At 42.9% G+C, this 72,089-nt stretch overlaps 2 protein-coding genes across 2 annotated transcripts; one reads left to right on the top strand and one right to left on the bottom strand.

Moving 5' to 3' along the window:
- Positions 1–14,324: 14,324 nt before the first annotated feature.
- Positions 14,325–39,809, bottom strand: LOC147889282 (uncharacterized). The gene is made up of 2 exons (XM_087391799.1): positions 39,360–39,809; positions 14,325–14,433 (listed from the first exon to the last, which is right to left on the bottom strand). Exons 1-2 carry the CDS (start codon positions 39,701–39,703, stop codon positions 14,418–14,420), a joined length of 360 nt encoding a protein of 119 aa, XP_087247925.1. The 5' UTR covers positions 39,704–39,809; the 3' UTR covers positions 14,325–14,417.
- A 26,352-nt stretch (positions 39,810–66,161) lies between these two features.
- Positions 66,162–66,641, top strand: LOC147889283 (uncharacterized). The gene has a single exon (XM_087392030.1). The coding sequence runs from the start codon at positions 66,162–66,164 to the stop codon at positions 66,639–66,641; it is 480 nt and encodes a 159-aa protein (XP_087248156.1).
- Positions 66,642–72,089: the final 5,448 nt, after the last annotated feature.

A 72,089-nucleotide genomic window follows, 5' to 3' on the forward strand; every position in this document is an offset into this window, starting at 1 on the left:
TTAGGACAAAAGGCTTTCAACTATGGAGAGATAAGTAAAAGGCTTTCAGAGCATTCAAAATCTTCTATCTTTAGAAAACCTTGCTTTTTTAAAAGCTAAGAGATTCCAAAGCTTTATTGATGCTGATTTAGGACATGTAGTCACAACTCTTCAATTTTGCTTTCTAGTAACTTAAGAGACCTTTTCATTTCGATCGTACACTTTGCCTTAAAAGCTATTGATAAGGGAATGTCAAAGTTTGCTTTGTTGCTTTGAAACTAGAAGAAGTCCCTTCAGTTAATTGCTCAAAGCAAAGCAACCATCTTTCTAAAGAAGTTTCTTAGATGGACAAATGTTCCAATAACTTTGTTTTTTTATGCAAAAAGTTTTACTTAGAATGTCTTTTGAGAGAAGTAAACTCGTTTGCAAAACTTATGCCCCTACCTTAGTTTCTCAAAAGGATCTGATCTCAGTTTTTGCAAGTCTTCAGGGTTTGTTTTTTGCAAAGAAAAGAAACTTCTATTAATGCTTGGAAATAACCCCATACCAATCAGCTGCCAGAATAGGATTGATGATGGTAAATACAAGGAGAAAAGTCTGGCTGTTCCAGTCCCACTTATCGGACATCCCGGCTCATTGCATAGGGACTATCCGGAGCAGGGGCGAACAGCCAAGGTGGAGGCTTGTACATCCAGCGGAAATCTCCCGTCAAAAAAGTGTAGAATATGTATGTAGGCCAAGCCTTGCAGAAACGATTCCGCCTCTCAGCAATACCGCTCTCATCAGGCGTGAAGATGATGTCCTGCCAAATGGCTACTAGTGTAGCTGCCGGTGGAACTTGTTGCCCTCCCATGACCTGATTGCAATGGGTGACCTAGATGTTCTAGGCATTGAATATGCTGGCCGCTGTCTCTCACACACTGTCCTCCAGTAACGACAACGGGCGGGTGCAGGACTGTGGTACAACATCAAGGAACTCCATTCGTAGGACCTGCTCACCATGAATCCTGTAAGTCGGTGATATCGGATCAATAGCAAAAGCGTGGCGTTCCTCTGTGAGCCATGCCACCATCCCCTGCGTGAAGTCTCTCTGCATCCTCTGTGTCCTGGCCACAATTTGGAACGCTGCCGTCCAAAATGCTATGTGCCATGGAACAGCTCCAAAGGCAGTGTGGGATCGTCTCTAACTCCCTCATAGCGGGCACACCTGCCATCAACCCTCATTTGCTCTAGCTAGGGGCCGATCGGTAAGCCCCTGTGGGCTACCATCCAGAAGAAGTAGGAGATCTTTGGTGGCCAAAGGCTAGACCATAGTCGTAGCCAAAAGTGGCTTACCACCTTCCTAGGAACCTCATGCTCCAACCATTGCCGCTCCCTCGATGGGGTCCATGCTGCTGCCTCTAGCTGGATGTGTCTACCAATGCAAGTCGTGCAAGAAAAGAATGGTACCTCCGACATCGTGTCTCAGTGTCCCAACTTCACTGGCCAGTACCACTCTCCTGGGTCCACTGGATGTGGTCTGCCCCTGCCTTCCCACAACCAGAGACGCCAAACTGCTCGGTGATCGGATCAATATGCCAAACTCTGCCCAAGCGGCCAACCACCCTGATCCTCTACCACTCTATATCCTCCAAGGCTGCCAGCTGATCCGTCTCTCGCTCTGACTAAGTTTGTAGAATGTCCCCTTGTAGAATCTGCGGCGAATGAAGCCCAAGTGTTCTCTGAACAAGGGGACCCACAGAGGTACCCCTGTTCGTGAGCACCGACAGTCCAAGCAGTGAGGGGTCCAGGGGTTGTGCAACCCCACCCACCATGACTCCGGAATCCCTGAGTCGATCTCAGCTATGCGTATGCCCTAGCCTCGCATGTACGAGAGTGACTGTGTCATGGCCTTTGTATCCCTGGAGAGCCGGCTCCAAGACCCATAGGATCTCGCTAGGCTGTTGTCCCACTGTGCCCGTCTAATGTGCGTTCTCTGACCGAGCATTCGACTGTCTGCGTCCCTGACCTCCAGGTGCCAGAGAATAGGCTGCCTCTCGAACTCCTCCCTGCAGGAAGGGCTGGCCCGGGTGAGTCCTCCTGAAACCCTACGTCACACCCTGGTGAAACTCCTCGTGAAGGGGGATCCTCTCCTTGTGCGTGGTGCCTCCGAGAAAATCCACCTGTAAGCCTGCTGCCAGTTCGAACCATTAGCTTGCCTAGGAGGGCCGACTATGCATCTTCGGGTCTATATACCCAATCCCCTCGAAGACAGTGGAAGGATAACTATCTGCCACGCCACTCTAGCCTTGGTGTTTCGGGTGATGTCCAAACCGGCCAAGAGAAAGTTGAGCACTAGTCTTTTGAGCTGCCCCATGCAACCCTTGTGGAAGCACCAGCATGATGCAATGTACCGGGGTGTAGCGAGTAAAACTTGGTTGACAACAAGAGCTCTACTTGCGAGGGAGAGTGTGGCCGAACTCCGATATAGGAGCTTGCGCCAAACGCTCTCTAGTACCGGGACAATCTTACTAAAGTTTTAAGCTGAGATTTGACGATTCGACATCCTTTTGTTTCACAGTTATGATTCCCCAAATAATTAAAGTAGCTATCTGGGGTGGATGTGCGTCTCTGTGTGTCGATGGATGTCGTGAAATGGCTTTGCGAAAGGTTGATTGTTACGCTCAGTTCTCTTGGTTCTAATTTCAGTGCATCCATTTGCTCCAGCCAATTATGGGACAAAGATAGATGCAAAGTGCTAAAAGTTGAGAAAACAGCTTTATGTTTTGACTTTTTATGGCTAGATAATAAAAATAATGACATCAATTCTAAAAGGAAAAGATACAAAAGGTAGGAGTGTTGAACATGTTTGCCCTTGGATAGATTTTCTTAGATAATCTTCGTCACAATGGGTGATTCTTTGTTTCAACAAACTATAAGAATCACTTCTTGTGTTGTCTTTTTAGCAAACTTTTATCTTTTCACTTATGTGAGTTTATGCAAGGTCTTATATCTATCAATACTTGCCCTATCATTCTAATAAGCTTGGCCAGGTTAGGCATTTTATAGAGGATTTATTTGTACCAGATATTCCTGACTTTCAAGACTTTATGTACAAAGATGATTGTGCTTTTGGAGAAGTTATCTATCCTCGTGACTTGTGAACTGAAATGCACTTCAAAAGGGGATTTGCCCAAGAGACTCCGAGGGAGCCACCCTCTACTACCACATCTCACGAAAGGAACCAAGGGAGGGCTGCACCCTATATTGTAGATGGTCGCTTAGTGGCTTGGGCCTCCCAAAGGAAAATTTTTAAGGAACGAGAGACGGGGAGCAAGGGAGTGTGGTAGCCGGAGAGGGAGAAAGAGAGGCGTAGAGGAGGTGAGGCGAAGGTAAGGTGGAGGGGGGAAAGCTTCACGGTAGCGAGACGAGCATGAGACGCAATTCTTCTTTGACTCGTCTTCAAGGTTTGTTTGCAATCCAAGTATCCCTTTTCTTTGTGCTGCCTGGAAGTTTCGCAAAACTCCAAAAAAGCCAATATTTATTGCAGCTGCGTGTGAGACTACTTTGACAGATGTCTCTAAATGGCTAAGCTACTGCGTCAAAGCCATCTTGCCTATGTCCATGAACTTTGGAGGGACTTATTAAAAGAGGCAGATGCCCCCTCACATTCAAGCTGGATTTTAAATGACTCTGTAGGAGCGATTCTTGTTGTAAAATTTTTTAATTCCTCTCGAAGCATTCAGGAAATTAGTCTCCTATTCTCCTTCAAACTTGTGATTTTACTACGCTTTATACAAAGATCGAGCTGGAAGCTCTGAAGTTTAGAATAAAAAAGCTAATGGCTGAAGTTTTAAGCCGAGATTTGACAATTCAACATCCTTTTGTGTCATAGTTCTGATTCCCCAAATAATTAAAGTAGCTATCTGTGGTGCATGTGCGTCTCTGTGTGTTGATGGATGTCGTGATATGGCTCTGCAAAAGGAACAGTGTTACGCTCAGTTCTCTTGGTTCTGATTTTAGTGCATCCACTTGCTCCAGCCAATTATGGGACAAAGATAGATGCAAAGTGCTAAAAGTTGAGAAAACAGCTTTATGTTTTTTTTTTGGGGGGGCAAAAAAGAGACTTCTATTAAGTAAGAAAGAAACTCGCTAGAGCAAGCTCTATGCGGAAATACAACATGCTAAGCATGTAATAAAAACACCTCAGAGGAATGAGGTAGAAAGAAACCAGGGCTGAGGTTGAAAATGCCGACTCAACCCTGTAGAAGTCTCAACAAAGAAGGGAGAATCTCTCCAATCTCTGAGAAAAGTAACTCTCCTGGAGGAGGCTACTCGAGATGATCCCTGCATGGTCACCCAAATGGCCATCAGAGTGTGTATCGTATCTGTCCAAGTACTGGCCAAGATCTGAGAAGGGTGAACGTGAGAACCCTCCAAAGCCTCAATGCATCTGGCTCTCCAAATGTGCCATGCTGCAATGCTAGCTAAGACCTCCCATGGAGAGTCAACCAAGGAATGAGCAGCCCTAAAGAGAGTGGCCAGAACATCCTCAAGAGAGCACGACTCCACAAGGTGTCGTCGGATGTGAAGAGCCCAAGGGGAGTCAAGTCTCTCATAAAATACCTGGGGCCCTGAAAGAGTGAGCCAAGCCACTGATCCCCAAGTCATATAGAAGGGTAGGCAAATAAAAGTGCTGAAAAGTCTTGCCATCCCCTTCCATATGATTCTCACATGTCTGCAATCCCGAAGGTAGTGCTGTACTGTCTCCAAAGCAGAAAGGCAATGAGGGCAAGAAGGGTCAGACCTCCAAAGGTTCACTGGTATCCCCCCATGAATAGAAAGCCCAAAGAAGAGAGTGATTTTTCTATTCCGATGGGATTTCCAGAGCCTCTGCTAAAAATTTTTCTGCAAGTCAGCAGAAATCTAAAAGTTCTCCCAATGAGGAGCTCTGGTAGGCCTCCAACCCCTACAGCTGAGCTGGAATTTCCTGGCATTGTGGAATTTCCTGGCATTTTGCTAAGATTGCTGCACCATTCACTGACCTACTCAACAAGGATCCCTATGTCCATACATCAGAAAAGAGTTTCCAGCAATTGAAGATTGTCCTTTTCTCAGCTGATGCAAGTGGGAGAGGCATTGATGCATTCCTTAAGTAGCTTTATGGAGTTATTGCCTTTGAGAGTAGAAAGTTGGATGCTAAAGAGGTCACTTACAACATATATGATCAGGAGATGTGGGCCATACTCCATGCCTTTCAGACGTGGCACTATTTATAGAGAAAACGATAGGTTTGTAGTGGAGCGATCAAAAATAGACGATACTCAGACACAACTGAAGAATGGAACTCAGAAAACATAGTGCCTGTCGGTAATATGAAAAACTGAATACAAGAACCTCAAGCCGTCGTGTCTCAAGGACCGTGGCTGAGGTGAATCAGAAAGATGATTCCATGTAGAGAAACTGTAGAAAAGATAGCAGCAGAGGGAGCGAAACGCAGTCCTCCGTGTAGCTCGATGATGACGAAGATGATGAAGGGCTGGAGCTGCCCTAGGAAATGGCTGAAAACAGCATGCTCTGAGGAAGGAACCTTCAGGCTATCTGGAATAGCAACATGATGAAGAAAAGGAGCAGATCTAGAGCAGCAGCTGGAGGTCCAGGGCTAGATCTGGAGGAGAGGAATAGAGAGACAGAGGAGTTGGGGTAGAACTGGAGCAGAGGAGTAGATTTGGAGGAGGGGCTACAGCAAAGGAAGGAGGAGGTGAGGAGCAGCTGTAGGTCTAGTCACAGAGAGTGAGGGGGTAGGTAGTCTTTTATCTCTCTTTTATAGGCCTGACCCAGGAGGTCGACTAGCTGGTCAGTGGGCTGGCCAGCTGATCGTTGGCTGGCCAGTTGGTCGGCCAGTTCTGGGTCGGCCAGACAAGCTGGTCGGCCTGATTCTGGCCGACAGCATGGCCCTGCTGGCTACTGGTATGTTTGCTCCTAAATTGGGGATTGTAGTTGCTTAACACTATTATGTCTAGGGCAGTCATTTCAAGGTAAAGATAGATCATAAGACTCTCAACTATTTCGTATCACAAATTAATCTTTCTCCCAAACAAAGGAGATGGCTTTCTATAGTTCAAAATTATGATTTTGATATTGAGTATAAGGTAGGAAAGGAAAGTATTGTGGCTAACTCTTTATTTAGGCACTTTGATTTCCATCACATAGGGGTATAAGAAGTGGATACATGGTATTCAAGAAGAGTATCTCTCAGATAATGAAGCTGCTGTCATATTCCAGGACCTACAAAATCCTTCATGTGAAGACCATCCTCATTACAAGTTGTCTAATGGTTTATTGTGGTATAAAGGGAGGATTTTTCTTGCGGATAATTCTCTCTTAGCTGGTCGCATTGGATTATTTAAGACTTTGAAAAGGTCAGACATAGTTTTATATGGAAGGGGTTATGGAGATAAATTTGTCCAAGCATGCAAACCCCGTCAGCAAAATAGGGAATTAAATGTCAAACTAGCTGGATTGCTTCAACCTCTTCACATTTCCGAGGGGAAGTGGACCCACATTTCTATGGACTTTATAACTGGATTACCAGTGACAGCAAAGGGGTGATAGCATCTTTGTGTTTATGGATAAGGCTTACAAAGGCAGCACATTTTATACCCACAAAGATACAATACTCAGCTTCTGTGATGGCAGCTCAGTTCATAAAGCATGTATTCAAATTACATGGCATGCCTCACAAATTAGTAAGTGACGGGGATATTAAATTTAATGGGTTAGTTTTGGCAAGAATTGTTCAAAGCCATGGGCACTCTCCTCACCCCAAACATGGCTGACCATCCAGAAACTGATTGCCAAACTGAAAAAGGTGGCTTGAGGAATATCTTAGAAATTATTCTTTTGACACTCGGGATAAATGGCTTCACTTGGCTGAATTCTGTTATAACAGTAGCACATACTTCCATAGGGATGAGCCCATTTGAGGTACTCTATTGGTACAAAATTCATATCCCTTTCAGTATTCTTGATGGAACCATTTCCCATCAGCAAGCCATTGAGGATGTAGCTCATATGACAGCCCTATTTCAACGGTGCAAAGACCGCATGATGAAAGCACAAGCACGCATGAAGACCTATGCTGATGCTCATAGGAGGGAGTTTGAATTTAAAGTTGGGGATTTTGTTTTTCACAGACTTCATAAGTCAGATATGGAAGGCGAATACCAATGTTAAATTGGCTCACAGATATTGTGGTCTGTACAAGGTGTTTCAAAAAATTGGTGAAGGTGGCTTATAGTCGGGAATTGCCCCCTTCCGTAAAGAGTCTAACTCATCAGGTTTTGGAGGAGCTTCCTCCAATGGATGAGCACATATATGAAGGAATTATTGGATTCAAGGACAGGATACTCAAAAACATAGCTTATATTGAATATTACATTAAATGGAGGGGTTTACTTGATGATGAATCATCCTGGCAGCCATCATCGATAGTAGAGCAGTATCCACATCTGCTCAGCTGATTTCTTGACAGATGTTAGCTTCAGCCTCATGGATGGATGTTCTGGAATCTCAATCCTGCACTTACTGCAATGCTCTCTATACTCCCATCATTGTTGCTGCAGACCCACATGTATCAGAGATGATTGTGTCATTTGGACTTGCTGTCACAACATGTTTTGACCAAATACGAGTTACTTTTCATTGTAATTCCTTGTTATAGCCATTGGAAATTTGAGGGCAAATTTCTTTTGACTGTAACAAAGGGTAAATGTACTTAGTTAGCTTTTAGAATGGTGGGCTTTTTAATGGCTTGTAAATAAATGGTTCTTTTAGTAAGGGAAGCCAAAAGTTGCCATGTGGCATCATAGGTTGGCCATCCTATAAGTAGACTTGTAATATAAAAGGGAGCTCTTCAGTACTATGTACCTTTTCATTCTTAATGCAATCTTGTGATCACTCATTTACAGCTGAGCTTGACTAGTTCTAGGTTGAACTAGGATGCTCTTTCCTCCTCACTAGCTATGGATCTACACACTGTTGAACTAGACCTAAACTAGCATGCTGTAGGCTAGTTTAGCTACATGTTTGTAGGTTCACCTTGGCATGATTATCGTGGGTTATGGGTTGTGTGTGTGTGTGGCATTTCTGGACGTTTGTTAATTTCTTCACTGCTATTTACTTTGGGCTCTTTAATTGCCTGTGCAATTTGGGAGTTTTAGAGACCCTGTTGAACTTCTATCTATAGGCTCATCTCACATGATTATTGCACATGGAAATGACTTTTAGTGTGCATGTATGGGTGTATATGTTTGTTTTCTTAGATTGAGTTGTTTTCAAATTGTTTCCTCACATTTTGAGTCTTTCCCCCCTTCTCAGAACAATGGTTTCAGGAAAAAAAAGTCGGTTGTGGGTTGTGTGTGGGACATTGCTGGATGTTTGTTAATGTCTGCACTGCTATTTACTTCGGCCCTGTGGTGTATGTGTTTGTTTGTTTAGATTGAGAGGTTTTCAAGCATGGTGGCCTCACTTTTTGAGTCTTTTCCCCCTCCTCAAAACAATGGTTTCAGACAAAAACTTTTGGGTTGTGTGTGGGATAGTGTTAGATGTTTGTTAAGGTGGTTGGTTTTTTAAAAATGTCTGGACTGCTGTCTACTTTGGTCTCCTTAATTGCCTCCAGCAGCTCATGAGTTTTAGATACGCTGTTGAACTTTCATTTATGGGTTCAGCTTGGCGTGATTGTCCACAGTGTGTGTGTGCGTGTGCATGCCCGGTATATGTGTGTTTATTTGTTTAGCTTGAGTTGTTTTCAAATTGTTTCATTGCTCCTTTTCCCCTTCTCATATTTGTGGGTTGTGGGTTGTGCGCATGGCACGACCCTCATGCACTCTTATAGGTTGGGACATTTTGTGCTGGCAAGAGACTGTGGCTTTGGTGGGTTTTGTATGTGTGGTGTGTGCTAGTTTTGGTCAATTGTGTGTTAAACGGAAGAGTGGGTTTTAGATAAACAAAATGTTGGTCTCAGGAAAAGGACTGGGGGTTGTGTGTCTGGTTGTGTTCGTGAATATTTGCAGTGCTAACGGTGTATGCTAGTTTTGGTTTATTGGGTCTGCGTGGTGTGTGGTAATTTTGGTGGCCTGTCTAGGGTTTAGAACAGAGGTTTAAGTTCAGCAGAAAAGAACTGTGGGTTGTGTCTGCTTCGCATTGCTGGCTGTTTGTGAATGTCTGCAGACTAAAGAAAAGACTGCTTACTTTGGCTTGCACATGGCATGATCCCTTATGCAATCTTATAGGCCCCATGGGACATTTTATGATGCCAAGAGTGTGTGGGAGCATGGCTTAATTTGCATGATGGTGTACACGTTTGCGTGCGTGCATGTGCGTGTGTGTGTGTTTTATTAGATTTGAGTTGTTTTCAGTTGAAACAGTGCTTTGTGTTTATGTGGCATTGCTTTGTGTGCATGTATGTGCTTGTGGTGTATGTGTTTGTTTTTTTAGATTTGAGTTGTTTTTAGATTGTTTGATTACGGTGGCTCTACGTTTTGATCCTTTCCCGTTGGATGTTTGTTAAAGTCTGCATTGCTATTTACTTCGGCTGTGGCGTATGTGTTTGTTTGTTTAGATTGACAGGTTTTCAATTATGGTGGCCTTTTCAACCTTCTTAAAAGAATGGTTTCAAAAAAAAATTGTGGGTTGTGTGTGGGACAGTGTTAGATATTTGTTAAAGTTATTGGATTTTTATTATGTTTGGACTGCTGTCTATTTTGGCCTCCTTAATTGCCTGCAGCAGTTCATGAGTTTTAGATACGCTGTTGAACTTTTATTTTTGGGTTCAGCTTGGCATGATTGTCGCAGATGGTAATGACTTCATAGTGTGTGTGTGCGTGCACATGCCTGGTATATGTGTATTCATTTGTTTAGCTTGAGTTGTTTTCAAACTGTTTCATTGCTCTTTCAAGTTGGCCTCACATTTTGAGTCCTTTTCCCCTTCTCAGAACAATGATTTCATAGAAGTGGATGTTTGCTAGTGTCTGTACCGTTGTTTAAATTTGGCCTCTTTGATTTTCTACTGCAGTTCTGAGACCCTGCTGGACAAGGTGTCAAACCTTCTGCATGCACAGCCCAACACCAGTGCCAGCAGGTATCACCCTTCTCTCTCTTCTTTTCCCTCTTTTTTACTGCATTGTGTCTGTGCGACTCTCTATGGTGTATGCTAGTTTCGATTTATCGAGCCTGTGTGCTAATTTGTGCGGCTTTGTGTGGTGTATGCTAGTTTTGGTTTATTTGGAGTGTGTGCTAATTTTCGTGGATTGCGTCTTGGGTGGCTCCAGGTCAAGCAAATATAATTTTGTGTGTTGCGTGCGTGTGTATGGCATCGCTAGCCCTTTGCAGACTATGTCTACTTACTTTGGCTTGCGCATGGCACGACCCTCATGCAATCTTATAGGTTGAGACATTCTATGCTAGCAAGGGTGTGTAGGAGCATGGCTTATTTGCATGGGAAACGGTAGTTTGTGTGTGTTTGTGTGGTATTGCCGGCTCTGTGGCGGATGTCTGCATCACAAACTATGGCTTTGGTGCGTTTTTTTTGTGTGGTGTGCTAGTTTTGGTGGATTGTGTCTTGGGTTTTGGTAAATGCAACAGTGGGTTTTAGATAAACAGAATGTTGGTTTCAGAAAAAGAACTAGGGGTTCTGTGTCTGGTAGTTTGGTCGTTCATGAATATCTGCAATGCTGACGGTGTATGCTATTTTGTTTTATTGTGTCTGTGTGGGATGTTGCAATTTTGGTGACCAGTCTAGGGTTTAGAAAGTGGCTTAGGTTCAGGGGAAAAAAATTGTGGGTTGTATCTGCGTTGGCATTGCTGGCTGTTTGTAAATGTCTACAGACTAAAGAAAAGATTGCTTAGGTTCAGGGGGAAGAAATTGTGGGTTGTGTCTGCTTTAGCATTGTTGGCTGGTTCTAAACGTCTGCAGACTAAAGAAAAGAATGCTTACTTTGGCTTGCGCATGGGATGATCCCTTATGCAATCTTATAGGTCCCATGGGACATTTTATGCTGGCAAGAGTGTGTGGGAGCATGGTTTAATTTGCATGGTGGTGTACATGTGTGCATGCTTGCGTGTGCGTGTGAAAACTGTGCTTTGTGTTTGTGTGGAATTTCTGGCTCTTTGACGGAAGTCCGCACCACAGACGATGGATTTTGTGGATTGTGTCTGTGTAGTGTATGCTAGGGTTGATGGATTGTGTCTCGGGTTTTGGTAAATGGAACAATGGGTTTTAGATAAACGGAATGGTGGTTTCAAGAAAGAGTTTTGTGTGTGGGCAAGGCATTACTGCCTGTTTGTGACTATTTGCACTACCGACTATGGCTGTTTACGTTAGCCTGCACATGGCACAAGCCCTTATGCAGCAACCTTCTGTGCTGCAAGAGTGCATCTTGCATGATGGTGCTCATGCAATGTAGTAGTCTGCGACCTTCTGTGCTTGCAAGGCTTGTTTGCACGATGGTGTTGGTGTGTTTGTGGCTTGAATGTCTGCACGCAGACTATGGTTTGCCCTCCACATGGCACAAGCTCTCATGCAACTCATAGTTTGCGACTTGTTGTGACGACATGAGCATGTCCAAGCTTGGCTTCATTGCATGATGTTGGGCATGTGTGTGGGGCATTGGTAGCTGTAGCCTGCAGGCTATGGTTGGCCTGCGCATGGCGCAAGCCTTCATGCAATCTCATAGGCTGCGACCTGTTCTAGCAAGTGCGCATCGGAGCATGGCTAGTCTGCATGATGGTGCACGGGCGCTTTTTGGGAAGGGGGGGCATCGCTGGCTGTTATATGGCACAAGCCCTCATGCAATCTTATACTAGGTTGCGACCTTCTGTAGTGTCTGCAGTAATGGCAAGAATAGCCAGGGCTTACTTGCACGATGTTTCTGTATTTCTTCTAAGCCACCTAACAGCATCTCCATTTTCACAAGTTGCATTCCATTTGTAGGATCACCTTGGTGTGATTACTGCAGAAATTAATGGCTCTTTAGGCTCATCTCGACATGATTATTTCAGATCGAGATAGTTTTTAGTGTGCATGTATGTGCCTGGGTTGTATGTGTTTGTTTAGATTTGAGTTGTTTTCAGATTGTTTCATTACGGCGGATGTCTGCGCCATACTATGGCTTTGGTGGGTTTTGTCTATGTGCTAGTTTTGGTGGATTATGTCTTGGGTTTTGTTAAACAGAACAGTAAAACAGAATGTTGGTTTCAGGAAAAGGACCGAGGGTTTTGTGTTGTGTTGTTTGGCTATTTGTGAATAGTTGAAATGCTGACGATGTATGCTACTTCTGGTTTATTGGATCTGTGTCGTGTGTGTTAATTTTGATGGCTTGTGTCTAGGGCTTAGAACAGTGGCTTAGGGTCAGGGGAAAAAATTTGTGGGTTATGTGTGCGTTGCCATTGGCTGTTTGTGAATGTCTGGAGACTAAAGAAAAGGTTGCTTACTTTGGCTTGCGAATGGCATGAGCTCTTATGCAATCTTATAGGCCCCATGGGACATTTTATGCTGGCAAGAGTGTGTGGGATTAATTTGCATGATGGTGTACATTCATTCGTATCTGTGTGTGTGAAAATAGTGCTTTGTGTGGCATTGCTGGCTCTTTGACGATTTGCACCATAAACGATGGTTTTTGTGGGTTGTATGATACCTTTGATGGATTGTGTCTCGGGTTTTGGTAAATGGAAGATCGGGTTTCACATAAAATGGAATGGTGGTTTCATGAAAGAGACGGGGAGTTTTGTGTGTGGATGAGGCATCATTACTGGCTGTTTGTGACTATCTGTACTACCAACTATGGCTGTTTATTTTTCACATGGCACCAGCTCATGCAGCAACCTTCTGTGCTGCAAGAGTGCGTCTTGCATGATGGTGCTCATGCAATTTAATAGGCTGCGACCTGCTGTGCTGGCATTGCTTATTTTCACAATGGTGGCTAGCATTGTAGGCTGTTTTTGAATGTCTATATGCAGACTATAGTTTGTCCTTATGTGTGTCTCTGTGTGTTATCTATGTGTGAAGCATTGCTAGCTGCAGGATATGGTTGGCCTATACATGACACAAGCCCTCATGCTATAGGCTGTGACCTCTGTGCTAGCAAGTGCACATTGGAGCATGGCTCGTTTGCATGATGGTGTGATGGAGTGTTTTTTTTTTTGGACATTTGTAGCTGTTTGCGAATGCCTACAACGCTGGCTATGACTGTTTACTCTGGCTTGCGCATGGCACAAGACCTCATATAATCTTATAATAGGCTGCGACCTTTTGTAGTGCCTGCAGTAATGATTTCATGGAAAAAATTTACGGGTTGTGAGTTGTGCGTGAGGCGTTGGTGGATGTCTGCACCGCTGTTTAATTTTGTCTCTTTGATTGCCTGTGCAGTTCTAAACTTGTGAAGACAAGGTGTCGGCTGTTGAAAGACTATATTCCATTATTGAAAAACAGAATGCAGAATTGAAGGTACAAAACGAAGCAATCAAGAAAGACAATGAAAATTTGAAGAATGACAATGAAAGTTTGAAGGACAATGAAGAAGGATAATGTGGCGATTAAAACTGAGTTGAATATGTTATCCGCATTAAAGGTGGTTCTTTTAAGAAAACTCTTAGAGAGTTGTCGTAATAAGTGTATAGACATCATTTTAAAAGATAATCCTGACTACCCTATAGCCTTTTGTAATGATGTAATAAAAAATTCAGAGATCATGACACTGCTTGAGGGATACGAGTTGGGGAAAGAATTAAGAGCAATCCGATATGGGACCGGCACGGCTCAAAACATGGGTGGCTTTGTAGCCCATGTCATCACGGACGACAAGTCATTGTATGCCGAAGTCGTGTGTTCTAAGGAGGAGGAGAGAGAGCAGTTAATAGATGTGTATAGATTTGTATTTGAGAATAATGACCCAGAACAAACCTATACAAATCTACTAACTGCTCTCTCCTCCTCCTCCTTGGAACACACGACTTCGGCATACAATGACTTGTCCTCCGTGATGACATGGACTGTAAAGCCATCCATGTTTTGAGCCATGCCGATCCCATATCGGGTCTCTTAATCCTTTTCCCAACCCGTATCTCTCAAGCACTGTCATGAACTCTGGATGTTTTATTACATCATTCCAAAAGGCTACAAGGTAGCCAGGATTATCTTTTAAAATGATGTCTATATACTTATTACGACAACTTTCTAAGAGTTTCCTTAAAAAAACCACCTTTAATGTGGATAACATATTCAATTCAGTTTTAATCGCCACATTATCATTCTTCAATTCTTCATTGTCATTCTTCAAACTTTCGTTGTCCTTCAAATTTTCATTGTCCTTAATTGCTTCGTTTTGTACCTTCAATTCAGCATTCTATTTTTTAATAATGGAATATTGTCTTTCAACAGCTGACACCTTGTCCAACAGGAGTTATAAAAGTTTAGAACTGCACAGGTAATCAAAGAGACAAAATTAAATAACGGTGCAGACACTAACAGACATTCACCAACGCCCCACGCACAACTCACAACCCATAAATCTTTTCCATGAAATCATTACTGTAGGCACTACAAAAGATCGCAGCCTATTATAAGATTATATGAGGTCTTATGCCATGCGCAAGTCAAAGTAAACAGTCATAGTCAACGTTGTAAACATTCACAAACAGCCAGAAATGTCTCCCTTTAAAAAAAAATAAAAAAAACACACTTCGACACGCCATCATGCAAACGAGCCATGCTCCGATGCTTACTTGCTAACACAGAGGTCGCAGCCTATAGCATGAGGGCTTGTGCCATGCGTAGGCCAACCATATCCTGCAGCTAACAATGCTCCACACATAGACAACACATAGAGACACACATAAGGATAAACTATAGTCTGTATACAGACATTCAAAAACAGCCTGCAATGCCAGCACAGCAGGCCGCAACCTATTAAATTGCATGAGCACCATCATGCAAGACGCACTCTTGCAACACAGAAGGTTGCTGCATGAGCTGGTGCCATGCGAAAAATAAACAGCCATAGTTGGTAGTGCAGATAGTCACAAACTGCCAGTAATGATGCCTCACCAACATACAAAATCCCCCGTCTCTTTCCTAAAACCACCATTCCGCTTTATCTAAAACCCGTTGTTCCATTTACCAAAACCCGAGATACAATCCATCAAAGGTATCACACACTACACAAACACAACCCACAAAAACCATCGTCTGTGGTGCAGACCGTCAAAGAGCCAGCAATGCCACACAAAGCACTGTTTTCACACACACAAATACGAATGCATGCACACATGTACACCATCATGCAAATTAATCCAACACACTCTTGCCAGCATAAAATGTCTCATGGGATCTATAAGATTGCATAAGAGCTCAAGCCATTCGCAAGCCAAAGTAAGCAACCTTTTCTTTAGTCTCCAGACGTTCACAAACAGCCAATGGCAATGCACACATAACCCACAATTTTTTTCCCCTGATCCTAAGCCACTGTTCTAAGCCCTAGATACAGGCCACCAAAATTAACACACACGACAAAGACCCAATAAACCAGAAGTAGCATACACCGTCAGCATTCCAACTATTCACAAACAACCAAACAACACAACACAAAACCCCCAATCCTTTTCCTGAAACCAACATCCTGTTTTATCTAAAACCCACTGTTCCATTTAACAAAACCCAAGACACAATACACAAAACTAGCACACAGACAAAACCCACCAAAGCCATAGTCTGTAGCGCACACATCCACCGTAATGAAACAATCTGAAAACAACTCAAAATCTAAACAAACACATACAACCCAGGCACATACATGCACACTAAAAACTATTTCGATCTGAAATAATCATACCAAGATGAGCCTAAAGAGCCATTAATTTCTGCAGTAATCACGCCAAGGTGATCCTACAAATGGAATGCAATTTGTGAAAATGGAGATGCAGTTAGCTGGCCTAGAAGAAATACAGAAACATCGTGCAAGTAAGCCGTGGCTATTCTTGCCATTACTACAGGCACTACAGAAGGTCGCAACCTAGTATAAGATTGCATGAGGACTTGTGCCATATAACAGCCAGCGATGCCCCCCCTCCCAAAAGCATGCGCGTGTGTACCATCATGCAGACTAGCCATGCTCTAATGCGCACTTGCTAGAACACAAGGTCGCAGCCTATGAGATTGCATGAAGAAGACTTGCGCCATGCGCAAGCCAACCATAGCCTGCAGGCTGCAGCTACCAATGCCCCACACACATGCCCACCATCATGCAATGAAGCCAAGCTTGGACATACTCCTGCCGTCACAAAAGGTCGCAAACTATAAGTTGCATGAGAGCTTGTGCCATGTGGAGGACAAACCATAGTCTGCGTGCAGACATTCAAGCCACAAACACACCAACACCATCGTGCAAACAAGCCTTGCAAGCACAGAAGGTCGCAGACTACTACATTGCATAAGCACCATCATGCAAGATACACTCTTGCAGTACAAAAGGTTGCTGCATGAGGGCTTGTGCCATGTGCAGATCAACGTAAACAACCATAGTCGGTAGTGCAGATAGTCACAAACAACCAGTAATGCCTTGCCCACACACAAAACTTTCTTGAAATCACCATTCCGTTTATCTGAAACCCACTGTTCCATTTACCAAAACCCGAGACACAATCCATCAACCCTAGCACACACTACACAGACACAACCCACAAAATCCATCGTCTGTGGTACAGACTTCCGTCAAAGAGTCGGAAATGCCACACAAACACAAAGCACAGTTTTCACACGCACACGCACACGCAAGCATGCACACATGTACACCACCATGCAAATTAAACCATGCTTCCACACACTCTTGCCAGCATAAAATGTCCCATGGGGCCTATAAAATTGCATAAGGGATCATCCCATGCGCAAGCAAAAGTAAGAAGTCTTTTCTTTAGTCTGCAGACATTCAGAAACAACCAGCAATGCCAAAGCAGACACAACCCACAATTTCTTCCCCTTGAACCTAAGCAATCTTTTCTTTAGTCTGTAGACATTCACAAACAGCCAGCAATGTCAACGCAGACACAACCCACAATTTTTTTTCCCTGAACTTAAGCCACTTTCTAAACCCTAGACATAGGCCACCAAAATTGCCACACCCCACACAGACACAATAAACCAAAATAGCATACACTGTGAGCATTGCAGATATTCATGAACGGCCAAATAACCAGACATACAACCCCCAGTCCTTTTCCTGAAACCAACATTCTGTTTATCTAAAACCCGCTATTGCATTTACCAAAACCCAAGACACAATCCACAAAAACTAGCACACACCACACAGAAAAAACCCACCAAAGCCATAGTCTGCGATGCAGACATCCGCCACAGAGCTGGTAATACCACACAAACACACACACAAACTACCATTTCCCATGCAAATAAGCCATGCTCCTACACACTCTTGCCAGCATAGAATGTCCCAACCTATAAGATTGCATGAGGGTCGTGCCATGTGCAAGCAGCCATAGTCTGCAAAGGGTCAGCGATGCCATACACATGCACGCACGAAACACACACACACAATTATATTTGCTTGACCTGGAGCCACCCAAGACGAAATCCACCAATATTAGCACACAGCACACACACCCAATAAACTAAAACTAGCATACACCAGAGAGAGCCGCCAAAATTAGCACACAGGCTCCATAAATCGAAACTAGCATACACCATAGAGAGTCACACAGACACAATCAAGTAAAAAAGAGAGAAAAGAAGAGAGAGAGAAGGACGGTACCTCCTGGCACTGGTGCTAGGCTATGCATACAGAAGGTTTGATACCTTGTCCAGCAGGGTCTACGAACTGCAGCAGAAAATGAAAGAGGCCAAATTTAAACAACGGTACAGACACTAGCAAACATCCACTTCTATGAAATCATTGTTCTGAGAAGGGGAAAAGGACTCAAAATATGAGGCCAACTTGAAAGAGCAATGAAACAATTTGAAAACAACTCAAGCTAAACAAATGAATACACATATACCAGGCATGTGCGCGCACACACACACTATGGAGTCATCACCATCTGCGATAATCATGCCAAGCTGAACCCAAAAATAAAAGTTCAACAGCGTATCTAAAACTCATGAACTGCTGCAGGCAATTAAGGAGGCCAAAATAGACAGCAGTTTAGACATAACAAAAATCCAACAACTTTAACAAATATCTAATACTGTCCCACACACAACCCACAATTTTTTTCTGAGACCATTGTTTTAAGAAGGTTGAAAAGGCCACCATAATTGAAAACCACTCAATCTAAACAAACAAACACATATGCCACAGCCGAAGTAAATAGCAGTGCAGACTTTAACAAACATCCAACGAGAAAGGCTCAAAATGTGGAGCCACCGTAATCAAACAATCTGAAAACAACTCAAATATAAAAAAACAAACACATACACCACAAGCACATACATGCACACAAAGCAATGCCACACAAACACAAAGCACTGTTTCCACACACACACGCACACGCACACGCACACGCATATGCACGCACGCAAACGTGTACACCATCATGCAAATTAAGCCATGTTCCCACACACTCTTGCCAGCATAAAATGTCTCATGGGACCTATAAGATTGCATAAGGGATCATGCCATGCTCAAGCCAAAGTAGGCAGTCTTTTCTTTAGTCTGCAGACATTCACAAACAGCCAGCAATGCGAAGCAGACACAACCCACAGTTCTTTTCTGCTGAACTTAAACCTCTGTTCTAAACCCTAGACAGGCCACCAAAATTACCACACACCACGTAGACCCAATAAACCAAAACTAGCATACACCGTCAGCACTGCAAATATTCACAAACACAACCAGACACACAACCCCCAGTCCTTTTCTTGAGACCAACATTTTGTTTATCTAAACCCCACACTTCCGTTTAACACACAATCGACCAAAACTAGCACACACCACACATACAAAACCCACCAAAGCCATAGTCTCTTGCCAGCACAAAATGTCCCAACCTATAAGAGTTCATAAGGGTCGTGCCATGCGCACAACCCACAACCCATAAATTTGAGAAGGGGAAAAGGACTCAAAATGTGAGGCCAACTTGAAAGAGCAATGAAACAATTTGAAAACAACTCAAGCTAAACAAATAAACACACATATACCGGGCATGCGCACGCACACACACACTGCGGACAATCACGCCAAGCTGAACCCATAAATGAAAGTCCAACAGCGTATCTAAAACTCGTGAGCTGCTGGAGGCAATTAAGGAGACCAAAGTAGACAGCAGTCCAGACATTTTTAAAAAACCAACCACCTTAACAAACATCTAGCACTATCCCACACACAACCCAGAAGTTTTTGTCTGAAACCATTGTTTTGAGGAGGGGGAAAAGACTCAAAATGTGAGGCCACCATGCTTGAAAACCTCTCAATCTAAACAAACAAACACATACACCACAGGGCCGAAGTAAATAGCAGTGCAGACATTAACAAACATCCAGCAATGTCCCACACACAACCCACAACCGACTTTTTTTTCCTGAAACCATTGTTCTGAGAAGGGGGGAAAGACTCAAAATGTGAGGCCATCATAATGAAACAATTTGAAAACAACTCAATCTAAGAAAACAAACATATACACCCATACATGCACACTAAAAGTCATTTCCATGTGCAATAATCATGCGAGATGAGCCTATAGATAGAAGTTCAACAAGGTCTCTAAAACTCCCAAATTGCACAGGCAATTAAAGAGCCCAAAGTAAACAGCAGTGAAGAAATTAACAAAGATCCAGAAATGCCACACACACACACAACCCATAACCCACGATAATCACGCCAAGGTGAACCTACAAACGTGTAGCTAAACTAGCCTACAGCATGCTAGTTTAGGTCTAGTTCAACAGTGTGTAGATCCATAGCTAGTGAGGAGGAGAGAGCATCCTAGTTCAACCTAGAACTAGTCAAGCTCAGCTGTAAATGAGTCATCACAAGATTGCATTAAGAATGAAAAGGCACATAGTACTAAAGAGCCCCCTTTTATAGGTGTGGGCCTGGCATCAATTACAAGTCTACTTATAGGATGGCCCGTGGCAACTTTTCGCTTCCCTTACTAAAAGAACCATTTATTTACAAGCCACTAAAAAGCCCACCATTCTAAAAGCTAGCTAAGTACATTTACCCTTTGTTACAGTCAAAAGAAATTTGCCCTCAAATTTCCAACGGCTATAACAAGGAATTACAATGAAAAGTAACTCGTATCTGGTCAAAACATGTTGTGACAGCAAGTCCAAATGACACAATCATCTCTGATACATGTGGGTCTGCAGCAACAATGATGGGAGTATAGAGAGCATTGCAGTAAGTGCAGGGTTGAGATTCCAGAACATCCATCCATGAGGCTGAAGCTAAAATCTGTCAAGAAATCAGCTGAGCAGATGCAGATACTGCTCTACTATCGATGATGGCTGCCAGGATGATTCATCATCAGGTAAACCCCTCCATTTAATGTAATATTCAATATAAGATATGTTTTTGAGTATCCTGTTCCTGAATCCAATAATTCCTTCATATATGTGCTCATCCATTGGAGGAAGCTCCTCCAAAACCTGATCAGTTAGACTCTTTACAGAAGGGGGCGATTCCCGACTATAAGCCACCTTCACCAATTTTTTGAAACACCTTGTAGGGACCACAATATCTGTGAGCCAATTTAACATTGGTATTCCCCTTCCATATCTGACTTATGAAGTCTGTGAAAAACAAAATCCCCAACTTTAAATTCAAACTCCCTCCTATGAGCATCAGCATAGGTCTTCATGCGTGCTTGTGCTTTCATCATGCGGTCTTTGCACCGTTGAAGTAGGGCTGTCATATGAGCTACATCCTCAATGGCCTGCTGATTGGAAATGGTTCCATCAAGAATACTGGAAGGGATATGAATTTTGTACCAATAGAGTACCTCAAATGGGCTCATCCCTATGGAAGTATGTGCTACTGTTATAACAGAATTCAGCCAAGTGAAGCCATTTATCCCGAGTATCAAAATAATAATTTCTAAGATATTCCTCAAGCCACCTTTTTCAGTTTGGCAATCAGTTTCTGGATGGTCAGCCATGCTTGGGGTGAGGAGAGTGCCCATGGCTTTGAACAATTCTTGCCAAAACTAACCCATTAAATTTAATATCCCCGTCACTTACTAATTCGTGAGGCATGCCATGTAATTTGAATACATGCTTTATGAACTGAGCTGCCATCACAGAAGCTGAGTATTGTATCTTTGTGGGTATAAAATGTGCTGCCTTTGTAAGCCTTATCCATAAACACAAAGATGCTATCACCCCTTTGCTGTCACTGGTAATCCAGTTATAAAGTCCATAGAAATGTGGGTCCACTTCCCCTCGGGGATGTGAAGGGGTTGAAGCAATCCAGCTGGTCTGAGATTTAATTCCCTATTTTGCTGACGGGGTTTGCATGCTTGGACAAATTTATCTCCATAACCCCTTCCATATAAAACTATGTCTGACCTTTTCATAAGTCTTAAATAATCCAATGTGACCAGCCATTGGAGAAGAATGCATCTCCTGAAGGACCCGCAACTAAGAGAAAGAATTATCCACAAGAAAAATCCTCCCTTTATACCACAATAAACCATTAGACAACTTGTAATGAGGATGGTCTTCACATGAAGGATTTTGTAGGTCCTGGAATATGACTGCAGCTTCATTATCTGAGAGATACTCTTCTTGAATACCATGTATCCACTCCTTATACCCCTATGTGATGGAAATCAAAGTGCCTAAATAGAGAGTCAGCCACAATACTTTCCTTTCCTGCCTTATACTCAATATCAAAATCATAATTTTGAACTATAGAAAGCCATCTCCTTTGTTTGGGAGAAAGATTAATTTGTGATACGAAGTAGTTGAGTCTTATGATCTGTCTCTACCTTGAAATGACTGCCCTAGACATAATAGTGTTAAGCAGCTACAATCCCCAATTTAGGGGCAAACATACCAGCAGCCAGCAGGGCCATGCTGTCAGCCAGAATCAGGCCGACCAGCTGGTCTGGCCGACCCAGAACTGGCCGACCAGCTGGCCAGCCAACCGACCAGCTGGCCGACCTCCTGGGTCAGGCCTATAAAAGACTACCTACCCCCTCACTCTCTGTGACTGGACCTGCAGCTGCTCCTCACCTCCTCCTTCCTTTGCTGCAGCCCCTCCTGCTCCAGATCTACTCCTCTGCTCCAGTTCTACCCCAACTCCTCTGTCTCTCTATTCCTCTCCTCCAGATCTAGCCCTGGACCTCCAGCTGCTGCTCCAGATCTGCTCCTTTTCTTCATCATGTTGCTATTCCAGATAGCCTGAAGGTTCCTTCCTCAGAGCATGCTGTTTTCAGCCATTTCCTAGGGCAGCTCCAGCCCTTCATCATCTTCGTCATCATCGAGCTACACGGAGGACTGTGTTTCGCTCCCTCTGCTGCTATCTTTTCTACAATTTCTCTACATGGAATCATCTTTCTGATTCACCTCAGCCACGGTCCTTGAGACACGACGGCTTGAGGTTCTTGTATTCAGTTTTTCATATTACCGACAAGCACTATGTTTTCTGAGTTCCGTTCTTCAGTTGTGTCTGAGTATCGTCTATTTTTGATCGCTCCACTGCAAACCTATCGTTTTCTCTATAAATAGTGCCATGTCTGAAAGGCATGGAGTATGGCCCACATCTCCTGATCATATATGTTGTAAGTGACCTCTTTAGCATCCAACTTTCTACTCTCAAAGGCAATAACTCCATAAAGCTACTTAAGGAATGCACCAATGCCTCTCCCACTTGCATCAGCTGAGGAAAGGGCAATCTTCAATTGCTGGAATCTCTTTTCTGATGTATGGACATAGGGATCCTTGTTGAGTAGGTCAGTGAATGGTGCAGCAATCTTAGCAAAATGCTCAATAAAACTCCTATAAAAGGAAGCAAGACCAAGAAAGCCTCTGAGCTGAGTCACATTTCCTGATCATATATGTTGTAAGTGACCTCTTTAGCATCCAACTTTCTACTCTCAAAGGCAATAACTCCATAAAGCTACTTAAGGAATGCACCAATGCCTCTCCCACTTGCATCAACTGAGGAAAGGGCAATCTTCAATTGCTGGAAACTCGGATGTTTGCTCGGATGATCCGTAGCAAACCATCGGTACCACACCAGATCATTCTAGCAGAGTTCGGCGCCTCACCCCTACAGCTTGATGCGGCTTTTCAGGCTATCACCTACCTCCACAGAGTCAGGGATTTTGGCTCCTCCGCTGACAGTCGCCTCCGCCTACCTTGGTTAGCCCTATCCTCCTCTATGGCCTTATCCGTTGATGGGGACCAGCGATGCTGGTATAGTCGTCTTTCCAGTTGGTTCACCCGACTGGGCCTCGACTTAGACCGGTTGCCTCCTTTTCAGTACAGCCTCAACGCTCCACCATCTCCTCTCTCCCCCACTGACCAGGAGGTCAACCGGCTCATTCGGGCGGATCTGCTCCAACTCCACACCTGGCGGACATGGTTTCTTCACTCCGAGCTTCCTGTGAAGCTCGACTTCTACCGCCGACACTGCCTCCAGATCTCACAGGAGGGCTTCATCACACCTCCGGGTTACACACAACTTCATCTACCACATGCGCTCCGGATCTCCCTCGGTCAGTTTAGGGTCTCGTCACACCAATTACGGATCGAGAGTGGACGCGCAGAGGGTATCCCACGAGAGGACCGCCTTTGCCCACTTTGCGACTTACAGGAGATCGAGTCGGAGGAGCATTTTGCTTTCAGATGTCCTATCTATTATGCCATTCGAGGCCGATACCACTGCCTCTTCCGCAACGGATTCGGCTCCCTCTCACACATGCTACAATTCCCGGATTAGCGGTGCCTTGCCACTTTCTTACATGAGATGACCCGCCACCGAGATACTTCTCTCCGAGCAATGCGACACGAGCAGCACACACAGCGTGAGGATATCCAACGGCCTATCACTGACTTCTTTCAGCCACAGGATACCTCTTCTCAGTCTAGCCGACGACGCGGACATGGGCGAGAGCCAGAGTCACGACAACTGCGTCAGCGGACAGATTCACACATCCAGGTCCATGACATCTCGTCTCTGCTCTCGGCCCGCCCCACTGGGGTTACAGTTGCCCTCATCCACAGGGCCACCCACCGCCCCCGACGACCGAGCTCGACTGGCCGCGTGACGTCAGAGGCCAATCATCTATCGCAGGGTTTTTTCCGACTTCCCATTTGACGGCCCCTCTATGAATGGTCTCTGACGATCACCACCTGCACATGTATACTGTATCTCCCCCCTCTGCCCCACTTTTTTGTGCCCCCCCCTTCTTCTTCTTCGTATCACCTGGAGGTAGACACATATTTTTTGTATCAGGACTAGACACATAGTCCTTCATAACCTCTTTTTTTGTAGAAACGGTTGGTTGGCCCGTTTTGAGACCAGTCTCATAGACCTTCACGGTCTCCCGAAGACTTTAATAAACTTTCTTTCTTTCTTTCTTTCTTTTCTGATGTATGGACATAGGGATCCTTGTTGAGTAGGTCAGTGAATGGTGCAGCAATCTTAGCAAAATGCTCAATAAAACTCCTATAGAAGGAAGCAAGACCAAGAAAGCCTCTGAGCTGAGTCACATTTGCTGGCTGTGTCCATTCCATCATACATTTCACTTTATTGGGATCCATTGCTGCCCACATCATGTCCTAAATATTCCACCTGTATAGCCATGAAGGTACACTTACTAGGCTCCTGCTTCACATGAGACAGATTCTCCTCCCTAGACTTGCTGTAGATGAGTTATCATCAAAAAACACCAATACAGATTTGTAGAGGTAAGGCTGCAAGATTTTGTTCATAAGGGCTTGGAAAGTGGCTGGGGCATTGGTGAGGCAAAATGCCATCACCCCTTTCAATTCGAAAAGCTGTCTGGGGTTCATCCTACTCTCTCATCCTTACCTAATGATAACCTGGCCTAAGGTCTATCTTGGTGTGAAGTATTGGGCTCCCTTCAATTCTTCCAAGAGATTATCAACTCTAGGGATGGGAAACCTGTTCTTTATAGTTATCTTGTTGAGATCTCTGTGATCAATACACATCATGTAGCATCTATCTTTCTTTTTCACCAAAAGGACAGGTGAGGCAAAGGGGGATTGGCATGGGAGATGAAGTCTCTATCCAGCCACCTCCTCTCTCTCCAATTTTAACAACCTGTAGGGAGCTTTATTGACTGGTTTAGAGCCTGGCTCAAGAGTGATGGAGTGGTCGATGTCCCTTTGAGGTGGGAGATGATGGGGCAGATCAGCAAACACATCTGAATATTGCTGTAACAGCTCCTGCATGTCATGATCTTCAACCCACGCATCCTTTGTGCCTTCTCAGATTTAGAAAGAAGAAGGGCATAGACTGCGCACATATTTTTGAGGTCCCTTGCCACTTAACTTAGGCGGTTCATGACCCTTCAAAAGTACCTCCTTACCTTTGTGGAAGAACCTCATAAACATGTGATTGAAATCCATAGTAATCTCTACAAGAGCTCTCAGCTATTCACATCCAAGTACAATGTCTATTTGTCACATCCATATTTTATATGCCGTGACCCCATTGTGAGCATGAGCTATATAAGTCAGTCTCTCAGCCCCGGGTCAAGTCAGAAATCAAGTCCTTGTTCACTAGTACCCACTGGAGAACAGTAAGTTAGTGTTTCTGTCTTAGGGTTCTAGATAGGTCTAGGTCTCAACCTAGGATAGGAGCCCCCAAAGGGCTGGACCAAGTGAGCTCCCATCAACGGAGAATGGATGGGGAAGGGCTGTCTTTATAGGCTGCTGCCCTGTGCCCCTCCCTAGGCAGCAAACCATGGGGATAAGAGCCCAACCAGCCAGCCAAATTAGCCGACCAGCTGGTCAGCCTGTTTGGGGCTGGTTGGCTCACACCACAGCCCCCTATATGAAGAGGGGGCTGCAGCCCTCATTTCTCATTCAGCTCCAGCCTCTTCCAGCCCTCCAGTGCAGCCCCTGTGCACCTCCAGAGATCCCTGCACAGCAGCAAGTATTAGCAGTGCAGATCAGCCTCAAAGGGAGGAAGTACATGCAGCACTACAACAAGGGTTTGGACCAGCAAACTGAAGAAGGTTTGGTGTCTGTTTCAGCAGCTCTTTTGCAGTTTCTTTTACAGTTTACTCAGCTCAATTCACAGCTCTTATCACTCAGTCTTCACTCAGTTTCTCAGCTCATATCTCAGCTCTCTCTTAGCTTCCATTACTCTCAGATTTCCATCTTCCATTCATCTCTCACACTCATGCAGGCCTGGGGACAGCACAAGCCTCTTCAATAGCCTTACACAGTGGTCCACATGGCAGCGTGGTCTTGCTCGAGATTTGGGTTGCTTCTCAGGAATTTGTGGGTCAGCTCTCCGTATAGAAGGGTCATCCTCAGACTTGTCTCCCGAGCTCTCTAAAGGAGTGTCAGTTGTATTCTTTTGTAGTTCTCCAAGATATAAAGTAAATTCAGTGGGTACAGGGACCCAATCTAGTGTCGTCTACATTTTCTCTCTAAATATACTCTCTCTATCTCTTATGGTGCATACACATACGCCTCGCAAAAAGGTGTAAAGGTCTTGCTGCGCATTACACGATCGTTCACCGTTGCATGTTACATTGGTATCAGAGCTTCGGTCTATAATCCGCTTGACTACCGCGAGTCCATGCTCTTGTTGAGATCCGAAAAGGACACACAGGCTAGTATCATGGGGCAGCATAGAGAAGAAGAGCAGAGCTTCGACTACCATGAAGAAAAAGAAAGTACGCAGGATGGTAAGCACGAGCACTCGGCCATTTTGCAGTTTATTCATCAATTTGTAGCTCATTTTCCATTAGCTCGTATTCAGGACGAACAAGACAAAGTCCACCTAGCCGCCCCTCATCTGACCAGTGAAGCGGTGACCTGATGGCAGCATTGGTCTAAAACTTGTACGAATCCGACCACACAAGTCACTAGTTTTAAGTGGGATACGTTTGTGACCGACCTCAAAGCTTGGTTTCTGCACCCTCAATACTTGCTGAATTAGGAAGACAAGTTTTCTCGTCTAGCCCAAAATGGTCTGTCGGTATTAACCTATAGTAATAAGTTGATTACCCTAGCCCAGCAGTTAGGCGTGTCCAAGACCAACAAGCTTAAGCAATTCATTAGGGGGTTGGACTCTAACATTCGATTCCATATCCGGAATTTGGACCTGCTCACCCTGCTTTGGAGGGCGTGCGAGTCTTGCTAATGGCATATCACGAATGGAATGCAACCTGTGAAAATGGAGATGCAGTTAGGTGGCCTAGAAATGGAATGCAACCTGTGAAAATGGAGATGCAATTACGTGGCCTAGAAGAAATAGAGAAACATCATGCAAATAAGCCACGGCTATTCTTGCCATTATTGCAGGCACTACAAAAGGTCGCAGCCTATTATAAGATTGCTTTAGGACTTGTGCCATGTCCATGCCAGAGTAAATAGTCGTAGTCAGCGTTGTAGACATTCGCAAACAACTAGCAATGGCCCCCCCAAAAAAACACACACAAGCGCATACCATCATGCAAACTAGCCATGCTCACGCTCACGCTCACTCACACACACACACCCTATCATGCAAAGAAACCAAGCTTGAACATACTCCTGCCGGCACAAAAGGTCGCAAACTATAAAAAGCATGAGAGCTTGTGCCGCCATGTGGAGGGCCTACAGCTGAGCTGGAATTTCTTGGCATTGTTGACCGTGTAATGAAAGAAGGGAATGCCCTTCTCTCGGTGCCCTTCATTGCTTTATGTTTTGACTTTTTGTGGCTAGATAATAAAAATATTGACATTGATTCTAAAAAGAAAAGATACAAAAGGTAGGAAGTGTTGAACATGTTTGCTCTTGGATAGATTTTCTTAGATAATCTTCGTCACAATAGGTGATTCTTTGTTTCAACAAATTATAAGAATCACTTCTTGTGCTCTTTTTAGCAAACTTTTATCTTTTCACTTCTGAATTTGAGTTTATGTAACGTCTTATATCTATCAATACATGCCCTATCATTCTAATAAGCTTAGCCAGGTTAGGCACTATATAGAGATTGAAACTACACTATGTTGTCTCTTTAGGGATGAGTTTGGGAATGTTCCTGGATTCATCTAGGTATATATTAGCCAGGTTAGGCATTTTATAAAGGATTTATTTGTACCAGATATTTCTGACTTTCAAGACTTTATGTACAAAGATGATTGTGCTTTTGGAGAAGGAATCTATCCTCGTGACTCTTGTGAACTGAACTGCACTTCAAGAGGGGATTCTTGTGTTTTCTTAGATCTTAGACTTTCTCAATCTACCGTAGGATTAGAGATTGATATATATGATAAACGTGAACAACCTGAATATAGTGGTTTACACATTATAAAAATGCCTCACATTGACTCAAACATTTCTGATTTGGTCGTTTTTCTTTAAGTTTCAAAAGAGAGTTTGATTGAGTGTGCATGTGCTTTCTAAGTTGGGAATTTAATTTTGCATCTTTGTAGGAAGTGTAAGAGATTCATTTAGTCTTTAATGCTTTAAATAATTCCTTCATTCTGTAAATTCTTTCTTTCACTCATATATATATATATATATATATATATATATATATATATATATATAGAGAGAGAGAGAGAGAGAGAGAGAGAGAGAGAGATTTATTCTTGTTTTTTGGTCGATTTTTTATCTTGATTTGCTTGTTTAATTTTGCGTGGTCACCTTCTTCCTTTCTTTGTTTTCTTTCTCTTTTGTTTATTTGACGTATTTTAGTAAGATTGGGTTTGCCCAAGAGACTCTGTGGGTCTTTAGGAACCCAATATAGCTGCTTATACTTGGGCACCGATGACAACATAAGTGTTGCTTTACTTGCTAAGTCTGTCTTCCTTTTGTTTTTTCAAAAAAGTTTTATTCTCTCTTTTTTCTTCTCTTATTTTCTTTGTAGATTTTTGGGCTTTAGAACAACAATAAATTTAAATTTGTACAGTTGGATATATTATAGTCTTAAAAAGGTATATTACCTGGCTGTTTGTGACTATCTATACTACCAACTATGGCTGTTTACTTTGGCCTGCACATGGCACAAGCCCTCATGCAGCAACCTTCTGTGCTGCAAGAGTGCGTCTAGGCATGGTTTATTTGCACGATGGTGCTCATGCAATCTAGTAGGCTGTGACCTTTGTGCTGGCAAGGCTTATTTGCACAATGGTGTGTGTGGGATTGCGGGCTGTTTTTGAATGTCTGCACGTAGACTATTGCTGTTTAATTTGGGTTGGAGGCCTACCAGAGCTCCTCATTGGGAGAACTTTCAGATTTCTGCTGACTTGCAGAAATTTTTTTAGCAGAGGCTCTGGAAATCCCATCGGAATAGAAAAATCACTCTCTTCTTTTGGCTTTCTATTCATGGTGGGATAGCAGTGAACCTTTGGAGGTCCAGGTTTGGAGCTGACCCTTCTTGCCCTCGTTGCCTTTCTGCTTTGGAGACAATACAGCACTACCTTTGGGATTGCAGAGAGGCGAGAATCATATGGAAGGGGATGGCAAGACTTTTCAGCACTTTTATTCGCCTACCCTTCTATATGACCTGGGGATCAGTGGCTTGGCTCACTCTTTCAGGGCCCCAGGTATTTTATGAGTGACTTGACTCCTCTTGGGCTCTTCACATCCGACGACACCTTGTGGAGTCGTGCTCTCTTGAGGATGTTCCGGCCACTCTCTTCAGGGCTCCTCATTCCTCGGTTGACTCTCCGTGGGAGGTCTTAGCTAGCATTGTAGCATGGCACATTTGGAGAGCCAGATGCATTGAGGCTTTGGAGGGTTCTCAGGTTCACCCTTCTCAGATCTTGGCTAGTACTTGGACAGATACGGTACACACTCTGATGGCCATTTGGGCGACCATGCAGGGATCATCTCGAGCAGCCTCCTCCAGAAGAGTTACTTTTCTCAGAGATTGGAGAGATTCTCCCTTCTTTGTTGAGACTTCTACAGGGTTTAGTCGGCATTTTCAACCTCAGCCTTGGTTTCTTTCTACCTCATTCCTCTGAGGTGTTTTTATTACATGCTTAGCATGTTGTATTTCCGCATAGAGCTTGCTCTAGCGAGTTTCTTTCTTACTTAATAGAAGTCTCTTTTTTGCCCCCCCAAAAAAAAAACATAAAGCTGTTTTCTCAACTTTTAGCACTTTGCATCTATCTTTGTCCCATAATTGGCTGGAGCAAGTGGATGCACTAAAATGAGAACCAAGAGAACTGAGCGTAACACTGTTCCTTTTGCAGAGCCATATCACGACATCCATCAACACATAGAGACGCACATGCACCACAGATAGCTACTTTAATTATTTGGGGAATCAGAACTATGACACAAAAGGATGTTGAATTGTCAAATCTCGGCTTAAAACTTCAGCCATTAGCTTTTTTATTCTAAACTTCAGAGCTTCCAGCTCGATCTTTGTATAAAGCGTAGTAAAATCACAAGTTTGAAGGAGAATAGGAGACTCTTTTCCTGAATGCTTCGAGAGGAATTAAAAAATTTTACAACAGGAATCACTCCTATTGAGTCATTTAAAATCCAGCTTAAATGTGAGGGGACATCTGCCTCTTTTAATAAGTCCCTCCAAAGTTCATGGACATAGGCAAGATGGCTTTGACGCAGCAGCTTAGCCATTTAGAGACATCTGTCAAAGTAGTCTCACACGCAGCTGCAATAAATATTGGCTTTTTTGGAGTTTTGTGAAACTTCCAAGCAGCACAAAGAAAAGGGATACTTGGATTGCAAACAAACCCTGAAGACGAGTCGGAGAAGAACTGCATCTCTTGCTCGTCTCGCTGCCATGAAGCTTTCCCCTCTCCACCTTACCTTCGCCTCACCTTCTCCCTCACCTCACCTCCTCTACGCCTCTCTTTCTCCCTCTCCGGCTGCCACACTCCTTGCTCCCCGTCTCTCATTCCTTCAAAATTTTCCTTTGGGAGGTCCAAGCCGCTAAGCGACCAGCTGCAGTATAGGGTGCAGCCCTCCCTTGGTTCCTTTCGTGAGATGTGGTAGCAGAGGGTGGCTCCCTCGGAGTCTCTTGGGCAAATCCAATCTTAATAAAATACGTCAAATAAACAAAAGAGAAAGAAAACAAGAAAGGAAGAAGGCAACTATGCAAAAATAAACAAGCAAATCAAGAAACAAAATTGACCAAAAAACAAGAATAAATCTCTCTCTCTCTCTCTCTCATTATTTACGAATGAAAGAAAGAATTTACAGAATAAGGAATTATTTAAAGCATTAAAGACTAAATGAACCTCTTACACTTCCTACAAAGATGCAAAATTAAATTCCTAACTTAGAAAGCACATGCATACTCAATCAAACACTCTTTTGGAAATGTTTGAGTCCATGTGAGGCATTTTTATAATGTGTAAACCACTATTTTCAGGTTGTTCACGTCTATCATATATAATCCCCTCTTGAAGTGCATTTCAGTTCACAAGAGTCACGAGGATAGATTACTTCTCCAAAAGCACAATCATCTTTGTACATAAAGTCTTGAAAGTCGGGAATATCTGGTACAAATAAATCCTCTATAAAATGCCTAACCTGGCCAAGCTTATTAGAATGATAGGGCAGGTATTGATAGATATAAGACCTTGCATAAACTCAAATTCATAAGTGAAAAGATAAAAGTTTGCTAAAAAGACAACACAAGAAGTGATTCTTATAGTTTGTTGAAACAAAGAATCACCCATTGTGACGAAGATTATCTAAGAAAATCTATCCAAGAGCAAACATGTTCAACACTCCTACCTTTTGTATCTTTTCTTTTTAGAATTGATGTCATTATTTTTATTATCTAGCCACAAAAAGTCAAAACATAAAGCTGTTTTCTCAACTTTTAGCACTTTGCATCTATCTTTGTCCCATAATTGGCTGGAGCAAGTGAATGCACTGAAATCAGAACCAAGAGAACTGAGCGTAACAATCAACCTTTCGCAGAGCCATTATTCAGCAACTAAGCAATCCCCGATTTATGGGGCAATCAAACAGCTCACAGGCCAGCCAAAAGGCCAGCCATCTCAGCCAAACAAGTGGCCAGAAAGTCCAGCTGGTCTGGCCGACCAGAACTGGCTGACCAGTTGGCCGACCAGCTGGCAGGCCCACCGACCAGCTGGCCGACCAGCTAGGTCTGGCCTATAAAAGGCATCTGCCCCCACACTCCTTCGGACAGGACAGGACCTGCAGCTGCTCCTCTTCTCCACCATCCTTTGCTGCAGCCCCGCCTGCTCCATCTACCTCTCCTCTTCAGATCTGCTCCTCTCTGCCTCCTCTCTGCCTTCTCTCTGCCTCTCCTTCCTGCCTCCTGGCTGCTCCATCTTCTCCTCCAGATCTGCTCCCATCCTGCTCCAGATCTGCTCATCTGCTCCAGATCTGCCCCATCCTGCTCCAGATCTGCCCCTCTGCTTCTTCTGCTCCAGATCTGCCCCATCCTGCTCCAGATCTGCCCCTTTGCTTCTTCTGCTCCAGATCTGCCCCTCCTGCTCCAGATCTGCTCCTTTTCTTCATCATGTTGCTATTCCAGATAGCCTGAAGGTTCCTCAAAGCATGCTGCTTTTCAGCCATTTCCTAGGGCAGCTCTAGCCCTTCATCTTCTTCATCATCGAGCTACACGGAGGACTGCGCTTCGCTCCCTCTACTGCTATCTTTTCTACAGTTTCTCTACATGGAATCATCTTTCTGATTCACCTCAGCCACGGTCCTTAAGACACGACGGCTTGAGGTTCTTGTATTCAATTTTTCATATTACTGACAGGCACTATGTTTTCTGAGTTCCGTTCTTCAGTTGTGTCTGAGTATTGTCTATTTTCTGATCGCTCCACTGCAAACCCTATCGTTTCTCTATATGGTATCAGAGCCATGGTGAGCTAAAGACCCCAGATCTCTGGTGATCTAAAGATCTTGCTTCTTCATGGAGGCCATAGGTACAGGGAAGATCACTCCTATGAACATATCAGTTTCCTCTTCATTCCGCTGAGCACTAAGGGAGAGAACTCCATCCTCTACTCCCATCCCTCCCTCCCTTTCAGAACTCCATCTTCTACTTCCATCCCTCCCTCCCTTTCAGAACTCCATCTTCTACTCCCATCCCTACCTCCCTATTCGGTTTCCGGCTTGACACTCCCCATTCCTTCGAAAGAGGGGGTCATGATTCTTCACCGCTACCACCATTGGCATCGACTTCCAAGATCTACAAGTTCTCCCTAGGCGAGACCCTTTCTGTTCAAATGTGTCTAGACGACTGTTGTTTCGAATCTTCTACCTGCATGGAGGCAGGGATAGACTCCTCTCTCCCGAGGTCCAAGATCGAACACACACTGGCTCACTGTTCAGCTCCGACCTCTCTGGATTATCAGTACTGCCACGACAAATTTGTTCTTTACCTTTGCTCTTTCCTCCACCTTTCGGCGATGAGAGGGGGTGGCTTATTCTCTCAAGCTTCACAGTGTTCTTATTTCTATCTGGTATCATACGTGTAACTCCGACACTTGAAGAAGTGAACAATTCCCTTGCAAGGGCACTCCTCTTGTGATCTTCTATTGGGCATTTCACAGGGATAGCCAACACCACCATCGACATCCCTACACGAAGCTCCAAGCACACACTATTTGCCCCTCCAAATTGGCAATTGAGAGGGGGTATTCAGCAACTAAGCAATCCCCAATTTATGGGGCAATCAAACAGCTCACAGGCCAGCCAAAAGGCCAGCCATCTCAGCCAAACAAGTGGCCAGAAAGTCCAGCTGGTCTGGCCGACCAGAACTGGCTGACCAGTTGGCCGACCAGCTGGCAGGGCCACCGACCAGCTGGCCGACCAGCTAGGTCTGGCCTATAAAAGGCATCTGCCCCCACACTCCTTTGGACAGGACAGGACCTGCAGCTGCTCCTCTTCTCCACCATCCTTTGCTGCAGCCCCGCCTGCTCCATCTACCTCTCCTCTTCAGATCTGCTCCTCTCTGCCTTCTCTCTGCCTCTCCTTCCTGCCTCCTGGCTGCTCCATCTTCTCCTCCAGATCTGCTCCCATCCTGCTCCAGATCTGCTCATCTGCTCATCTGCTCCTTCTCCAGATCTGCCCCATCCTGCGCCAGATCTGCCCCTCTGCTTCTTCTGCTCCAGATCTGCCCCTCCTGCTCCAAATCTGCTCCTTTCTTCATCATGTTGCTATTCCAGATAGCCTAAAGGTTCCTTCCTCAGAGCATGCTGGTTTTCAGCCATTTCCTAGGGCAGCTCTAGCCCTTCATCTTCTTCATCATCGAGCTAAACGGAGGACTGCGCTTCGCTGCCTCTACTTGGAATCATCTTTCTGACTCACCTCAGCCACGGTCCTTAAGACACGACGGCTTGAGGTTCTTGTATTCAGTTTTTCATATTACTGACAGGCACTATGTTTTCTGAGTTCCGTTCTTCAGTTGTGTCTGAGTATTGTCTATTTTCTGATCGCTCCACTGCAAACCCTATCGTTTCTCTATAGCCATTTCACGACATCCATCGACACACAGAGACGCACATCCACCCCAGATAGCTACTTTAATTATTTGGGGAATCATAACTGTGAAACAAAAGGATGTCGAATCGTCAAATCTCAGCTTCAAACTTTAGTAAGATTGTCCCAGTACTAGAGAGCGTTTGGCGCAAGCTCCTATATCGGAGCTCGGCCACACTCTCCCTCGGCAGTAGAGCTCTTTTTGTCAACCAGGTTTTACTCGCTACACCCCGGTACATTGCATCCTGCTGGTGCTTCCACAAGGGTTGCATGGGGCAGCTCAGAAGACTAGTGATCAACTTTCTCTTGGCCGGTTCGGACATCACCCGGAACACCAGGGCTAGAGTGGCGTGGCAGACGGTTATCCTTCCACAGTCTTCGAGGGGATTGGGTATATAGACCCGAAGATGCATAGTCGGCCCTCCTAGGCAAGCAAATGGTTCGAACTGGCAGCAGGCTTACAGGTGGATTTTCTCGGAGGCACCACGCACAAGGAGAGGATCCCCCTTCATGAGGAGTTTCACCAGGGTGTGACGCAGGGTTTCAGGAGGACTCACCCGGGCCAGCCCTTCCTGCAGGGAGGAGTTTGAGAGGCAGCCTATTCTCTGACACCCGAAGGTCAGGGACGCACACAGTCGAATGCTCGGTCAGGAAACGCACATCAGACGGGCACAGTGGGACAACGGCCTAGCGAGATCCTATGGGTCTTGGAGCTGGCTCTCCAGGGATACAGAGGCCATAACACAGTCACTCTCATACCTGCGAGGCTAGGGCATACCCATAGCTGAGATTGACTCAGGGATCCCGGAGTCATGGTGGGAGGGGTTTCACAGCCCCTGGACCCCTCACTGCTTGGACTGTCGGTGCTCACGAACAAGGGTACCTCTGCGGGTCCGCTTGTTCAGAGAGCACTTGGGCTTCATTCGCTGCAGATTCTACAAGGGGACCTTCTACAAACTTAGTCAGAGCGAGAGACGGATCAGCTGGCAACCTTGGAGGATATAGAGTGGTAGAGGACTAGGGTGGTTGGCCGCTTGGGCAGAGTTTGGCATATTGATCGGATCACGGTCCGAGCAGTTTGGCGTCTCTGGTTGTGGGAAGGAAGGGGCAGACCACATCCAGTGGGGCCCAGAAGAGTGGTACTGGCCAGTGAGGTTGGGACACTGAGACATGATGTCGAAGGTACCATTCTTTTCTTACACGACTTGCATTGGTAGACACATCCAGCTACAGGCAACAGCATGGACCCCATGGAGGGAGTGGCACTGGCTAGAGCATGAGGTTCCTAGGAAGGTGGTAAGCCACTTTTGGCTACGACTATGGTCTAGCCTTCGGCCACCAAAGATCTCCTACTTCTTCTGGATGGTAGCCCACGGGGGCTTACCAATCGACCCCTAGCTAGGGTTGATGGTAGGTGTGCCCGCTATGAGGGAGTTAGAGACGATCCCACACTGCCTTTGGAGTTGTTCCATGGCACATAGCATTTTGGACGGCAATAAGTTTTGGCAAATGAGTTTACTTCTCTCAAAATACATTCTAAGTAAAACTTTTTGCATATAAAAACAAAGTTATTGGAACATTTGTCCATCTAAGAAACTTCTTTAGAAAGATGGTTACTTTGCTTTGAGCAATTAATTGAAGGGACTTCTTCTAGTTTCAAAGCAACAAAGCAAACTTTGAGATTCCCTTATCAATAGCTTTTAAAAGGCAAAGTGTACGATCGAAATGAAAAGGTCTCTTAAGTTACTAGAAAGCAAAATTGAAGAGTTGTGACTACATGTCCTAAATCAACATCAATAAAGCTTTGGAATCTCTTAGCTTTTAAAAAAGCAAGGTTTTCTAAGGATAGAAGATTTTGAATGCTCTGAAAGCCTTTTACTTATCTCTCCATGGTTGAAAGCCTTTTGTCCTAAAGTTTTTACATACTTCCAAGCTACTACTAGATGTTTCCAAATTCTTCTCACATAATGAGAGAGAGAATCCATTACTTCAAGGGACTTCAAATATACCTTTGTAAGACTAGAATAAGTCCAATCATACAAATTTAGATTTTGTGTTGATCTAAAGACCAAAAATCTACACAGAAAATAAAATAGAAAATGAAAGAGAAGAAAAAAGAGATAAACAAAAACTTTTGTGAAAAACAAAAGGAAGACATACTTAGCAAGCAAAGCAACACTTATGTCGTCATCAGTGCCCAAGCATAAGCAGCTATACTGGGTTTATAAGGACCCGCAGAGTCTCTTGGGCAAACCCAGTGCTTACTAAAATACGCCAAATAAACAAAAGAGAAAGAAAACAAGAAATAAAGAAGAAAGGAAGAAGGTGACTAAGCAAAAATAAACAAGCAGGTCAAGAAACAAAATCTTTCAAAAAACTGGAATAATCTCTCTCTCTCTCTCTCTCTATGTCTCTCTCTCACACACACACACACATTTAGATTCCTAACTTAGAAAGCACATGCATGCTCAATCAAACTCTCTTTTGAAACTAAAAGAAAAACAGGCTATTCAGCTCCCCGCGTTTTGTTTTCAACTTATGTTCAATCATTCTAAACATACCTAAGGCCGATATACCATAAATAAAAGACTTCATATCTAAGATTGTGCGTACTTTTTTCATTATTTTCCTTGGATTATACCTCTTGTGTAATAGTAAAGTGATCAAATTACTATATTGAGTGATTAAAAACTCCTTAGTTGTACAAAGGCGGGAAAATCTATGGAATTGGGAAGAAATGACTCCATATTTTGCCAAGTCAGAAATGACTTCAAAATTGAGTTCAAGCCTACCTCGTCAAGAAAAGGACAAGTAAAAATAGAAATCAAGAGTTGTTTATTTAGATAGAGTTTTTTGCATTGAAAGGAAGCTTTTAATTTTAAGAAGCGATCCAACGAAGTTTTGAGTTGTATATAATGGAGCTTATTTAGATTCAAATCCTCGAAAGAGAAGTTTTCCAAGGTGTGTTGAAGTTTGAAAAGAACTCTGACATTATATTTTTCAAAAACTTGTATTGAAAAAAGACCCAGAGACATTAGTCTATCTAGGTAAAGTCGTCTTCTTTTATAGTCTCAAGAAGCAAAAACTCTTGGAGCTGAGGAAGTTAAAGGAACTGAAAGAGGAGGAAGAGGAAGTGAGGGACGATCAACATGTGAGATTGCAGGAGAGCTAGGACAATCCCATAAATAACTTTAGGTTTCCATACAAGGGTAGGCATATGACTATGTTGATAAAGAGGAATGTTAAAGGACTTGATATGAGTTCTCCACATCATAGGGTTCTTTTTAGACGTTCTTATATTCTTACGATGAGTTGATTTTCCTTCCAAATTAAAACCTCTTGGGAAGAAAGTGTGTAAAGTTCTCGTCCAAAACAATTCACGAGGTCAAGTAGCCTTGTAAAAATCCCTAGCATTATTAAAATGGCCCTCTATATGCTCAATAGCAAAGTAACGAAAGAATGAAACCAGATTTTGCCATTGCCGCACATAAGGTTTCGAATTCTCAATCAAGGAATTCTTCTTGTGAACTTTTCTAGCTTCCCTAACATGTTCTTGAAAACGAATAAAGGCCGTCCAATAGGTTTGTCCTACATAAAGCATATTACTACTATGTATGTTATAGACAACATAAATTACTTTTGTGGCATGAATAGGACTAACAGGACAAACAACCAGTAATGTCTCACCCACACACAAAACCCCCAGTCTCTTTCCTGAAACCACCATTCCATTTATCTGAAATCCACGGTTCCAGTTACCAAATCCCGAGACACAATCCATCACACCTAGCATATACCACACAGACACAACCCACAAAAGCCATCGTCTGTGGCGCAGACATCCATCAAACAACCGGCATTGTTAGTCTGCCACACAAACACAAAGCATAGTTTCCACACACTCACACATGCATACACACATGTACACCATCATGCAAATTAAGCCATGCTCCCACACACTCTTGCCAGCATAAAATGTCCTATGGGGCCTATAAGATTGCATAAGGGCTCATGCCATGTGCAAGCCAAACTAAGAAGCCTTTTCTTTAGTCTGCACACATTCACAAAACAGCGAGCATTGCCAACACACAACCCACAATTTTGTCCCCCTGAACCTAAGCCACTGTTCTTAACCCGAGACACAGGCCACCAAAATTAGCACACACCACACAGACCCAATAAAACAAAATTAGCATACATCGTCACATTGCAGATATTCAAAACAGCCAAACAACCACACACAACCCCCTTATCTAAATCCACTGTTCCGTCTACCAAAACTCAAGCCACAATCCACCAAAACTAGCACACACCACACAGACAAAACCCACCAAAGCCATAGTCTGTGGTGCAGACATCCGCCTAAGAGCCGGCACACACTCACACACACACAAAAACCACCGTTTCCATGCTCCGACACACTCTTGCCAGCATAGAATGTCCCACCTTATAAGATTGCATGAGGGTAGTGCCATCCGCAAGCCAAAGTATGCAGCCATAGTGTGCAAACGCCCAGCAATGCAACACACACGCACGTGCGCGCACATAACCCACGATTATTTTTTTCCTGACCTCACACCACTATTCTAAACCCACCAAAATTAGCACACAGAACCAACAAACCAAAACTAGCATACACCAAACAGAGCCGCCAAAATTAGCTCACGGCACATAGACTCGATAGCATACACCACAGACACGCGCGCAGACACAATCCAGTTACAAAGAGGGAAAAGAAGAGAAAGAGAAGGGCCGGTACCTGCTGGCATTGGTGTTGGGCTGTGCAGGCGGAGGGGGGTCAATGTGGTCGGCAAGACGGTTCAGGAGGTCGCCAGAAGGCAAATTGTACATGGCCGTGTACTTTGAAGCCATAACGTACAACAGGTCCTTCTTCTCCACCCCCTGCAAGGGGGTGAAGATGATCAGGCCACCCTTGTCTAAGAAAGGTGCCGCAGGTTTGTCCATGTCCTCGAGCCGTTCAACGATGGGCTCCATCAAAACACTGTTCGGAATGCCGTGGGAGGCAAAGAAGGCTTCTCTGTGCCGTCTGAAATCTTCGTCAAAGAGAATCTCTGCAAGAGAGCTTAAAAGAGGCATGGCCATGAGCTCAAGATCTCGCAATAGGCGAACTTGGGGCGCACGAAGCGTTGAAAACTCTTCGAACTGACCTCGTATATCATTGTACTGACCTATTGTAGTTTGGGAAAGAAGTCTGTTACCCAATTTAGAAGGTCCTTGGGAATCGGAAAGGGCGTCGATAACACTCAAGGCTCAAGCACTCGCACACTGTCTCAAGGCGCTTGGGTTAGGTGCACCCGCCTCTCCCCCCCACGCTGTGGAAGGTTGAATGCCAGATTCGTCGCGCATTCACAAGCTTATCACGGCATTCGTCCCCATAACTAGGAAATGAACCCAAATATGCTACATTTCTGAAGCTTCACTCTCAACCTTTGGACATTAGCGATTATAAATGTTTGTCTCTTTCTCGAAAAGGACACAGCCTCGTATTGTCCGGGTGGAGCACCTACAACGCTAGGATTTGGCAACTAGAAAATCGGGCTGGACATGGGAACGTAGAAGACCTGAGCATTTTTTGGCAGATTTGCCATCTGAGCGAACCGTGGGAACGACCTCTAATTGACATGTATCCTACTAGCTAAATCTAAAGCACCTTAACTCTAGGACACCATTCCATTTTTGCATCATATTTTGAGATAGCCGTTCATTTATCTATGATTGAGTAATAAGGATATTTTATGGTGGTCCTCCATAGTCCCTCGACATTAGTCAAGGTGTCCACAAAGCCTTCACATTTTAGAAGACAATAACAACTCTACTTCATCTAATAATAACAACGTAATAATGACACCAACATCCATGGGACTAAGCATGACTTTTGATACAATAGTAAGGGGATTCCTCTCCAGGTTGTGCATCCTCTCTCTCTCTCTCTCTCTCTCTCTCCCTCTCTTTTATACAAGGGTTGAGACTTTTGTATTTATTCTACGGGTCAAGAATACAGTGCACAAAAAGTGAAAACTTTCTTTTTGACCTACACATGTGCCTCTAAACTAGCTCCCATTCATGACACTAGTTTACCAAGCTTGTCTTAGTATCAGCCTCATAGCTTTCTTGTTTCTTGTTCCACAGACCATGCTTACATGGTGAGAAGGTATACACATTAGGTTTCAATCAATCACATTTGATGAATTTTCTCAAGTGGGAACAACTTTGCGTGCATGATAATGCATATTGATGCATATGGAGTTCTCCTCCTAGGACATAAACATCACAACTTATATTCAACTCTCAATTTACTTATCCATAATAGGCCCTTCACATCAGATTCATGAGAAGCTATGCACAGTAAGGTTCTATTGTTTTTCTTTAATGAAATTTCTCTAGTGGGTGCAAAATATTTGAACTTTGCAAACATGAGAATTCAAACAAGTAGCTGAATTGCATGGAATCTTTTAGAGGTGTACATGCTATTTCCTAATTAAATTTCTACATAGAAAAACTAGTAATGAACTCTTGGGCATTACCAAGCAAAACTAGTCACGAACTCTCGGGCATTTCAATAAGAAAAAGAAATGTTAGAACCTATACCAATACTTATTTGGTATAACACTTCAAATTGTAATGAAATGATAACTAATGTGAGACAAAAATTGAGGAACTTGTAAGAGCTTTAAATTCTTATAGAACATCCATGCATACACAAGTCAACATATGTTACTCAATAAAATAATTGCTTGTGCACACTACCTCTCTCAATCACACCTTCTTAAATTTTTTCTTTACAAACCATCAAATAAGCATCCATGGTGAATGCATTTCAAATAGCAAATTGTAAAGGATAATCATAAAGGTGAGTAGGTGTTGGATCCAAAGGGCGAAGGCTTGCACACCTCAAAAGTAGGTTAATGTAAACCAAAGACATTAAGAATGCTTTTAAATCACCCCATTAGCGCTGCATCTCCAATTAGGGGCTCCATTATGATAGAGACTTTCATGAGATATGGAGTGGAAAAAAGAAATGAAGCATCAACTCCAATGGTTAAGATGGATCCAATTTAGAGGGAATTTCTCCTAGTGGTTGTAAATGAATGTCAAATATATGACATTCAAATATGAACTTATTGAAGTCTTTTGAGCTTGATTGACATCCAGAACCTCTTTAAGTTCATTGACTAGGCTAAGGGCGCTAATGTTCACCCATTAATCACAATTTTTAACTTAGACAACACCTGTCGCATGGAGAAAAGTTTGGCAAGATTAGCTTTTTGCGTTCTGATATTTGTTAATTTTGGCCAATCCAAATTTGCATGTTGATGACATCTTAGTTTTGCCTCTCATTCGTTGAGAGCGAATGCTCAGCTAGTTAAACTATTAATTTTACTCAAGGCACACCTGTCACAAGTAGCACAGTTTGCTAGATTAGTTTTTTGCTTTTTGGCTATTTTGGCTAACTCTAATTTTCAGGTAGATGGCTATTTACCCTTGCCTTCCTTGTGCACTCATCCTTCCCCTTGCATATGTGAGATACCTCTATTGACGGTTCTTTTTGTCCTCCCAAGTGTCTAATTGAACATATTCTTGCCATCAAAGGTGCAATTATTTCATCGGCTTCCTCAATGTGTTCCTCCTATAGTCCTCTATCTCATTGTATGACAATTGAAATTTCAGCTCCTTCTATCAGAGAATAGAGCTCCAGGTAAGGATCCCACTATTCTTCCCCATCTACGAAAGTCATGAGTGTACAATGGTTAGAACTAATGAGGAACGTTGAGATCTAGAAATCACAGAAGGCACAAAAGAGGACAGGGTTGAGTGGCGAGCCCTCTGGTAGAGAATCAACCATCAAGCCTACGTTAATGCTTGCAACAAAAAATGATAGCTAAAGGATCTTAGTTGTGTCTCTAACCAATGCACAATTGCTGAATGAGAAAATAAGCCTCGTTTTACTGCTCTTTGTGCTTGAGTGGAATTTAGGTCTAGATGCCCTATTGAGTATCTTAGATCGGTGACGAAGTGTAAGAAATAATCACAACAAAGGCTATATGCATCGGAAGATAGATGTGTGTAGCCTAGGAAGTAGGTGGAATACAAACGTCTTTCCTTAGTGTGCTCAACATACACGTGCAAGACAATAAATAGACGATGCTCATAAGTCGGATATAGAACTAGTAAGAGAGATATTTCCATCTAATGGGCACAATACAAAACAACCTAGAGTTCCACAAACTTCTATAGTAACCAACATATGTTGTCCTCCTACGTCTAGGGCACTCTTAGATCACTCAACCTACGTGCTCCCATGGAGCTTGAGTTGGCTTTATTAGCATGCTTGAAAACACACCTCCAAGCTATCCCTCTTGAACAACCTCATCTGAGCACTGAATGTCCCTTTGATCCTTGCGCCTTGTTGCCCTTAAAGACAACCAAGGATGAAGCCTTCCTTAGAGCTATGCCTTGAACATATCAACTTCCTCTATTTCTCCTAAATATTGGCCTAAGCCCTACTCTTCTGCTGGTCCAAACTATTCCTAAAGGGCTACTCTGCTAGATTGATTATGAGCCCCCATGGGCACCCTTTATAGGACCAAAGGCCTTCCAAAATAGCTCACTAGTAGCCCTATTGGACCGACCTAGTCAACTAACCCCACAAGCCACAAATTGGGTCTGTGGTGACCTGACCTACTCTGGCCAACTTGGTTGGTTAGCCAACCAGCCTGGTCATGTCCTCTAAAAGGACCAAGGGCGTGCCCATTGCAGCCCTTTTCCTTGCTCTTACTGTTCTACACTTGTCCTCACCTCACTAACCTATTCCAAGTTTCCCAAGCCCCTATACTTCTTCCATGGTTTCGTTACAGGTTGCTCCACATAGCCATACCTGTCGGTATACATATGCACCACTTTTCCTGGTTCTTTTTTAGTCATTCTAACCTATTAAATTTGTGCATCTCTACCCCATATAATCCTTGACTATCACATGGCAATTTTGTGCATCTCTAGGCCTCCATGACAGCTCCAATATTGTTAGATACCTTCTTCTTTTTTTATAGAGAAAATATTGCTAGATACCTATCTTGTGTGCTGCCCACATGGTAGCCTATGTGCTGCCCATGTGGCAACCCCCTCCCTTTGATTTTATCTCTAAGTATACTGCCCACATGATAGCCTATGTGATGTCCATGTGGCAGCCACATCATCCAAAACTCTACCTACCCCATGCTCTCCTCATATGGGCCTTATAGATGGGGAGGTGACTTTTCTTGGCCCACTCCCAACTCATTCCATGAAAATCTCCCATGTCGACGCCCTTTGTCGATATTGATTCTTGGTCTTTTAACCTATGGATCAATAATATGTAACATCAGACCTTGACTGATTCCTTTCTTTATTACGTAAATGTGCTCTTTTTTATTCTTTCCCTAAACAAAAAATAATTTATTTGAGATTAACTCAGTCAACGATGAGACAATATTAGAATATGCTTTAATATTTCTTCTATAAATCTAAACAAATCCTAAGAATGACCACAAATCTATCACATTCTTAGGTGCTGGACCACACTAACATGGTGGCCACACTCTACATTATCTAACGAGTCCCAAATATTCTAATTTAACCATGCACAACATGGCATCTTTTTGTAACAAAGAGACTAGCTTGTCTCAAAGTTCTGACTCATTGTCTTAGATGTCCCCTACGTTCAACAGCTGGTTGCTATAAACTAAAATGTCATTAATTAAAAGGCCAATGAACTTCCAAGTATGTGGGTGTACTAATCGTTCACCACAGGATGAATGTAGTTGGAGCATTAATAAGCCCAAATGGCATTACCAAAATCCCATAATGTCCAAATCTACTAAAAGTGGTCTTACACACATCCTTATCTCAATTTTTGATTTAATGGTGGCCACATTTGAGATTAGTAATTTACAAAAAATTATGGCTCAATATAACGTATTCAATGGATCATTGATTGTTTGACATATGTGCCTAATGGCAATATTATTCAAGCCTTAGTAGTCAATACATAATTAAAAAGTGTCATCCTCCTTTTTCTTAATATTATTGTTGAAGTAAAAAGATAAGAAGCTAGTTTGAAACTACTCCAACTTGATGTACCCTTCTAGTTGTCTTTGCCCCTAGAATATTATTCAAGCCTTAGTAGTCAATACATAATTAAAAAGTGTCATCCTCCTTTTTCTTAATATTATTGTTGAAGTAAAAAGATGAGAAGCTAGTTTGAAACTACTCCAACTTGATGTACCCTTCTAGTTGTCTTTGCCCCTAGAATAGGTTTATTCTTATGTTGAACATTTCTATTTGGAGGTAAGCCATTGTGTAATTCATCTCTAAATTAATAAAAAAACCCAATGAGAATCTTATTAGAGCTAATAAGGACATCTCCCAATCCTGGGTAACCATTGAGTCATCCAATGCATCCTCCCATGACTCAACTAAGATATTAAAAAAGATTTAAAGCTCACTTGTAGTTTTCCAAACTTCCTCGGTTGAGATTGAAGAACTACAAGGTTGATTATTTGCACCTTGAAGAACATGTGATACACCATTTAATCTTATATAAAAAAGTCATGTATAAAAAACATCAAAAGTATCACCGTATGGTAGGTGTGTTTTTCCAAATCCACAACATGATTCTTCTTAGAATTCCATGCCATTCCAAGAGTTGTATCTATATCAACAAGTTTAATGATTTGAAAATCTAGCTTCTTCACATAGTCTTGGATATGTAATCCCAACTGTGTGACGCTTTGGTCACTATTATATGGAACTTACATCCACCATGATAATTGCATAAGTATCAGTAATTTCATAATAGATTGTGTGTAGATGTTGAGTCAAACAATATAGTGACACTATGATGGGCTATTTGCCCATTCATTTCTATCAAATTAGTTCAAACAAGATCTAAAAGCCATGTTGTCAAAAGTCTTGATAGGATATCATCAAGTGCATTATCTATTTTTAAAAATGACTACTCACAATAAAATAGTTTCCAACCTAGTGAGAGGCATATGTGTGGTAACCTGATCATCTTAAGAGCTGCTAACTAGCTTGCTCATTAATTCGATAGGTGACACTAAATACTACAAAGAACCATAATAGAAGGAACCGTTTTGTACGGCATAGTGTAGGGTGTGCTTGTTAGAACACCCAAATTGAGCTCCTAGCTCACATTGCTTACATTCATTAACTACAATGAATAGTAATAAAGAACTCTTAGCTATTTGCTCACATATGACTTTCATATTTAAAAGACACAAGCAAGACAAAATTTCATCTAATAATAACAACCTAAATAGTTATTTACAATAACCATTCATGGGATTAGCATGTACCATAACTATAGATTGCACCCAAAGTGATGCTTGATAATGACCGAGAGGGCAAAAAAAAGTGTCAGAGTCGTTTGGGGACACATGATCCCAAAAAAATACACGAGTCATATAATGACTCTATTTTTATGTTTTAGTCATTACGAGAGTCTCTAGTTGAGTTTCTAGCTGAGTCTCTAATTGAGTTGATATTTGAGTCGCTACAAGTGAGTGGCAAAACAACTCTGGTAACAACCTATAGCATTTGTATTCCAGGGTTAACGACCCGGTGTTGTCCATTGTTTCTACTTCGCTACTGCCATTTTGTCTTCCTTGAAGCATTTGTCCCACCATTTTGTCTCTTGCATTGCTTCAATATCCTTCAATCTCTCTTGCCTTCCTTAAATCTCCTTCGATCTCTCTTGCATTGCTTCAAGGGAGCTCTTCATTGCATTAGGAGAGCTTTTGCATTCCTTCAATGTCAAAAGAGATCTTGCATTACTTCAAGAGAGTTTTTGCCTTCAATATCTCTTTCCTTCAAGCCTTTCTTCAAGCTCTTGCCCTTGCATTGGTCTTTTTCTTCTTTCCTTGCATTGCTCTCTTGCTCCCTTGCTCCCTTGCTCGTTTGCATTGTGTCCCCTCTTACTACTTTTTTATATAGTTTCCTTACATGGATCCAAGTAATCCCAATTTTGATCTATTGATAGTCTTGGGAGCATTGCAACATGCCACAGGGCTACCCTCACTTTTGATGTGGAGTAGGCTGTGTGTACTTTTTCCTTTTTTTCTAGAGAGAGTGGTTGTAGAATACAATTCAAGATTTGAACAGCTTTCAAACTAATGCGCGACCAAGATCTCGAGAGGTCCCTATGATAATAAGGGAACCTAATGAGAATTGCTAATGCATGGAGATACCACATGTCTCTCAAATAGGCAAGGGCAAGGAGCTAGTGGAGGAGAGAAGATGTGAAAAATTAAGAGCAAGGCGATTACAACTTCCAATGGCTCCTCATAGTGGTCCATCTTCACATGGTGACTCCACTAGGGTAGTATCAGAGAGTATGCCGTGCCCTTCGATACCACCAAATCCTATTCTACCATCCCACGCTGTAAGTCCAACTTTGACAAATATCCTAACCGGAAAAATGCGAAGGGAGATTCTCACATTCTAATTGACATAGTATTAAGAGGCATTATTGTCAATCATGCCTCTAGAGCATCCTTTTGTCGATAGATGCAACACCTTGTCAGTGTGTACATGTCTAACATCCACATTTATTGGAAGTAAGTATGTGTTTTTTCAGATGTTCTATTCCAATTCTTTGAAACATAAACTAGTTTCACTAATTTTTTCAAAATGTTTTGTAGGCAACATGTGGAAGACAGCAAGAAGTTTATCATTGCCCACTTGAAGAAGGTGGATGGAGTCACAATGCAATCCTCATGGAGATGCAAGAGCTCCTGAAGCATCGATGTGACACTACCAGGTACAATTTATATGTTGGAAACATGCATGTTTTATTGTGGTATGGGATAAATGTTTTCCTAATTCAAATTTATATTGCACTATTGTTATTTAATACTAATCCCGAAGGTGGGAGTAAGCTAACTATTAAATAGGGAAGTGGTATGGATGGGATAAGAGAAAGGGATGGGATACATGGGATGAATATGAGGGGATGGGGTGGGTCGCATTAGATGAGAGGAATGGAGATGGGTAGTGGACATTGGATGAGAGAGAGGTAGGTAGATTATGGACATAGATGGGTTGAGGATAGATGGGGAATGGAGATAGATGGGATATAGGAAGTGGGTAGGAGGTAGATATAGACATGGGCTACATATGAGCTAAATTTAGGGGAGAAGCATATAGGAGTAGATATGGATTGCATACCGGGGATAGATGGGGGATACATATTGGGTGAAATGGGTTGAATTTAGGGCAAGGGATAGATGAATTTAGGCGGTAGATATGGGGTGCATTTAGGGCCTAGATGAGGGATGCATATGGACTGAATAAAGGGGAAGGGATAGATGAATATAGGAGGTAGATATGGGATGCAAATGGCATATAGGAAATGGGTAGGTATGGGGGATACATATGGGTTAAATAAAGGGGGAGGGACACATGAAATGGATAGGGTATGGATAGATTAGGAAAATGGATATGAAAATCTCTCTCTGTCTCTCTCTCTCTCTCTCTCTCTCTCTCTCTCTCTCTCTCTCTCGTTGGAGGGCAACATGTAGGCTCTACACTCACTCACTCTTGAAGTCTACCTAGACATGCATTGATGGAACTCCTGGCACTATAGTTGGCTAGAAGCTGGAGGAGGCACAAACAAGCTTATTGTGGCGAGACAGAAGTACAAGAGGGTGTCAACAACAAGGTTGGGTTGAGGACGAAGGGGGAGTGTGACAAGGAAGCTGGGGAAGGCAGGGGGGCGAGAGGAGGACACCTCACACGTATACGGGAGGTGAAGGGGGACAAGATGTTGGAAAGGTCACCTCCCCATCAGTAAAGCCCCCAAATGAGGAGGGTGTGGGGGAGGAAGACCTAGGGTAGCAAGATAGGCCTAGAAAAGAGAGGAGTGGCTACCACATGGACAACATAATAAGGCTACCATGTGCGCAACACACAAACAGAATTACCCAAAGCCTCAGAGGCTACATCAATCGAGCAGATGGGCAGAAAAATGGTGGGGCAATGTGCCTTGGATCTTGCCTGGGAGGAAGTGGAGCAGTAAGGTGTAGGAGTGGAGTTGGAAAGGGAGCCCTATCAGATGGCCCATTTGGGGCAGACCATGAAGGTAGATGTGTAGGGCACACAAAAGACCAGGTGGTGCAATGAGAAGGGAGGGGTTGCATGAGGCAGCACCCTGCCTTTATATAAGGCCAAACAGGTTGGTCAGCTGGCCCTTTATGGGGAGCTAGTGGGGTCTATTGAAGGGCCAACAGTCAGCCATTATGGCCCTGCCGATCAGTTAGCCCCATAAACTCCCCATAAAGGGTCAACAATTAGCCATTATGGCCCTGCTGGTCCCCACAAAGGCTGCCCTGCAAGTCCCCATAGGGGTAACCCACCACAACCACATCTATTTGAAGCACATAAAGTTAAGAAGTTTGTGATTCCACACACCACACACACTGTGTGAGCTCCTAGGATATTCTATTAGTCTTTTGCTATGCGTATTCTCTATTGGTTGATTTCTAGCATGGTATCAGAGCCCAAGTAGGAGGCTGACAAGTGTGGGAGCTTGAAGGCAAGGACCTTGCGGAAGGACAAACTTGATTTAGTGACTCTAGGGAATCAACTTATGGTTTCCCTAAAGGTCCCTAGAAGGGCTGCCCACAACACCCCATAAAGGGGGAGCTTTTGACTAGTGGAGGTTGATATGTCAGTCATATCAACACCATTCCAAAGAAGTCTCAACTCTTCTATTACTAAGTCTAGGTACACATTCATGTTTTTTGGTTGACGTTTTCTTGAGAGCCCACATATTAGAAATGAATAAGGTTAGCATCCATAGAATACATGTTGAGCGTATCACATAGATGTAAACTCATATAAAAGTGCATAAAAATGTTCATACTAGGAATCAATAAGGTTAGTAGCAAATGCTCTTTTTTAATCGCCACCATAAATGGTGGAATATTATAATTAACAAATACAACTGGCCATGTAAACCACTTTGTTGAGTGTGCTCCAAAAGGGTTAACTCCATCAAGAACAAGTCCAAGCTTTACATTACAAGGCTCATTTTTGAATATTGGCCATGTTCTTTCAATATGTTGAAATGCCTCACAATCAGGGGGAATACGTCACATGCCATCCGTACTCCAATTCATGAGGAGAGTTCCTATTTCAAACTCACTACATCTCTAACTACTGGGGAGAGTTTGGCTGATCTCCAGCATATTACAGTACACACTCTTGAGAATCGGAGCAATCTCTACTCTGGTGAAATGTCAATACCCACTTGGCATCCAAGGTATCTTGTTGTTTGTCCCCTCGAACCTCGTCAAAATCCAAAATTAGGCATGAATATCAAACCCTCTATCCCTATGAAGATGCCAATAGATTTGGTCCAATTGATTTGAGTGCTAAAGGCCTCACAATAGATAGTTAAGTCACCCTTGACTATCTCAAGGCTCGTTAAGGAGCCCTCCACACATTGCAATGTATCATCTACTAACTTTGAATCCAATAGCTCCTCCTCCTAATGGATCAAAAGCCTCATCTTGGTCAAGATTGCAACGTGGGAGTGCAAGAAGTAATCTAATGTCTTAGCGAGACAAAAAGCAAGAGGAAAGGGGCAATGGGATAGCCCTGTCATACCAAGAGGGAGAGAGAAAAGGCCTTGCTTGTCTGTCCTAAAAGCACTTGACTAGATCTCCATGCATGAAGAGCTAAGAACCTCCCCTGATCCACCTGTCTAAGAACCCCCCTGGGTTGGACCATAGGGTGCCATTACAATTCCACACTGCCATCCTCAATTTGTTTTGCATACTTGCCCCATCGTTTAGACATCGTCATGTGCTGTCCCCTTCTCCTCCTGGTGCATCTCGTGCTTCTTTTTCTATCCTCTCTTGAATGATCATCCTACCATCTCTAAAAACTGCCCATTTCTCCTCTTGCCTTACCCGTACCATTCGTTCCCTTCTATGCTCCTGCTTTAGGAGTGTGAGATCTTCATCTAGAAAGATCCTAGTCCCCTTCAGTGCTGCCTGTGTACTCATAAGGGTGGATCTATCTGTGGCTATTCGTAGCTTTACCACCAAAGGCCTCGTTGGCGCATCTGTTTTACCCACTCTCCAGGCTGATTCACAAGTGAGGTTTACTTCCATTTTTTCAAAGAGGATTTTGGTGTCTGCCATGGGGCTGTCACCTATTGTTAGGTGACATGACCCCAGCACTCCTGAAACCTCGGATTTGCAAGCAAACATAAGAACACACCAAACATGAGGAAACTGAGCAGGCTACTCACCACCCAACCATGACATGTACGGGATGCGATCGCGAATCAGGAGATGTCCCCTCCGAGCCACAAGCTGAGCTACTAGCATGAACTCCCAGCCTGATCCTAACTAGCCTAGTGTCCCATACCACCAGGAGGTGCTGTGAAGTCTGGGATCTGTTGCTGGGCCTCGGGCTACACTATGATGCAGGTGTGCATCCGCAACTCAATCTAGGATTAGACCTAGCACTTGGGAACGAGATCGGCTCCCTGAGAATTGAACCTCTGGGTCCCTAATATAGACTCGGGCCCCAAGTGCCAAAAATAGTGAAGACCTCTAATTGGTTTGTACCCTTGCCACTCAACCCGAGAATCAAGCCTGGCTAGCCCCCTCCCCAGGCTACCTGAGCTAGTCTTGTGTACCTAGTACATGTCAAATACCAATCCATGCACATGACATACTTCCCCTCCTCTAAGAACTCACTCCTGAGTTTGCTAAAAAACCTGGGAATGTCGTCTGGAGGTTTTGTAATGTCTCCCATGTTGCATCCTCCTCAACACGATCCTTCCACTTGATCTTGTATTCTGTGATAGTTCTATTACGAATCTATCGTTCACAAAATTCAAGAATACTCTCAGGTTCGTGTGGAATAAAACTCAAATCTGCAACTTCTATGATTTCCTAAGGAGAAAGAGTTGATCATCCACACCCAGTAACTCTTTCAGTCTGCTGCTGACATGAAACACTGGATGTACTTTAACATTAAGAGGCAATTCTAGTTTATATGCAATTGGTCCAATTCTTTTAATAACCTTGAATGGACCACAGTATTTGGGGGATAACTTCGGAACCAAACCAATACTTAGGCTCTTGGACTTGGGAATACACAAATATACCATCGTTCCTTTAGAGAACTCTCTAGGTGAACAATATCTATTAGCATAAAATCTGTCCCGATCTTGGCCACTTCTAATAGACTCCTTGGCAAACTGCAACATTTCTTGCATGTCTTGCAAGAATGTCTTTGCAGCATCATTTTGGATTCCCTTTAACCCAACCATAACTGGTGACTTAGGTTGAAACCCGTACATAAGCATAAAAGGACTATAACCAGTACTCGAATGCTTTGCACTATTATAAGCAAATTCTATCATAGGGAGAATCTTCCCATGAAGATTGTCTCTTTGAAACATATGCCCGAAGCATATCTTCAACAAATTGGTTGACTTTCTCTGTACTCCATCAATTATTTCACGATCTAAGAAACTGATACTTAGAGTAGTTTCCAACTTCTCAAAAACAAGTGTCCAGAAGTTACTTGTAAACTTGGAATCCTTGTCGCTAACTATGTCAAACAGCAAACCATACAGCTTAAACAAGTGGTCCACAAACTTGTGAGCTAGCTGAACAACTGAGATGGTTGTTCTAGTAGGTAAGAATCTAGCCATTTTTGTCGGACGATCGACTATGAACCAAATGGAGTCATGACCCTTGCGCGTTCTAGGCAAACCAGTAATAAAATCCATGGAAATACTTTCCCATTTATTACTCGGGATTTGGTTGTAATAAACCTGCGCTTCTAAGTCGTTCTGCCTTAGTAACCTGACAAACCCGACAACCTACCATATAGTTTTAAATAAATGCACACATCTTAGGCCAATAAAAGGTATGCTTCACAAGAGACAGAGTCCGATGTATACCTAGATGTCCAGCACTAGGAGCATCATGACACTCCCAGAGAATCTTAGATCGAAGATCTGAAACATTTGACACACATATCTTTCCATTCCAGAATAGCAAGCCATTCCTAATCATCCACTGACCTCCCACCTCCTATACGGTAGGTGGCACAATCCCTGAGTCTTGGTCAACCATGCAGCTCCCACAATCTTAGACTTTCTACCAATTAGAACTAAAATGACTATCAGTTGCACAAAGCCCTCTCAAGGATTGAAATAGATCTGAGGATATTTCTGTAAATGACATAGCATTTACAAACTTGACTCGACTTAAGGCATCCACCACCTTATCAATTGAACCCTATCAATAAGGTATTTCAAAATCAAAATCTTGCATTAACTCTGCCCATCTAACCTTTCTTCCCCTCAATTCAGACCCATCACACACATGATTGATTGATGATCTATCAATACAAGAAACTTTGAAACCATACAAGTAGTGTCTCCAAAAGTTCAGAGCATATACAACTGCATAGAGTTCTTTTTCAAGTGTGGGCCAATGAAATTGGGTGTCGTCTAGCTTCTTACTCTCAAAAGCTATAGGTTTGCCCTCTTGGAATAAAGCTGCCCCAATCGCAAAATCACACGCATCGGCCTCTAAAACATAAGGCTGGGTAGGATCGGGTAATGCAAGAACGGGTGCTTCCTTGATAGTTAACTTCAAGGTTTCAAAAGCCTTGTTCGATGCATCATTCCAAAAGATCGGTTGGGTAGACCTGCATCCACGACCTTTCAATATGTTGGTTAGGGGTGCTGTGATGTGTGAATAATCACACACAAAGTTCAATAGAAAAACTGTGAATCCTAGGAAAGAACGAAGTTGTTTCACAGTTTGAGGGATAGGCCATTCCAAGAACTTTTGGATACGATCCAGATCAATGCTAATACCTTCAGACAGAATCTTGTGTCCTAAGTAAATGATCTCCTTCATAAAGAAGTCACATTTACTCATCTTGGAATAGAGCTTATGCTATCTTACAATAACTAAGACAATCTGGAGGTGTCGAATGTGATCCTCTATCGTTTGGCTATATACCAAGATGTCATCTAAGAACACGACAACGAAGTTGCCCATAAAATCTCGAAACAAATCGTTCATCATTTGCTAGAAGGTAGCAGGAGCATTGGTCAAACCAAAAGGTAACACGAGAAACTCGTAGTGGCCATACCTAGTTCGGAATGCAATTCGATCTATGTATCTAGCATAGATACGGATTTGGTGATAACCCGTATGCAAATCAGTCTTAGTGAAATACATCGCTCCGACCAAATGGTCTATCAAATCATCAGAACAAGGAAGAGGGTATCGATTCTTAATTGTCACTTTATTCAATCATTTATAATTTATACACATTCTCCACAAACTATCTTTCTTCTTTCTTAAGAGGACATGTGCTCCCCAAGGTAATTTACTTGGGCGAATATAGACCATATTCAGATAATCTTGTAGCTGGTGAAGCTAACTCATCCTCCTCAAGCTGGCTCATCCTATAGGGTGGAACACTAATAGGTTGAGCCCTAAGTACTAAATCTATGCGATGGTCTACTGCCCGTTCTGGAGCTAAACCTTATGGCAGTTGAGCATGGAATACATCCATGAAATCGTCCAACAATGTTCTCAATTCACGGTGTTCAAACACGCATAAATCATTCTTGTTATTAACAGAGACAACAAATGAAGAAAGTGGAATCAGAACACATTAATACACATCATAATGAGAAGTATTTATTATATTCCGAAGCTGCATCGCAGATACAATAGGTCCCTGAGAAGAGGGAATATTATCACACTGAATACAAAATTGGGTGTCCTTATCCAAAAAAGAGAGTGTATGCTCTTTCCATCCGATCTGAATATCATGGGTTTTTAACCACTCTATTCCGATTAACAAGTCCACATGTTCCAAGTGCATAACATAGCACGTAAGAGTAGCTGTGTAGTCTTGAATTTGGATAGAAAGTGCTTCAATCTTGCAATCCCAAAACTGCTTCCCAGTTGGAAGCTGCACCTCGTAGGTGTGATCGCTAGGTATTGTGGGGACAGCCCCATCCTCTGCACACGTTTGTAATTAACAAAATTATGAGACTTGCTTGGGTCAAAGAGAATGTGAACTCTTTGGTCCCTGACTTCTCCATAAGCTCAAAAAAGATCATGGGAGCCAAATAACGAATTATTAAAAGTGCAATTACAAGAAAGTGGGCAGGTAATGACATTTACAGAAATACCCGTCATCGAAACTTAATTAGCTCCCTTAGCTTTGCTACTTAGACCTACATGGAGCTTCGGTCCCAGCGCTTGCATCTGGTTCTTGCGCTTAGGACAATCATTCTGAGTGTGGCCTTGCTCCTGTAACGTCCTTCTTTCTTTAACTTCAATGACACACATATTGGAGATTTAAAAGAAGGCTTGTGTTCACTCGAAAGCTTTTTAATTGTTATGATGTGTAGCTAGCCGTACTGGTGTTGAGAAATGAACTTAATATATAATCACTGCTCTTAAGAAGCTTGTTGAATCACTCTGCATTTAGCATTTTCTAAAAATATAGCACGTATTTGAGCTTGCACTTATATAGAGCCACAATTTGCATCAACTGTAATCTTGTACTTTACAATTAGTGAGAGATGGGTGGGTGTGTGGTGTTTGTGATGATGTCAGTGATATTTGTTGAAGTATTGATTATTGCCACCTAGACTAGTGTTTGCGAGTGCTTGTGTTGTGCTCTCGTGTATTCTCTAAGGTGTTGGCTATCTGAGCTCAGCCATAGAGGTGCATCTGTTCCCTCTCTCCGCTACTCGCTATCCTTATCTGGATTTTTTGTCATTGAGAGTGGGGGTTGCAATCACAGTTTCAAATCCTCTTTCTTTCTCTTTGTGTTGTTGAATGATGACCCTACACTAGGTGGAGGAGAACATCACCTCAAAATGGGAGGTATACCCTAATAGCTATAGCGTTATCTTCCGAACACGGAGTAGAACAACTAACAATGCTTGCTAATGGAGACTACCATACTTCAAATTCTTCACTCTAGTGCACATACATATTGGTAACTCATCAATCACTGCATTATTGTAGTGGTTGTTGAATCTTGTTGAATCACTCTGCATTTAGCATTTTCTACAAATATAGCATGTATTTGAGCTTGCACTTATATAGAGCCATAATTTGCATCAACTATAATCTTATACTCTACAATTAGTGAGAGATGGGTGGGTGTGTTGTGTCTATGATGATATTTGGTGAAGTGTTGATTATTGCCACCTAGACTAGTGTTTGCGAGTGCTTAAGTATTGTGCTCTTGTGTATTCTCTAAGGTGTTGCCTTTCTGAGCTCAACTATATGGGTGAATCTGTTCCCTCTCTTTGCCACTATCCTTGCGTGCGCAATATCTGCCTTTGTTGTCATTGAGGGAGTGTGATAGCGAGGAGTCGAAGTCTATAGACAACACCTCCAAGAAAAACACAACTCAGACGAAGAATGGTTGTGCCTGTTTCCTTCGCACATTTCTGTGGTGGCCCACAGTCATAGGTGATGCCTTCGCCATGCCAAATATTGGCACAACCCCCTATCAAGGACCGCATGCCGCACAACCCAGTTCTCCCTGTAAGCCAGTCCAAAAGTGGGGACTTGATTTCGTTGGCCCGTTTAAGCCCGCTACCCACCCATCCAGTAATCGCTACATCTTGATGGTGGCAAACTACTGCACCAAGTGGGTTGAGGCAAGGCCTCTAAAAGCAATTCGGCCACATGGACTACCAAATTTCTCTACGAGCAGATTATCATGAGGTTTGACTGTCTGGTTGAGATCGTCAACAACAACCAAGGAGGCCATTTCATCAATGAAGTAATGAAGAAGATGATGATGTGGCACATGGTTATGCCTAAGCTATTCACCATTTATTATGCCCAAGCAAATGGCCAGGCGCAGTCCTCCAACAAGATCATGACGACAATCATGAAGAAAATCATCAACAAAAACCACACAAATTGGGACCAAAAGCTTTATTCAATCCTATGGGCTTTTCGGACAGCTTAGAAGGTAACAACATGCCTCACCCCTTTCAAGATGGTCTATGGAATTGAAGCATCAGTGCCCATGGAGTACTTGGTTCCAAGCCTTTGGATCGTAATCATGGAACGACTAAGCCCGGATGAGTCGCTCACCCACCGCATGGAACAATTGCAATAGCGTGGCGAAACCAGATTCAATAGCATGGCAAGACCAGATTCATTGTGGCCCATACTACTGACATAGTGCAACATCGTCGAAAGAAATGGGCCGATCGCCATGTGAAGAACAGATTTCCAAGGAGGAAGACACAGTGTTGCTGTTCCGGTCCAGATTGAGAGCAAGTTGAAGTTCTGGTGGGCCAAACCGTATTGGCTCGTGCATCGCTTCTATGATGGCATATATCTACTTGTCATGCTTAAGGGAATTTTTTTCAAAAAAGCCAGTTAATGGTTCTCACCTTAGGCCTTATTTTGGCTCCATGCCACCGTATCCCTTCCCTGAGAAATTGGAAGATGAGTTGGTTGTAATGGCTACATGTGTCAATTTAATTTGGCCAGATGATGAGTCGCTAAGTGACTGGACGCACTCCAACACACATAACTGCAGTTCGTGGGGTGCGGCATCCCAAAAAAAGCATCATCACCCAACGTGTACGAAAATGACTCCTTGCCCTTACATGCCCATTTTTCCTCGACATCACTCATTCTCTTGGTAATTTGCAACCTTGTGCATCACACTTGTACTTTTCCTGCTCTTCGCGCTCTCTTGCACTCTGTCTCCTATCCTACCAGCTTCCACCATGGTGACTTACACTCGACTATTGACCTTTGGCACTACTGCACCTGTGGTGGTTAATAAATGGCTCGAGGCAACGCGTCTCAAAGGTGTAGAGAATTTGCCATGGAGCATTATCCTCGTTCATCCCGAGGCTGATAGCATCACGGCGCAACTCCAAAAGGGGAGGATAGTTCGTGATAAACTTAGGGAAGTATTTGCTCAACACCAAGCTGGTGGGTTCAGTGCTTCATCTCCCCCTTGATGGTGAAGTCAGCTGCTCTAGCAACCCCGATGAGATCCTCAGATCTAAAGCATCTGGAGATGACGACTTCAAGCCAATCACTTTGTTCGTGCTGACCTCGGGTCTCAAAACCAGGTGACCTTCTCTAAGCCACCCCACCAGCTTCCTCGACAAGCCCGACTCTCCCTGACACCCCTTCCCCCTATCTCGACTGCTTCGGCTCCTCCCCAACCCTTTCCCTACCTACCTCTTTGGTAGTTCTTATCATACCACCTGCATCAATGTCTATTGTGCCTCCTCGAGTGACCATAGCTGTCACAGCCAGTGCAGAGTTGATCCCCAAGCTTAGCGACCCCATCAAGACATTGTTCAAAAGGAAGGCTCAGCAAAGGCCCTATCATTGAGACCTCCACCACCACTGCTAGCAAGTGCCCCAGAGATAAACACCAATCAGGAGGCACAATTGAAGCTTGCCATTACCATGCCTTCAACTCAATTGGCCATGGTGGGGAAATTTCCTCGTCTTCCTCCTCCAAGTAGCATGGTGGCCCGCCGCTACACCCAGTACATCATAGGGTACCTGGCAATTGACCAGATGGAGAGATTGCACCAGGAGCTTGCATAGGCCAGTAGCAAGCTACAACAATGGGAGAAAGAACTGGCATGGTTGTGATAGGAGTTTGGAACGAGGGTCTCCCAACTGAAAGGAGGTGGAATGCCTCACGCATATGTGTAGCAACAGGCCATGGAGGAGCATGTTCTAATGCTAGAGTGCCTCCGCCACGAACATGCACATACGACAACCAGAGCCCTTCTCTAGGATACGCAACTCCGCACTCCCCAGAGCCAGTCAGAAAGTGTAGGTCCCATGGATGACAACATACAAACGGAGCTGCAAGTGCTCATCACAACAGAGCTATCTGAGTAGTGGAGATAGCACGTTGAAAGCCTAGAGCTCATCGTCGCACCCGGCTGCAAATGGATGGCCACCCTCAGAAAAGTCGACAGATGCTGATGCAACCGGTGCTTCCGTTCTCCAACCACAGGGACAACTGGGCATCACCAGGCCAGCTGGCCAATCTTCAGTACAGGGCAAAGAGATAATGCTTGTGCCAGATGCCAGTAACCAGAAGCAGTCCGCCCTATCCCTTGCAAAGGGAAAAGCCCCCCTCACGATAGAGCCTCCACAAACAGATAGCCTCCTCCTTCTTGCTAGATTGGCTTTGCTGAAGAAGTAGAGTCCCCTCGACTCTGGCTCCTACAGGAACACATTCTTGCCCTGCTATGCAATTGGGATGACCAACACAGAGTCGCCAAGCAACATTTTGAGCTCGAGTCCAAGAGTTGGGTCAAGCAAGAGTATGAGCTCAGGTAGCAGATCAAGACGCTCAAGTAGAGCGTGAGCATGCTCCAGAAGAAAAGAGCACAGATGCGGAGCCAAGGGAATCCAAATCCTCCGGAAGACGTCCCGGCCCATTAGTCGCTCTCGGTCTGACTAGCAAAGACAGCTCCTACCCCTCCGTTGTAGAAGTGACCATGGCAACTTCCTTCCTCTAAGATGGTTTTGCAACAAGGGCAGGAGGAGCATGGTAGAATGGCAGCGATGGTTTGCATCTTGTAGACAAATAGCAATGACCTCCTGCTCGAGAAGCAGTAGCTCCAGCAAAACCTCAGCACTGCTTGGGAGCAATTGATATTCAACCGGCAGTATGTTGATGATGCCTGTATGGGTATCCAAAACCTTGCTCAGTTTTGGCGGCACACTTGCAGATTCTGGAACACCCATGGTAGTCGGTGCTCTCCAAGTTCTCCCAAATACACGCACGGAATCGGGCCACTCTTCCCCAGCTAGTGCCACTGCCTCCACTAGCAGCGCCGAATCTGCCAGCCGTTGTGCCTCGCCAACAGGTGCTCCATAGTCTGGCTAGTAGCCTGCTCAACCAGCAGCCCAGCCAGCCACCGATAGTGCAGAGTCGGAGATAGCCAGATGACACCCGGTCTTTTATGCAGCAGAGCGGGTGTTGTCGTTTCTCCAGCGGCACATAGCTGATACCATTCACCCTCTTACAAATCCACATGTTCTTGGTTCATCTTTGGTAACTAGCATGACTGGAGTTGAAAACGTTACCTCACAAGCCTTCTTGATAAGTTTTCCTTCAGGAAGCATCTTTCGAGTCATTATTCGGGTTCTCAGCTCTGCTATGCCATAAATTGATGTAATTCCTTTTTCTAATAGTCTTGTTGTCAATATAGGTTTATTTCCCATTTAAGGCTTTGACTCTCCTTAGGCCTTGTGGATTCTCAGTTTTTCAATGGTTCCCTTGGGGGTGCCAAAGCTTTAACTGGTCCGACCACCCCAATCGAGTAGGCGTTCTCGTAGCACTGGTAGGTCTGACTGTCGAATCACCCGTCAACTTGGACCCACCTCTGATAGAGCCTTTAAGGCGTAGTCAAGAGGGTGGCCACTATTCAATGTGGCAGTGCTCTTGGTTATTATGGCACTGCCTGTGCAACCGATTTATTCTCTTTAGCACTTTGCACTTCTTCTTGGCTTTTGTCAATATTCCTTTTGCTTTGAAGCCCAATACTTCTTGATAAACTCAGTTCCTTGTTGACCAAGAACAACCATGTCTCCAGTCGTGTGTGGTACTGCATTATGCAAAAATTGATCTTCTCCCATTGCATGCCCATTTGTAGTATGCAAAAACGGATCTTCTCCCCATTGCATGACCATCCATACTCAGCAAACAAGTTCCTTCAACCTGAAAACATGCAAGGAGATAAGTGGAGGGAAACACAATTTTTGTATATGTCACATAGAGAGAGAAGAGCTAATGAATGTACCACAACTCTTGTTAGCCACAGCAGACAGAGATGAAGAAGCAGAGAAGAGGTGTGGAAGAATGAGGTTGATGCCTTCTTTGAAGTTTGGGAGACTCTATTGCTCATGTATAGCTCCTTGCCTTCAAAATCCTCCAACTACTCTTTGTCTTCAAAATCCTCCTTAAAGAAGGTGGAATGAAGAGGTTGACAACAGAGGATGGTAAAAATGGAGAATCCTTAAATATAATAATGTGACACCTAATGGAAGGAAGAATGACAACCTGAGGGAGGAGCTATTTTGTTAGCCCCCGAGTTAGGCCAACATGGAGGTTTTCCATATCATGGAGGTTTTGATGAGGCTCAGATTTCCTCCTACCATTATTAATCTACTAGGAACTGTTAGCCCTTGGGTCAGGCTAACATAACAGGGTTTGAAGTGCAGTCACCGAGTGTTGACTTACTTGGAAGCGATTGTGTGTCCTAGACCAAGAACCATTTTGCACTAGAGGTACAAGAAATTTCAATAGATCCACTAATCACAAGTAGCGGCGTGACGCACCAAGCACTATGGCTCTTAGAAGGCAGTAGTTAGAAGAGATGTAGTTGTAACAAGGAGTAGAGAAGAGAACAAGAGAGTGCCCCTCTCACTTAAGATTGCTAGGCTAGGAAGCTACTGAGTGTTCATTACAAAAGCCGATGCAGCTTGGTTGTAAGTAGACCAATACAAGTTGGATTTTGTTTGTTTATATTCTCATCTCTTATGGTGAATTGCACTTAGTATTCTTTCTTAGTGTGTAACTCGGTATTTCTCCCATCATCATATACTTCTCTTGTGAGCAACTAACTTTGAACTCTGAGTATTACTATTGTCATACGTTCTATCGCCCAAGCACATTGTACTTAAGATTGCAAGAGAGGGCATCTTTGCAGACCATTGCATAGGGTTGGGTTAGCACCAAGCACCTTTTAAGTTACTCATGAGTGATTGAACTGAATCGTCAACATTTTGGCAATCTTGTTGGGGAAGGATTAATTGAATTGCAAGTTGAAGAGTTGTTAGTTCAGGAGATCTAAAGAACCAAGGTAGTAAGGTTAGCACTGAGGTCAGTAAGGTTCATGTTGACCAGTGATAAAGTAAAAGAGTTCCTGGGTCTTATGGCTACTACAAGAAATTTCTCCAAGTAACTCCAGACCAGTGGCATAATCTAGTGTTAGTAGGCTTGAAGATTGGCATGTGGGATACACAAAGTATTCAAATTTCTACTCAAATACTTTCTACCTTAGTCCCTGGCTGACACAAGCTTGAAAAGAAGAATAAGATATGTGTATAGGCACGAAGAGTTCATGAGCCAAAGGAATTGGCTACATCCCACCATGAGAATTGGAGCAGTCTCAGAACTAGAGTTCAATGCCTGAAGGAGGCTAGTAGAATCATCAATTGTCCAACAAGAGTGATGAGCATGAGGAGAGAGATTTGGCCATGCGTGGTAGTTGTGTGAGAAGGGAGCACACAGCCCGTGGCTTCTCAAGTCAAGGAGAACCAGGGATTGCGAGGTGGAGGGCGCAAGGAAGACCAAGATGGAGGAGAATGAAACTCCATTCCAATCGGAGCTGGAGCTGCTGTCAAGGTTGCATAATCATCAACATTCTCATATCATCGTCTCGACATCCGCTGTAGTGTCAAATTTTTACAGGATTGAAGATCCCTTCACGTTTTCTTTTGCCTCAAACTCTAGGGAGGCTTGCATGTGGTGTGAAATTCCAATGCGCTGCATGAGAGAGAGAGAGAGAGAGAGAGAGAGAGAGAGAGAGAGAGAGAGAGAGAGAGAGAGAGAGAGCGCTTATAAGAAGGGTTTAGTGAAGAGCTCGACTCCCCTCCAAAAAATTTGCTTGCTTTTATATTTAATTCTATTTTTTCAATAGTAGCTGAACCCAAGGCCCTCATTTTATGTACACCTGCATACGCCCAACAGCCCTTGCTTTGTTCGATCAAATTATAGAAGCAAATGGTGATTCTGTAGTTGCTTGATGAATCTCCCTTCGGAGCTTAGTCTTGGTGGGTGGCTGAATTGCTTTGCAATGAGTGATCAACTGTCCAACACTAGCTTACCTAAATGAAGTAGCCGTGGAAGAGGAATTGCACAAGTCTGCCTGCTTGAAAGATATCAGAGTACAAGATACCATGGACGACGTCAACAACAATCCGCACATAGAACACAATTGGAAAAGGCCTAGATAGAATCTGCCATTTCTAGTTGGAGGCCAACGCCTGTTGTAGGATCAACTCAACAAATTGGACCATTTGAAAAAAGGAGGTTAACACTTGGAAGGATGGCAATTGTGGGCTTAAGAAGAGTGAAATGGGGGACTAAGTAGGAATTGTGGAGAGGTGGGGTGCTACAGAAGGAAAATAATGTCATTATGAAAATTGTGGATCACATCGAGTTCTTGGAGCAAAGAACAAACCCAAACATACGAGACAAAATTAAAGAGAACAATGGTTGTGGGAGAAGGCTTACCATGCAATTAAAAAACCCATATGGTCTATGACATAGCAATGGGAGCATTTTGTCCTGACACTTCGTGCTTTCCTTTAGTTTAACACTTCGTGTTTCCATGACTATGAGTGGCATTGGAGCATCACATTCGAGCGAAAGACAGTACTATCGAATGTCTCCGAAGGTTGGCAATGGAATTTCTTACCTGTCGGGATCAAAATAAACTCCATTAGACTTATCATAGAGAGGGAGAGAGAGAGAGAGAGAGAGAGAGAGAGAGAGAGAGAGAGGCCGGGGATAGCTCAACAACACCATTTGAAGGGCCAACAATAGTGGGGTTCAGATCCTATGTGGACCCTATATCCACCTTCTGAAATGGAATCAATTTTTAAGCAATGTAGATGATGTGGTGTGGGTTGACCTAAGTGGAGTTGCCTTAACGCTGCAAGCTATGTGTTCAAAACTTTTGGCCAACTATACTCCTTTGAGGTTGAGTTATAAGGTGTCATCACCAGTGAGTTAAGATTTCCTTGAAAGTGTCCACCATTGCTTGGTCATGAGTTAAGATTTCCTTCAAGAAATGAAGAGAGTGAGCGAGAGAGAGAGAGAGAGAGAGAGAGAGAGAGAGAGAGAGAGAGAGAGAGAGAGAGAGAGAGATTTCTTGAAAAAATTCTTTGCGTGGCACTCTCGTGCAGTTCGTCTCCATACGCAATCTTCGTACCACTAGTACATCACTCTTGCCCTCCATTACACGAGGTTGGTCCTCCTTTTTTTTGGTAAGAGAGAGATAGGGATTCACACACACACACACACACACACATGTTACAATGAACAGAACATCACTACACAAAGGCAGCCCCAAAACAAAGCTTTCGACTCTTTTGAAACATCCACAAGATGGTTGATTTAATAAGTGTGATATTGGCGCACCGAATTACGTGTATTCTAAAATGTGAGCATGGCAAAATAACATATGTATGTATTAATTTCTATGTATATAGATATTAGCCTCTCTCTCTCTCTCTCTCTCTCTCTCTCTCTCTCACACACACACACACACACACACACACACACAAAAATAGATTTGTAAATGTATCTCTCTCACACACACACACACGAATACTTCCCTAACTATGAATTATTCTTTTATGTACCCCCTTGAAATCTTCCCTTTACACTTTCTTTTTAACCACCCCACATACCAAGCCCACTAATCGTCCCATACCTCCTCCAATCCCATGCACTCATTCGCTCCTTACTCCACTTGTGACTTAAACTTCACTTGTGGCTAAATTGTTTTTTAAAATTATCTAAGAATACATATGGTTGTTTATATTCCTAGGTAAAGCGATAACAAGCCGAGGAAAACATGCATTACCTGTCTACCCAAATGTAACTATGATGTTCTAACACCTAGTTTGTTTGGATGGTGGCAGGTACGTGGACCCCGACCTCGGAACCTGGATTGTCTGAGGATTCGACATTTTTTTTCAATATTATGTTTATCAAACTCAATATTATTAAAATTTCTTGATTTGATCGAATTTTTTATAAACTCTAGTTGCATTTTTCAACTTAGATGTCTCAAACATTTTTTCCTTATATGTTTCCTTTTTAAACTTTTTATCCAATTAATGGAATTAATTGTATCGCTCAATTATTGATGGGACTTTTAAATCTAAAAAGACACACACACACACACACACACACACACGCACGCACGCACACATATGCATGTATATAAGGAGACGAATCCACGATGCTAATTTCTATGTGTGTATGTGTATAAATGCTCTATGCATGATGAAAATCCTGATGTCTAGCAGTTGCAAGTTCATCTCTCGGTGATGAATAGTGTGATCTTTTGAGATGATGATAATTTACAAGATATAGTGCAAAGGGGGCAAAATAGACAAACCAGTCTTATAGGGTGGTTCAAATGCAATGCTTTGCAACCTGATGCAAACAACCTGCTTTATGGAGACTTTCTATGCACATGGGTTTGGGAAAAAAAAGGAAGACATGGACTCGAAGAAAGTTGGGAAACACCATTGGCCGCATGTACAATGTTTCACCATCTGCAGGCGAGTAATACTTCATGCTGCACATGTTGCTTAACATTTGCAGGAGCTGTAAGTCTTTTGGTGACCTACGCACTTTCGGTGGGCAACTTTAGCCCTCTTTCAAGGCAGTATGCATTGCTAGAGGATTACTGGAAAGTGATGAAGAGTGGTTTGTGTGCATGCAAGAGGCTGTGTTTGTTCAGAACAATGCACAATTGAGACAACTCTTTGCGATAATTTTGCTCTTTTGTGAGCCAGCATCTCCTTGACTTTTATGGGAAATTTCTTGTTCGGTGCTTTTAGATGATTCTTTTCATGCATTGGAAGTAAGTGTGGAGAATCCAGCTCATCGTCGCACATTGGTGATAGGGCAGTCCCTTTCACATTTAGATCATGTTCTTCGGCAGCATGGGCGAACATTAGCAGATTTTGGTGGTTTGCATGCTGTGGATAGAGCAACTAATTTTGTTGACGATGTGTTACTACAACAAGAGAGGATGTTTGATGTTCATCAGCAGCAGTAGGCAGAAATCATCCGTATGATGGAAGCAAGTCTGAATCAATGCCTATTGGTCGCTTACGATCATATTTTAGTAGATGTTCATGCAAACATGGGTGACATCTTTTTTTTGGACGGTTCGAAAGGATCTGGAAAGACCTTTCTTTATAATTGTTTGCTTTCTTGGTTACGTGGGGAGGGACACATTGCATTGGCATGCGCATCTTCCGGTATTGCACCATTGTTGCTCTCCAATAGACGTATGGCACACTCACACTTCAAGATACCATTGAATCTACATGCCACTAGCACTTGCAATATCAGTGTGAACAGTACCCTTGCTAATGTTTTGAGGCTGGAAAAGCTAATAATATGGGACAAGGCTCCCATGAGTCATCGACATGCCTTTGAAGCACTGGACAAGACTTTACAAGACATCATGTCAAGCTACCAACTCTTTAGTGGCAAAGTAGTGCTATTGCGAGGGGAATTTCGATAGATTTTGCCGGTGGTTCCAAAGGCTGGATGAAAGGACATCGTAAATGCTGCTTTATGTTAGTCAAAAATCTAGAGACACACAAAGATCTTGAAGCTCACACAAAACATGTGGGTGCTTCAACGTGGTGACGGTATGTCAGAACGTGAGTTCATGAAGTGGGTTCTAGACATTGGAAATTGGATAAGCAGGGGTACAAAAGAAAGTGTTGTTGTAATTCTAGCAAAAATGCTTTTGCAAAACAACTCCATGGAGGGTCTGATTGAGTGGGTATATGCTGGACTTTCACAAATTGTGAACTTTGCATCGTGGTTTGGAGAGCATGCGATTCTTGCACCTCAGAACCTTGAAGTTGATGTAATCAATAATGCAACACTAAATGCAATGCCATGGGAGAGAAATGAGTATTTAAGTGCAGATTTAGTGAATAGTACAAATGCAGATTCATTTCTATATGCAATAGACTACCTCAATAGCCTTGACCTTGGCGATGGTTATCCAACTCACCGATTGGTTTTGAAGATAAATGCTCCAATCATTTTACTGCGCAACCTTGATCCACGGAAGAGACTATGCAACGGCACTTGATTGATATGCAAAGAGTTCCACACAAAGGTGTTGGAGGCTGAGATCATCACTGGTATGAATGTGACAGGGTGTTCATTCTGAGGATAACCTTTATTCCAAGCAATTTGCAACTACCGCTTGATATGAGGAGCAATTCCCCATTCGATTAGCATTTGGCATGACAATTAATAAGGCCCAAGGTCAAACAATGACCGTTCTTGGCTTATACTTAGCAACATCGGCGTTTAGTCATGGACAATTATATCTGGCTTTCTCACATGTACAATCATCAAATGTTGTCAAAGAATTTGTTCAAGACAATGCCATCGAGGCTAGTGTCGAGGATTCAAGGGTAGCATATACTACAAATGTTGTGTATAAGGAAGTCATGTAAGTGCAACAACAACAAGAAGTATGCATGGTTGTTGCCTTCCTACATTGTATCATTGTTCATTGAAAAGTAAAAGCATATGTTTCGTTGTTTGCTTATGACCTATACATTAGTTTCAATATAGATCATGTATTGATGAAGATTTAAAAAAAACCCATGCACATGCTCTTACATGCAATTAGATACGATGGCTAAGAGCTTCACATTCGTCACTGACTCCGCTGCAGTAGTACCAGGTACATGATTGCTTCAAAGCCGCATTCGAGTATTATATATTCTTAAACAAATATCATTACATCTTTGCTATAACAAATCCCCCTTGATGGGGGTGCCACGCGTCTGCACAACTATTGGTTGACATGCTTGAGATGGACAACTTCCACGAGTGGGTGGTCCTTAACATTTTGTTCCATTTTTAAAAGATATATGAATTTTTTTTTTTGCAACTATGAGTGTGTAAAGAGACTATTCTTTTGGTTATAGATACCTCCCATTCGGCACGTGGTTCATGAGGCTCCACATTCGATAGAAATTGCTTGGCTTCTTTAAGCTCGAGAGTCGTAGAGTTGGTGGTCCATATGGACGCTTAGAATCATCGTATCCTTTATATGATAGACAACGCGTGGGCCAATGCTGCCTTTTGCTCAAGGTATAAACGACGACTACACGTACACTTTCTTCAGACACCGACGACTGACCACACACATGATGGTAAGTACTCTCATGGAGCAGCATAGGTTTCATTTGTAAACATGAGCTTAAGTGTCGTTCCATTAAATTTTCTAAATTCTTAAATTGAACCTTTTCTACTTGCATAGGTGCCATTGGCACGCCGAGGTATGTGCGTTGTCGAAATCTATTTATTCTAACACATCCAAGACATCCTACACTACGTCTGTTTCATTAGCAAACCTCTATGTGCACCTGCATATTTATTTGATTATTGGAGCTTTATGGACTTTGGGATATGCATGCACTTTCAATTTCATGTTTTGTTCGACAGATTCAACAATGAATTTTCTATCATTGTGTTATTATACATCCATATATATATATATATATATATATATAGAGAGAGAGAGAGAGAGAGAGAGAGAGAGAGAGAGAGAGAGAGAGAAGGAGAGAGATGCATTGGTATAAAGTATTTTTTCAAGTAATTTAAACTTTAATAATTGTGTTCTTAGAGGGAGACATGTGTGCGCACGGACACACACACACACAGAGGCAAGGAGAGAGATAGTGTAAAAGTATTTTCTCAATAAAGGCACTAGATTTAATTTTAGTAATCATGTTTTTATATATATATAAAGAGGCATAGAGAGAGACATTCCAATGGCTTCATTGTTACTTCCTTTGAGACATAGATAAAGAACATGTAAATTGAGAGAGAGAGCGAGAGAGAGGGTGGGAGGTTGCCAGCCCATCGTAAACGAGTCAAGTTACACATACTAATCAATGTTAAAGTGGAAGAGGCGATCAATTTAGTGGGTTTGGCAAAAGTGTAAGGCTTAGTAGAAATGGGTGGCCTACATCTAGACTTTTTATTAGTTGCCCTCACATTGTGGGCCTCAAGTAAGCTAAAATTTGTATCCACCAAGGGAGGGATATTGCAATCTTTCGCTAGAACTTGTTGCTTGAAAAAGAAACAATAGCAAATGAGGCTTGTATTAGTGTGATTGTGTAGTAGAGGAAGACTTTAAAATTGAGAGTAGAGTGGGTAATTTTCACTAGAACTTGTTGCTTGAAAAAGAAACAATAGCAAATGAGGCTTGTATTAGTGTGATTGTGTAGTAGAGGAAGACTTTTAAATTGAGAGTAGAGTGGGTAATTTCTTTTTTGTATAGTGATTTGTCCTATTGTAGACTAATGAAAACGGAGCTCATGCCAATGATGCTTGCTTGCTTATTGAGGTTTTCAAACCCGACCCTTAGAGAGGATGAGGAGCTCGTCTTTTTTATGGTGGAATGTTTGAATTTGCTCATTAAAAGTTATATTTTGGTTTTTGGCCTTCACTTAAGGTATAGGACTTATCAATGATACTTGAATGAAAGGGAAAGTTGAATTTTGGTTTTTGGTCCATTTTCTAGAGAATTTCGACGTGAAAATTATAAAAAAGAGAGTGCACATTATGTTTGGAGGGTTAGTAACAACAGCCCATGATAGCACTAAAGTGTGGAGAACCCCACTCATAAGGCAAGGTATTAGCACGCACTTTCACTTTCATCAATCCCCTTTCACTTTGTAGCTATCCTTCATTCTATACCCACTTTCAAGCATGCCTTTTGAATGCTATTCACCTTTATAGGCAAGGTATTAGCACGCACTTTCACTTTCATCGATCCCCTTTCACTTTGTAGCTATCCTTCATTCTATACCCACTTTCAAGCATGCCTTTTGAATGCTATTCACCTTTATGATTAAAGACTTGCATACACTCCATAATATCTATACTAATGGATTGGTGCATAAAGAGAAGCCCAAAACCTCAATAGACACAACAAAAAACCAACCAAATTCCTTGGGCCTTTAAGAAAAGATTATTAAAACCATTGACTGACAACAAATGAGGGGCTAAATAAGAGCTAGCACATCCCCTAAAAGTGAAAAATAAGGAAATTTTTGCGCATCTTATGTTCAATTGATAAGTTTGGGACATAGAACACTTTGGCTCCTACTCAATTTGAAAAAAAGGTTTGTGGTAGATGAAAAAGGAGCCAAGAATTATGGTCTTCAAGAACAATGTATAATCAAGCATGCTACTCAAGTGTTGCCACTCGATTTTCTATTAGGAAATGTGTTGGGAGACTTTATTTACAAGTATAAAGTTGGCAAGTGTCTCCTGTCAATAAGCTTGTTGCACATGGACGAGGCATCTTCAACATTGGTTGTCAATAAAACAAGGAAGCAATTAAAGAAGGTAGTAAATTTGGTTATCATAAGCTACAAAAGGCAACTGTGGTAGTGGAGGGTACATAAGCAAAGTACATTTGGTAATTAGATGCAATGGAGGATAGATCAAAGTAACTAATTCCACCTTACGTTTGTTTGTAATTATCTTCTGTATAAATCTCATGTTTAAAGCATCTTGAGTTGATGAATTGACCAATTCATTTTGAGGTTACTTGCTTCATTGCATTGGGCCAACCTTTCAATTCCCCATTTTGGTTTTGCATTTTTAAAATTGACAATCCACCAAAGACAAAACCAAGGAAAGTAGCCACAAAAGGCACTCTCGTTCCTTACATTGACCAGATAGCCCTTGGAAACACAATTGCTAAGATGAGAGCAAAATCACTACATGCATTTCAAGGATCTAGGAACTTCCAAATCGTATGTTTTTGTGATAATGATTTGCTAAGAGGACTAAAAATGACAAGCTATTCATTTGAGAAACTCTTTCTAGTGTTTTATAGAGGATTGTGTGCATGCGCAAGTGCACATGCATAAGCTCGTGTGTGCATGTCTCTCTCTCTACCCCAATGGCACGACAAACAAGATCAAGCCAAGAACATTGAGCTTCCAATATTGGATGGACCCACTCTAGAGATCCAAGATGATCCTATCCTTCTAACCCTTAAGGAAGAGATGCATATTGAACGTTTGTATACAATGCACATGCAATAGATGACCCTTGAAGACCAAGTACACTCATTAAACTAGTATGAATCTGGTAAGTTTCATAAAACGAAACCTTAAAGACATTTCTAAGTGAATACATAGAAACACTTAGTTACTTAGAAACTCAGTGAGAAACCTAGGAAACGAATGGCCATAATATTTCAGTCGACATGCAGCCTTCTAACAACATTTAAGGAAACATATTCAAGCTATGGACATATTGTTTGGACACTACGATTCCTGATTTTCAAGCGTTAGGAATCTTTTGCTTCAAAACAAATACAAAAGGATTCTCTTGTTAAATTGAAGCATTCTTATCCATAGGGCTCAAGACACCCAAAAGGCTGCAGTGGACCATTAGACTGCTAACTCGCATGAGATAGTCTTTGTGACATGCACAGTCACGTTCTACAATCAACAACTGACGTTAACACTCTTTGTAACAACGCCTAGAGCAAATATCTATATCTAAGCTTGCGCGTGACCCTTTTATACTTGTAAATGCTTCTTCAAGGACTGAAAACACTTCAAGTTTATGTGATGTCTTCCAACAAATTTAAGTTCCATCAGCAATTGAGGTGAAACTACTCTGCAGATATAATTGCCCAATCCTGGTTTCCCTTCAGATCAACACGCAGTTGGGAGGAAGACAGTAGAATTATATGTGAAAGCATAAACTCGCAGGTCTGATATGTGTGATAGAAAGAGAGTCGCATCACGAAAGCATAAAAAAGAACATACAATGCGAAGGCCCGTGGCTGCAACCACCTTTACCGGCTACTTCACATTGGGTGCTTTCAGCTTTATGGAGGCTAGGAAAGGTTTGCGACCAAGTTCAAGGTAACAATTATTTCTAGTGTCTTCAGGATTTTATCCCTGTTTCTCCACTTTGCCTATCCATGTCTGGCTCCATTGAGTTGGCGTATGAACCCACATGGTGACTGGTTTAAAGGAGTTCATAAAAGATTCAGGCTCTATATTGTATGATCAAAGGGTTGATCCTATGTGCTTCCTTGATCAGTTGAGCTTGTTGATTTCGACCCACTGAAGTAGTCATGTCGTTTTATAATTGGATTCAAGGAGTGCATGCCCAAAGCAAGAATCCAGGAACATGCCAAAGAGTTTGTCCATTCCTACAGAATTAAAAAGGAAATTAATGTAACCTTCCTAGCCCATTCAATGACTTGCACGGTGAGTAATTGAGAAGTAACGTAAGTTCCTGCTTCCACCATTGTTATTATCAACTCGTACATATTTCTGTTGCCAACTGTGGAAGTGCAACAGAAATACAAGCAGAAACTGAGAGTAGAACAGCCAGCAAGAAAACTCAATGGAAATCAACACAGGAATCAGGAAAAAACTCTGCTGATAATGCTGAGAAAAACCCCCACATGGATGATACAACTGCAGGAAAGGGAAACAGCGCAATCAAGTGTCCAGGGTCTATTGGAGACTGCGCA

Source organism: Dipteris shenzhenensis, chromosome 20 (assembly GCF_047967505.1).
Source record: "Dipteris shenzhenensis isolate YYH24624 ecotype China chromosome 20, Dip_SZ_1.0, whole genome shotgun sequence".
Classification (NCBI taxonomy): domain Eukaryota; kingdom Viridiplantae; phylum Streptophyta; class Polypodiopsida; order Gleicheniales; family Dipteridaceae; genus Dipteris; species Dipteris shenzhenensis.

What these genes read in the sequence shown, in the direction of transcription:
- LOC147889282 (XM_087391799.1), bottom strand. Translation starts at nt 39,703, where the DNA reads ATGGCCATGCCTCTTTTAAGCTCTCTTGCAGAGATTCTCTTTGACGAA.
- LOC147889283 (XM_087392030.1), top strand. Translation starts at nt 66,162, where the DNA reads ATGTGGGTGCTTCAACGTGGTGACGGTATGTCAGAACGTGAGTTCATG.